General features: G+C 42.5%; 2 protein-coding genes and 2 non-coding genes across 6 annotated transcripts; 3 read left to right on the plus strand and 1 right to left on the minus strand.

The window, feature by feature from the left end:
• Window positions 1-25,984: 25,984 nt before the first annotated feature.
• On the minus strand, window positions 25,985-46,017 carry cep63 (centrosomal protein 63). Of its 3 annotated transcripts, none has more exons than XM_071342300.1 (15): window positions 45,927-46,017; window positions 44,870-44,956; window positions 44,553-44,730; window positions 43,172-43,267; window positions 42,494-42,589; window positions 41,635-41,757; window positions 40,512-40,625; window positions 40,027-40,206; window positions 38,130-38,374; window positions 37,597-37,699; window positions 33,199-33,396; window positions 30,906-30,992; window positions 30,436-30,638; window positions 29,939-30,305; window positions 25,985-28,815 (listed from the first exon to the last, which is right to left on the minus strand). In XM_071342300.1, the coding sequence occupies exons 2-15, from the start codon at window positions 44,935-44,937 to the stop codon at window positions 28,648-28,650; spliced, it is 2,226 nt and encodes a 741-aa protein (XP_071198401.1). In that variant the 5' UTR covers window positions 44,938-44,956; window positions 45,927-46,017; the 3' UTR covers window positions 25,985-28,647. The 3 variants fall into 3 exon arrangements, with proteins under 3 accessions (XP_071198401.1, XP_071198400.1, XP_071198402.1); XM_071342299.1 differs by lacking the exon at window positions 45,927-46,017 and adding an exon at window positions 45,446-45,724; XM_071342301.1 differs by lacking the exons at window positions 43,172-43,267; window positions 45,927-46,017 and adding an exon at window positions 45,446-45,713.
• On the plus strand, window positions 45,941-46,012 carry trnap-cgg (transfer RNA proline (anticodon CGG)). The gene has a single exon. It is a non-coding gene; the product is annotated as a tRNA-Pro (tRNA).
• A 162-nt stretch (window positions 46,018-46,179) lies between the features above and the next one.
• On the plus strand, window positions 46,180-46,251 carry trnap-ugg (transfer RNA proline (anticodon UGG)). The gene has a single exon. It is a non-coding gene; the product is annotated as a tRNA-Pro (tRNA).
• A 574-nt stretch (window positions 46,252-46,825) lies between these two features.
• On the plus strand, window positions 46,826-51,770 carry LOC139539402 (uncharacterized). The gene is made up of 4 exons (XM_071342303.1): window positions 46,826-47,214; window positions 47,561-48,415; window positions 50,033-50,143; window positions 51,019-51,770. The coding sequence occupies exons 2-4, from the start codon at window positions 48,048-48,050 to the stop codon at window positions 51,062-51,064; spliced, it is 525 nt and encodes a 174-aa protein (XP_071198404.1). The 5' UTR covers window positions 46,826-47,214; window positions 47,561-48,047; the 3' UTR covers window positions 51,065-51,770.
• Window positions 51,771-71,857: the final 20,087 nt, after the last annotated feature.

Here is a 71,857-nt window from a genome sequence, read left to right on the forward strand (position 1 = left end):
CACCTACACCACCCGATGTCACAGGAAGGTCAAAGAGATCATCAAGGACAACAACCACCCGAGCTACTGCCTGTTCACCCCCCTATCATCTAGAAGGCGAGGTCAGTACAGGTGCATCAAAGCTGGCACCGAGAGACTGAAAAACAGCTTCTATCTCAAGGCCATCAGACTGTTAAATATCCATCCCTAGCCGGCTTCCACCCGGTTACTCAACCCTGCACCTTAGAGGCTGCTGCCCCATATACATAGACATGGAATCACTGGCCACTATAATAATGGAACACTAATCACTTTAATAATGTTTACATACTGCTTTACTCATCTCATATGTATATACTGTATTCTATTCTACTGTATTTTAGTCAATGCCACTCCGACATTGCTCGATCTAATATTTATATATTTCTTAATTCCATTATTTTACTTTTAGATTTGTGTGTATTGTTGTGAATTGTTAGATACTACTGCACTGTTGGAGCTAGGAACATAAGCATTTCGCTACTCTCGCAATAACGTCTGCTAAATATGTGTATGTGACCAATAAAATTAGATTTTGATTTGATGAGTGGTTGGGTTATTTATAGCCCAACAAAAGGTACATTTTCTTATCCGGTAGTAAACTCAACTGATCAACTGTGTTTGTATGCATGTCTGTGTTTGTCCTATGCTGATTCAGACCTCACTATGTTACAAACAGCTGTGAGAGGAGAGCGTTTTACCAGACTCCTTTCTCATCCTGACTGAGAGAAATGTACTCACTAGAACACTAAATATGTTCCAGACTTCATTGACGTCAGGAATCTCAGCTACGACTGACGCAAGCAGTCCAGAAACAGCTATGGTATGGTATGAGAAGCAAAGCCAGGTTGTGTGCAATAACATTTACCAGGTCTGTACTTTATGGGCCCGATTTAGACTTGATATAAGTTGATTTGATATAGACTAAAGTAAAAAAAAAAACTAAAATGGACTTGTGTCCATGTTTTATTTCCGTAAGTCAGTGTGGAGTCTACTTACTTCCAGTGTGAATCTGGCCTTAAATATCTAAACAAATAAGCAATTTAACATTTTAAAATTTCAACCCCCCAAAAAAACAATGGAAGTCAATGAGGAAAATAGGAATCTGTGATGCAATGGAAGTCACTCAGTAATGCTGTTAGAAACTGGAGCAGAGACCAATGACTGCAAAGACTTGAAAACTGCATGAACGCCGATGTTACCAGGGAAACCTGTAGCTTCAAATGACCTGTCAACATCATGTGTACATACAGCAGGTTACTGTATCCCTGTAGCAAACCATATGTAGCTGTCTTGTCATCATAGCAATGGCATTGCTCTTCCCTGGGGAATCCTCACCGGCATGAGTTCAAAAGAGCACTTATGTAACAGCGCCCTCTGCTGGTGGCTTTCAGAAGGGCAGTTCAGTTCAGCTTACTGCGGTCCAATGACTTGCTGCTTGCTTATTGTTATACAGCAAGAACACTGTCCCAGTCCGTAGTACACCAGCTAGCACTAACACTACAAAGTTGAATGAACATTTTTTTTTTGATTTACTATTTGCTCTATTGTAGCCCGAGTGCCTGTCTGTTTCTGTTCCCTTGCCAACTCCTTATGGACAGTCTGTCAACGACAAGAGAGTAGAAACAGACAGGCATACAGGCTCGTTCTATTGCATCTTTAGTCATGTTGAGGCTATATCATATTCTTCTTTTAGGTGGCTAGGTCATGGAACTACTGAAATGTTGAGGCTAAATCCTATCTTCTTTTAGGTGGCTAGGTCATGGAACTACTGAAATGTTGAGGCTAAATCCTATCTTCTTTTAGGTGGCTAGGTCATGGAACTACTGAAATGTTGAGGCTAAATCCTATCTTCTTTTAGGTGGCTAGGTCATGGAACTACTGAAATGTTGAGGCTAAATCCTATCTTCTTTTAGGTGGCTAGGTCATGGAACTACTGAAATGTTGAGGCTAAATCCTATCTTCTTTTAGGTGGCTAGGTCATGGAACTACTGAAATGTTGAAGCTAAATCTTATCTTCTTTTAGGTGGCTAGGTCATGGAACTACTGAAATGTTGAAGCTAAATCCTATCTTCTTTTAGGTAGCTAGGTCATGGAACTACTGAAATGTTGAGGCTAAATCCTATCTTCTTTTAGGTAGCTAGGTCATGGAACTACTGAAATGTTGAAGCTAAATCCTATCTTCTTTTAGGTAGCTAGGTCATGGAACTACTGAAATGTTGAAGCTAAATCCTATCTTCTTTTAGGTGGCTAGGTCATGGAACTACTGAAATGTTGAGGCTAAATCCTATCTTCTTTTAGGTGGCTAGGTCACGGAACTACTGAAATGTTGAAGCTAAATCCTATCTTCTTTTAGGTGGCTAGGTCACGGAACTACTGAAATGTTGAGGCTAAATCCTATCTTCTTTTAGGTAGCTAGGTCATGGAACTACTGAAATGTTGAGGCTAAATCCTATCTTCGTTTAGGTAGCTAGGTCATGGAACTACTGAAATGTTGAGGCTAAATCCTATCTTCTTTTAGGTAGCTAGGTCATGGAACTACTGAAATGTTGAGGCTAAATCCTATCTTCTTTTAGGTAGCTAGGTCATGGAACTACTGAAATGTTGAGGCTAAATCCTATCTTCTTTTAGGTAGCTAGGTCATGGAACTACTGAAATGTTGAGGCTAAATCCTATCTTCTTTTAGGTAGCTAGGTCATGGAACTACTGAAATGTTGAGGCTAAATCCTATCTTCTTTTAGGTAGCTAGGTCATGGAACTACTGAAATGTTGAGGCTAAATCCTATCTTCTTTTAGGTGGCTAGGTCATGGAACTACTGAAATGTTGAGGCTAAATCCTATCTTCTTTTTAGGTGGCTAGGTCATGGAACTACTGAAATGTTGAGGCTAAATCCTATCTTCTTTTAGGTGGCTAGGTCATGGAACTACTGAAATGTTGAAGCTAAATCCTATCTTCTTTTAGGTGGCTAGGTCATGGAACTACTGAAATGTTGAGGCTAAATCCTATCTTCTTTTAGGTGGCTAGGTCATGGAACTACTGAAATGTTGAGGCTAAATCCTATCTTCTTTTAGGTGGCTAGGTCATGGAACTACTGAAATGTTGAGGCTAAATCCTATCTTCTTTTAGGTGGCTAGGTCATGGAACTACTGAAATGTTGAGGCTAAATCCTATCTTCTTTTAGGTGGCTAGGTCATGGAACTACTGAAATGTTGAGGCTAAATCCTATCTTCTTTTAGGTGGCTAGGTCATGGAACTACTGAAATGTTGAAGCTAAATCTTATCTTCTTTTAGGTGGCTAGGTCATGGAACTACTGAAATGTTGAAGCTAAATCCTATCTTCTTTTAGGTAGCTAGGTCATGGAACTACTGAAATTTTGAGGCTAAATCCTATCTTCTTTTAGGTAGCTAGGTCATGGAACTACTGAAATGTTGAAGCTAAATCCTATCTTCTTTTAGGTAGCTAGGTCATGGAACTACTGAAATGTTGAAGCTAAATCCTATCTTCTTTTAGGTGGCTAGGTCATGGAACTACTGAAATGTTGAGGCTAAATCCTATCTTCTTTTAGGTAGCTAGGTCATGGAACTACTGAAATGTTGAGGCTAAATCCTATCTTCTTTTAGGTAGCTAGGTCATGGAACTACTGAAATGTTGAGGCTAAATCCTATCTTCTTTTAGGTAGCTAGGTCATGGAACTACTGAAATGTTGAGGCTAAATCCTATCTTCTTTTAGGTGGCTAGGTCATGGAACTACTGAAATGTTGAGGCTAAATCCTATCTTCTTTTTAGGTGGCTAGGTCATGGAACTACTGAAATGTTGAGGCAAAATCCTATCTTCTTTTAGGTGGCTAGGTCATGGAACTACTGAAATGTTGAAGCTAAATCCTATCTTCTTTTAGGTGGCTAGGTCATGGAACTACTGAAATGTTGAGGCTAAATCCTATCTTCTTTTAGGTAGCTAGGTCATGGAACTACTGAAATGTTGAGGCTAAATCCTATCTTCTTTTAGGTAGCTAGGTCATGGAACTACTGAAATGTTGAGGCTAAATCCTATCTTCTTTTAGGTAGCTAGGTCATGGAACTACTGAAATGTTGAAGCTAAATCCTATCTTCTTTTAGGTAGCTAGGTCATGGAACTACTGAAATGTTGAAGCTAAATCCTATCTTCCTTTAGGTAGCTAGGTCATGGAACTACTGAAATGTTGAGGCTAAATCCTATCTTCTTTTAGGTAGCTAGGTCATGGAACTACTGAAATGTTGAGGCTAAATCCTATCTTCTTTTAGGTAGCTAGGTCATGGAACTACTGAAATGTTGAGGCTAAATCCTATCTTCTTTTAGGTGGCTAGGTCATGGAACTACTGAAATGTTGAGGCTAAATCCTATCTTCTTTTAGGTGGCTAGGTCATGGAACTACTGAAATGTTGAGGCTAAATCCTATCTTCTTTTAGGTGGCTAGGTCATGGAACTACTGAAATGTTGAGGCTAAATCCTATCTTCTTTTAGGTGGCTAGGTCATGGAACTACTGAAATGTTGAGGCTAAATCCTATCTTCTTTTAGGTGGCTAGGTCATGGAACTACTGAAATGTTGAGGCTAAATCCTATCTTCTTTTAGGTGGCTAGGTCATGGAACTACTGAAATGTTGAGGCTAAATCCTATCTTCTTTTAGGTAGCTAGGTCATGGAACTACTGAAATGTTGAAGCTAAATCCTATCTTCTTTTAGGTAGCTAGGTCATGGAACTACTGAAATGTTGAGGCTAAATCCTATCTTCTTTTAGGTGGCTAGGTCATGGAACTACTGAAATGTTGAGGCTAAATCCTATCTTCTTTTAGGTGGCTAGGTCATGGAACTACTGAAATGTTGAGGCTAAATCCTATCTTCTTTTAGGTGGCTAGGTCATGGAACTACTGAAATGTTGAGGCTAAATCCTATCTTCTTTTAGGTAGCTAGGTCATGGAACTACTGAAATGTTGAGGCTAAATCCTATCTTCTTTTAGGTAGCTAGGTCATGGAACTACTGAAATGTTGAAGCTAAATCCTATCTTCCTTTAGGTAGCTAGGTCATGGAACTACTGAAATGTTGAGGCTAAATCCTATCTTCTTTTAGGTAGCTAGGTCATGGAACTACTGAAATGTTGAGGCTAAATCCTATCTTCTTTTAGGTAGCTAGGTCATGGAACTACTGAAATGTTGAGGCTAAATCCTATCTTCTTTTAGGTGGCTAGGTCATGGAACTACTGAAATGTTGAGGCTAAATCCTATCTTCTTTTAGGTGGCTAGGTCATGGAACTACTGAAATGTTGAGGCTAAATCCTATCTTCTTTTAGGTGGCTAGGTCATGGAACTACTGAAATGTTGAAGCTAAATCCTATCTTATTTTAGGTAGCTAGGTCATGGAACTACTGAAATGTTGAGGCTAAATCCTATCTTCTTTTAGGTGGCTAGGTCATGGAACTACTGAAATGTTGAGGCTAAATCCTATCTTCTTTTAGGTGGCTAGGTCATGGAACTACTGAAATGTTGAGGCTAAATCCTATCTTCTTTTAGGTGGCTAGGTCATGGAACTACTGAAATGTTGAGGCTAAATCCTATCTTCTTTTAGGTGGCTAGGTCATGGAACTACTGAAATGTTGAAGCTAAATCCTATCTTCTTTTAGGTAGCTAGGTCATGGAACTACTGAAATGTTGAGGCTAAATCCTATCTTCTTTTAGGTGGCTAGGTCATGGAACTACTGAAATGTTGAGGCTAAATCCTATCTTCTTTTAGGTGGCTAGGTCATGGAACTACTGAAATGTTGAGGCTAAATCCTATCTTCTTTTAGGTGGCTAGGTCATGGAACTACTGAAATGTTGAGGCTAAATCCTATCTTCTTTTAGGTAGCTAGGTCATGGAACTACTGAAATGTTGAAGCTAAATCCTATCTTCTTTTAGGTAGCTAGGTCATGGAACTACTGAAATGTTGAGGCTAAATCCTATCTTCTTTTAGGTGGCTAGGTCATGGAACTACTGAAATGTTGAGGCTAAATCCTATCTTCTTTTAGGTGGCTAGGTCATGGAACTACTGAAATGTTGAGGCTAAATCCTATCTTCTTTTAGGTGGCTAGGTCATGGAACTACTGAAATGTTGAGGCTAAATCCTATCTTCTTTTAGGTAGCTAGGTCATGGAACTACTGAAATGTTGAGGCTAAATCCTATCTTCTTTTAGGTAGCTAGGTCATGGAACTACTGAAATGTTGAAGCTAAATCCTATCTTCCTTTAGGTAGCTAGGTCATGGAACTACTGAAATGTTGAGGCTAAATCCTATCTTCTTTTAGGTAGCTAGGTCATGGAACTACTGAAATGTTGAGGCTAAATCCTATCTTCTTTTAGGTAGCTAGGTCATGGAACTACTGAAATGTTGAGGCTAAATCCTATCTTCTTTTAGGTGGCTAGGTCATGGAACTACCGAAATGTTGAGGCTAAATCCTATCTTCTTTTAGGTGGCTAGGTCATGGAACTACTGAAATGTTGAGGCTAAATCCTATCTTCTTTTAGGTGGCTAGGTCATGGAACTACTGAAATGTTGAAGCTAAATCCTATCTTATTTTAGGTAGCTAGGTCATGGAACTACTGAAATGTTGAGGCTAAATCCTATCTTCTTTTAGGTGGCTAGGTCATGGAACTACTGAAATGTTGAGGCTAAATCCTATCTTCTTTTAGGTGGCTAGGTCATGGAACTACTGAAATGTTGAGGCTAAATCCTATCTTCTTTTAGGTGGCTAGGTCATGGAACTACTGAAATGTTGAGGCTAAATCCTATCTTCTTTTAGGTGGCTAGGTCATGGAACTACTGAAATGTTGAAGCTAAATCCTATCTTCTTTTAGGTAGCTAGGTCATGGAACTACTGAAATGTTGAGGCTAAATCCTATCTTCTTTTAGGTGGCTAGGTCATGGAACTACTGAAATGTTGAGGCTAAATCCTATCTTCTTTTAGGTGGCTAGGTCATGGAACTACTGAAATGTTGAGGCTAAATCCTATCTTCTTTTAGGTGGCTAGGTCATGGAACTACTGAAATGTTGAGGCTAAATCCTATCTTCTTTTAGGTGGCTAGGTCATGGAACTACTGAAATGTTGAGGCTAAATCCTATCTTCTTTTAGGTGGCTAGGTCATGGAACTACTGAAATGTTGAGGCTAAATCCTATCTTCTTTTAGGTGGCTAGGTCATGGAACTACTGAAATGTTGAGGCTAAATCCTATCTTCTTTTAGGTGGCTAGGTCATGGAACTACTGAAATGTTGAGGCTAAATCCTATCTTCTTTTAGGTAGCTAGGTCATGGAACTACTGAAATGTTGAGGCTAAATCCTATCTTCTTTTAGGTAGCTAGGTCATGGAACTACTGAAATGTTGAAGCTAAATCCTATCTTCTTTTAGGTAGCTAGGTCATGGAACTACTGAAATGTTGAAGCTAAATCCTATCTTCCTTTAGGTAGCTAGGTCATGGAACTACTGAAATGTTGAGGCTAAATCCTATCTTCTTTTAGGTAGCTAGGTCATGGAACTACTGAAATGTTGAGGCTAAATCCTATCTTCTTTTAGGTAGCTAGGTCATGGAACTACTGAAATGTTGAAGCTAAATCCTATCTTCTTTTAGGTAGCTAGGTCATGGAACTACTGAAATGTTGAGGCTAAATCCTATCTTCTTTTTAGGTGGCTAGGTCATGGAACTACTGAAATGTTGAGGCTAAATCCTATCTTCTTTTAGGTAGCTAGGTCATGGAACTACTGAAATGTTGAGGCTAAATCCTATCTTCTTTTAGGTGGCTAGGTCATGGAACTACTGAAATGTTGAGGCTAAATCCTATCTTCTTTTAGGTGGCTAGGTCATGGAACTACTGAAATGTTGAGGCTAAATCCTATCTTCTTTTAGGTGGCTAGGTCATGGAACTACTGAAATGTTGAGGCTAAATCCTATCTTCTTTTAGGTGGCTAGGTCATGGAACTACTGAAATGTTGAGGCTAAATCCTATCTTCTTTTAGGTGGCTAGGTCATGGAACTACTGAAATGTTGAGGCTAAATCCTATCTTCTTTTAGGTGGCTAGGTCATGGAACTACTGAAATGTTGAGGCTAAATCCTATCTTCTTTTAGGTGGCTAGGTCATGGAACTACTGAAATGTTGAGGCTAAATCCTATCTTCTTTTAGGTGGCTAGGTCATGGAACTACTGAAATGTTGAGGCTAAATCCTATCTTCTTTTAGGTAGCTAGGTCATGGAACTACTGAAATGTTGAGGCTAAATCCTATCTTCTTTTAGGTAGCTAGGTCATGGAACTACTGAAATGTTGAAGCTAAATCCTATCTTCTTTTAGGTAGCTAGGTCATGGAACTACTGAAATGTTGAAGCTAAATCCTATCTTCCTTTAGGTAGCTAGGTCATGGAACTACTGAAATGTTGAGGCTAAATCCTATCTTCTTTTAGGTAGCTAGGTCATGGAACTACTGAAATGTTGAGGCTAAATCCTATCTTCTTTTAGGTAGCTAGGTCATGGAACTACTGAAATGTTGAGGCTAAATCCTATCTTCTTTTAGGTAGCTAGGTCATGGAACTACTGAAATGTTGAGGCTAAATCCTATCTTCTTTTTAGGTGGCTAGGTCATGGAACTACTGAAATGTTGAGGCTAAATCCTATCTTCTTTTAGGTAGCTAGGTCATGGAACTACTGAAATGTTGAGGCTAAATCCTATCTTCTTTTAGGTAGCTAGGTCATGGAACTACTGAAATGTTGAAGCTAAATCCTATCTTCCTTTAGGTGGCTAGGTCATGGAACTACTGAAATGTTGAGGCTAAATCCTATCTTCTTTTAGGTGGCTAGGTCATGGAACTACTGAAATGTTGAGGCTAAATCCTATCTTCTTTTAGGTGGCTAGGTCATGGAACTACTGAAATGTTGAGGCTAAATCCTATCTTCTTTTAGGTGGCTAGGTCATGGAACTACTGAAATGTTGAGGCTAAATCCTATCTTCTTTTAGGTGGCTAGGTCATGGAACTACTGAAATGTTGAGGCTAAATCCTATCTTCTTTTAGGTGGCTAGGTCATGGAACTACTGAAATGTTGAGGCTAAATCCTATCTTCTTTTAGGTAGCTAGGTCATGGAACTACTGAAATGTTGAGGCTAAATCCTATCTTCTTTTAGGTAGCTAGGTCATGGAACTACTGAAATGTTGAAGCTAAATCCTATCTTCTTTTAGGTAGCTAGGTCATGGAACTACTGAAATGTTGAAGCTAAATCCTATCTTCCTTTAGGTAGCTAGGTCATGGAACTACTGAAATGTTGAGGCTAAATCCTATCTTCTTTTAGGTAGCTAGGTCATGGAACTACTGAAATGTTGAGGCTAAATCCTATCTTCTTTTAGGTAGCTAGGTCATGGAACTACTGAAATGTTGAGGCTAAATCCTATCTTCTTTTAGGTAGCTAGGTCATGGAACTACTGAAATGTTGAGGCTAAATCCTATCTTCTTTTTAGGTGGCTAGGTCATGGAACTACTGAAATGTTGAGGCTAAATCCTATCTTCTTTTAGGTAGCTAGGTCATGGAACTACTGAAATGTTGAGGCTAAATCCTATCTTCTTTTAGGTAGCTAGGTCATGGAACTACTGAAATGTTGAAGCTAAATCCTATCTTCCTTTAGGTGGCTAGGTCATGGAACTACTGAAATGTTGAGGCTAAATCCTATCTTCTTTTAGGTGGCTAGGTCATGGAACTACTGAAATGTTGAGGCTAAATCCTATCTTCTTTTAGGTGGCTAGGTCATGGAACTACTGAAATGTTGAGGCTAAATCCTATCTTCTTTTAGGTGGCTAGGTCATGGAACTACTGAAATGTTGAGGCTAAATCCTATCTTCTTTTAGGTGGCTAGGTCATGGAACTACTGAAATGTTGAGGCTAAATCCTATCTTCTTTTAGGTGGCTAGGTCATGGAACTACTGAAATGTTGAGGCTAAATCCTATCTTCTTTTAGGTAGCTAGGTCATGGAACTACTGAAATGTTGAGGCTAAATCCTATCTTCTTTTAGGTGGCTAGGTCATGGAACTACTGAAATGTTGAGGCTAAATCCTATCTTCTTTTAGGTAGCTAGGTCATGGAACTACTGAAATGTTGAGGCTAAATCCTATCTTCTTTTAGGTGGCTAGGTCATGGAACTACTGAAATGTTGAAGCTAAATCCTATCTTCTTTTAGGTAGCTAGGTCATGGAACTACTGAAATGTTGAGGCTAAATCCTATCTTCTTTTAGGTGGCTAGGTCATGGAACTACTGAAATGTTGAGGCTAAATCCTATCTTCTTTTAGGTAGCTAGGTCATGGAACTACTGAAATGTTGAGGCTAAATCCTATCTTCTTTTAGGTAGCTAGGTCATGGAACTACTGAAATGTTGAGGCTAAATCCTATCTTCTTTTAGGTGGCTAGGTCATGGAACTACTGAAATGTTGAAGCTAAATCCTATCTTCTTTTAGGTGGCTAGGTCATGGAACTACTGAAATGTTGAGGCTAAATCCTATCTTCTTTTAGGTGGCTAGGTCATGGAACTACTGAAATGTTGAGGCTAAATCCTATCTTCTTTTAGGTGGCTAGGTCATGGAACTACTGAAATGTTGAGGCTAAATCCTATCTTCTTTTAGGTGGCTAGGTCATGGAACTACTGAAATGTTGAAGCTAAATCCCATCTTCTTTTAGGTGGCTAGGTCATGGAACTACTGAAATGTTGAGGCTAAATCCTATCTTCTTTTAGGTGGCTAGGTCATGGAACTACTGAAATGTTGAAGCTAAATCCTATCTTCTTTTAGGTAGCTAGGTCATGGAACTACTGAAATGTTGAGGCTAAATCCTATCTTCTTTTAGGTGGCTAGGTCATGGAACTACTGAAATGTTGAGGCTAAATCCTATCTTCTTTTAGGTGGCTAGGTCATGGAACTACTGAAATGTTGAGGCTAAATCCTATCTTCTTTTAGGTGGCTAGGTCATGGAACTACTGAAATGTTGAGGCTAAATCCTATCTTCTTTTAGGTGGCTAGGTCATGGAACTACTGAAATGTTGAGGCTAAATCCTATCTTCTTTTAGGTGGCTAGGTCATGGAACTACTGAAATGTTGAGGCTAAATCCTATCTTCTTTTAGGTGGCTAGGTCATGGAACTACTGAAATGTTGAAGCTAAATCCTATCTTCTTTTAGGTAGCTAGGTCATGGAACTACTGAAATGTTGAAGCTAAATCCTATCTTCCTTTAGGTAGCTAGGTCATGGAACTACTGAAATGTTGAGGCTAAATCCTATCTTCTTTTAGGTAGCTAGGTCATGGAACTACTGAAATGTTGAGGCTAAATCCTATCTTCTTTTAGGTAGCTAGGTCATGGAACTACTGAAATGTTGAGGCTAAATCCTATCTTCTTTTAGGTGGCTAGGTCATGGAACTACTGAAATGTTGAGGCTAAATCCTATCTTCTTTTAGGTGGCTAGGTCATGGAACTACTGAAATGTTGAGGCTAAATCCTATCTTCTTTTAGGTGGCTAGGTCATGGAACTACTGAAATGTTGAGGCTAAATCCTATCTTCTTTTAGGTGGCTAGGTCATGGAACTACTGAAATGTTGAGGCTAAATCCTATCTTCTTTTAGGTGGCTAGGTCATGGAACTACTGAAATGTTGAGGCTAAATCCTATCTTCTTTTAGGTGGCTAGGTCATGGAACTACTGAAATGTTGAGGCTAAATCCTATCTTCTTTTAGGTGGCTAGGTCATGGAACTACTGAAATGTTGAGGCTAAATCCTATCTTCTTTTAGGTAGCTAGGTCATGGAACTACTGAAATGTTGAAGCTAAATCCTATCTTCTTTTAGGTAGCTAGGTCATGGAACTACTGAAATGTTGAGGCTAAATCCTATCTTCTTTTAGGTGGCTAGGTCATGGAACTACTGAAATGTTGAGGCTAAATCCTATCTTCTTTTAGGTGGCTAGGTCATGGAACTACTGAAATGTTGAGGCTAAATCCTATCTTCTTTTAGGTGGCTAGGTCATGGAACTACTGAAATGTTGAGGCTAAATCCTATCTTCTTTTAGGTAGCTAGGTCATGGAACTACTGAAATGTTGAGGCTAAATCCTATCTTCTTTTAGGTAGCTAGGTCATGGAACTACTGAAATGTTGAAGCTAAATCCTATCTTCCTTTAGGTAGCTAGGTCATGGAACTACTGAAATGTTGAGGCTAAATCCTATCTTCTTTTAGGTAGCTAGGTCATGGAACTACTGAAATGTTGAGGCTAAATCCTATCTTCTTTTAGGTAGCTAGGTCATGGAACTACTGAAATGTTGAGGCTAAATCCTATCTTCTTTTAGGTGGCTAGGTCATGGAACTACTGAAATGTTGAGGCTAAATCCTATCTTCTTTTAGGTGGCTAGGTCATGGAACTACTGAAATGTTGAGGCTAAATCCTATCTTCTTTTAGGTGGCTAGGTCATGGAACTACTGAAATGTTGAAGCTAAATCCTATCTTATTTTAGGTAGCTAGGTCATGGAACTACTGAAATGTTGAGGCTAAATCCTATCTTCTTTTAGGTGGCTAGGTCATGGAACTACTGAAATGTTGAGGCTAAATCCTATCTTCTTTTAGGTGGCTAGGTCATGGAACTACTGAAATGTTGAGGCTAAATCCTATCTTCTTTTAGGTGGCTAGGTCATGGAACTACTGAAATGTTGAGGCTAAATCCTATCTTCTTTTAGGTGGCTAGGTCATGGAACTACTGAAATGTTGAAGCTAAATCCTATCTTCTTTTAGGTAGCTAGGTCATGGAACTACTGAAATGTTGAGGCTAAATCCTATCTTCTTTTAGGTGGCTAGGTCATGGAACTACTGAAATGTTGAGGCTAAATCCTATCTTCTTTTAGGTGGCTAGGTCATGGAACTACTGAAATGTTGAGGCTAAATCCTATCTTCTTTTAGGTGGCTAGGTCATGGAACTACTGAAATGTTGAGGCTAAATCCTATCTTCTTTTAGGTGGCTAGGTCATGGAACTACTGAAATGTTGAGGCTAAATCCTATCTTCTTTTAGGTGGCTAGGTCATGGAACTACTGAAATGTTGAAGCTAAATCCTATCTTCTTTTAGGTGGCTAGGTCATGGAACTACTGAAATGTTGAGGCTAAATCCTATCTTCTTTTAGGTGGCTAGGTCATGGAACTACTGAAATGTTGAGGCTAAATCCTATCTTCTTTTAGGTGGCTAGGTCATGGAACTACTGAAATGTTGAGGCTAAATCCTATCTTCTTTTAGGTGGCTAGGTCATGGAACTACTGAAATGTTGAGGCTAAATCCTATCTTCTTTTAGGTGGCTAGGTCATGGAACTACTGAAATGTTGAGGCTAAATCCTATCTTCTTTTAGGTAGCTAGGTCATGGAACTACTGAAATGTTGAAGCTAAATCCTATCTTCTTTTAGGTGGCTAGGTCATGGAACTACTGAAATGTTGAGGCTAAATCCTATCTTCTTTTAGGTGGCTAGGTCATGGAACTACTGAAATGTTGAGGCTAAATCCTATCTTCTTTTAGGTGGCTAGGTCATGGAACTACTGAAATGTTGAGGCTAAATCCTATCTTCTTTTAGGTGGCTAGGTCATGGAACTACTGAAATGTTGAGGCTAAATCCTATCTTCTTTTAGGTAGCTAGGTCATGGAACTACTGAAATGTTGAGGCTAAATCCTATCTTCTTTTAGGTAGCTAGGTCATGGAACTACTGAAATGTTGAAGCTAAATCCTATCTTCCTTTAGGTAGCTAGGTCATGGAACTACTGAAATGTTGAGGCTAAATCCTATCTTCTTTTAGGTAGCTAGGTCATGGAACTACTGAAATGTTGAGGCTAAATCCTATCTTCTTTTAGGTGGCTAGGTCATGGAACTACTGAAATGTTGAGGCTAAATCCTATCTTCTTTTAGGTGGCTAGGTCATGGAACTACTGAAATGTTGAGGCTAAATCCTATCTTCTTTTAGGTGGCTAGGTCATGGAACTACTGAAATGTTGAGGCTAAATCCTATCTTCTTTTAGGTGGCTAGGTCATGGAACTACTGAAATGTTGAAGCTAAATCCTATCTTATTTTAGGTAGCTAGGTCATGGAACTACTGAAATGTTGAGGCTAAATCCTATCTTCTTTTAGGTGGCTAGGTCATGGAACTACTGAAATGTTGAGGCTAAATCCTATCTTCTTTTAGGTGGCTAGGTCATGGAACTACTGAAATGTTGAAGCTAAATCCTATCTTCTTTTAGGTAGCTAGGTCATGGAACTACTGAAATGTTGAGGCTAAATCCTATCTTCTTTTAGGTGGCTAGGTCATGGAACTACTGAAATGTTGAGGCTAAATCCTATCTTCTTTTAGGTGGCTAGGTCATGGAACTACTGAAATGTTGAGGCTAAATCCTATCTTCTTTTAGGTGGCTAGGTCATGGAACTACTGAAATGTTGAGGCTAAATCCTATCTTCTTTTAGGTGGCTAGGTCATGGAACTACTGAAATGTTGAGGCTAAATCCTATCTTCTTTTAGGTAGCTAGGTCATGGAACTACTGAAATGTTGAAGCTAAATCCTATCTTCTTTTAGGTAGCTAGGTCATGGAACTACTGAAATGTTGAGGCTAAATCCTATCTTCTTTTAGGTGGCTAGGTCATGGAACTACTGAAATGTTGAGGCTAAATCCTATCTTCTTTTAGGTGGCTAGGTCATGGAACTACTGAAATGTTGAGGCTAAATCCTATCTTCTTTTAGGTGGCTAGGTCATGGAACTACTGAAATGTTGAGGCTAAATCCTATCTTCTTTTAGGTAGCTAGGTCATGGAACTACTGAAATGTTGAGGCTAAATCCTATCTTCTTTTAGGTAGCTAGGTCATGGAACTACTGAAATGTTGAAGCTAAATCCTATCTTCCTTTAGGTAGCTAGGTCATGGAACTACTGAAATGTTGAGGCTAAATCCTATCTTCTTTTAGGTAGCTAGGTCATGGAACTACTGAAATGTTGAGGCTAAATCCTATCTTCTTTTAGGTAGCTAGGTCATGGAACTACTGAAATGTTGAGGCTAAATCCTATCTTCTTTTAGGTGGCTAGGTCATGGAACTACTGAAATGTTGAGGCTAAATCCTATCTTCTTTTAGGTGGCTAGGTCATGGAACTACTGAAATGTTGAGGCTAAATCCTATCTTCTTTTAGGTGGCTAGGTCATGGAACTACTGAAATGTTGAAGCTAAATCCTATCTTATTTTAGGTAGCTAGGTCATGGAACTACTGAAATGTTGAGGCTAAATCCTATCTTCTTTTAGGTGGCTAGGTCATGGAACTACTGAAATGTTGAGGCTAAATCCTATCTTCTTTTAGGTGGCTAGGTCATGGAACTACTGAAATGTTGAGGCTAAATCCTATCTTCTTTTAGGTGGCTAGGTCATGGAACTACTGAAATGTTGAGGCTAAATCCTATCTTCTTTTAGGTGGCTAGGTCATGGAACTACTGAAATGTTGAAGCTAAATCCTATCTTCTTTTAGGTAGCTAGGTCATGGAACTACTGAAATGTTGAGGCTAAATCCTATCTTCTTTTAGGTGGCTAGGTCATGGAACTACTGAAATGTTGAGGCTAAATCCTATCTTCTTTTAGGTGGCTAGGTCATGGAACTACTGAAATGTTGAGGCTAAATCCTATCTTCTTTTAGGTGGCTAGGTCATGGAACTACTGAAATGTTGAGGCTAAATCCTATCTTCTTTTAGGTGGCTAGGTCATGGAACTACTGAAATGTTGAGGCTAAATCCTATCTTCTTTTAGGTGGCTAGGTCATGGAACTACTGAAATGTTGAGGCTAAATCCTATCTTCTTTTAGGTGGCTAGGTCATGGAACTACTGAAATGTTGAGGCTAAATCCTATCTTCTTTTAGGTGGCTAGGTCATGGAACTACTGAAATGTTGAGGCTAAATCCTATCTTCTTTTAGGTAGCTAGGTCATGGAACTACTGAAATGTTGAGGCTAAATCCTATCTTCTTTTAGGTAGCTAGGTCATGGAACTACTGAAATGTTGAAGCTAAATCCTATCTTCTTTTAGGTAGCTAGGTCATGGAACTACTGAAATGTTGAAGCTAAATCCTATCTTCCTTTAGGTAGCTAGGTCATGGAACTACTGAAATGTTGAGGCTAAATCCTATCTTCTTTTAGGTAGCTAGGTCATGGAACTACTGAAATGTTGAGGCTAAATCCTATCTTCTTTTAGGTAGCTAGGTCATGGAACTACTGAAATGTTGAAGCTAAATCCTATCTTCTTTTAGGTAGCTAGGTCATGGAACTACTGAAATGTTGAGGCTAAATCCTATCTTCTTTTTAGGTGGCTAGGTCATGGAACTACTGAAATGTTGAGGCTAAATCCTATCTTCTTTTAGGTAGCTAGGTCATGGAACTACTGAAATGTTGAGGCTAAATCCTATCTTCTTTTAGGTGGCTAGGTCATGGAACTACTGAAATGTTGAGGCTAAATCCTATCTTCTTTTAGGTGGCTAGGTCATGGAACTACTGAAATGTTGAGGCTAAATCCTATCTTCTTTTAGGTGGCTAGGTCATGGAACTACTGAAATGTTGAGGCTAAATCCTATCTTCTTTTAGGTGGCTAGGTCATGGAACTACTGAAATGTTGAGGCTAAATCCTATCTTCTTTTAGGTGGCTAGGTCATGGAACTACTGAAATGTTGAGGCTAAATCCTATCTTCTTTTAGGTGGCTAGGTCATGGAACTACTGAAATGTTGAGGCTAAATCCTATCTTCTTTTAGGTGGCTAGGTCATGGAACTACTGAAATGTTGAGGCTAAATCCTATCTTCTTTTAGGTGGCTAGGTCATGGAACTACTGAAATGTTGAGGCTAAATCCTATCTTCTTTTAGGTAGCTAGGTCATGGAACTACTGAAATGTTGAGGCTAAATCCTATCTTCTTTTAGGTAGCTAGGTCATGGAACTACTGAAATGTTGAAGCTAAATCCTATCTTCTTTTAGGTAGCTAGGTCATGGAACTACTGAAATGTTGAAGCTAAATCCTATCTTCCTTTAGGTAGCTAGGTCATGGAACTACTGAAATGTTGAGGCTAAATCCTATCTTCTTTTAGGTAGCTAGGTCATGGAACTACTGAAATGTTGAGGCTAAATCCTATCTTCTTTTAGGTAGCTAGGTCATGGAACTACTGAAATGTTGAGGCTAAATCCTATCTTCTTTTAGGTAGCTAGGTCATGGAACTACTGAAATGTTGAGGCTAAATCCTATCTTCTTTTTAGGTGGCTAGGTCATGGAACTACTGAAATGTTGAGGCTAAATCCTATCTTCTTTTAGGTAGCTAGGTCATGGAACTACTGAAATGTTGAAGCTAAATCCTATCTTCCTTTAGGTGGCTAGGTCATGGAACTACTGAAATGTTGAGGCTAAATCCTATCTTCTTTTAGGTGGCTAGGTCATGGAACTACTGAAATGTTGAGGCTAAATCCTATCTTCTTTTAGGTGGCTAGGTCATGGAACTACTGAAATGTTGAGGCTAAATCCTATCTTCTTTTAGGTGGCTAGGTCATGGAACTACTGAAATGTTGAGGCTAACTCCTATCTTCTTTTAGGTGGCTAGGTCATGGAACTACTGAAATGTTGAGGCTAAATCCTATCTTCTTTTAGGTGGCTAGGTCATGGAACTACTGAAATGTTGAGGCTAAATCCTATCTTCTTTTAGGTAGCTAGGTCATGGAACTACTGAAATGTTGAGGCTAAATCCTATCTTCTTTTAGGTGGCTAGGTCATGGAACTACTGAAATGTTGAGGCTAAATCCTATCTTCTTTTAGGTAGCTAGGTCATGGAACTACTGAAATGTTGAGGCTAAATCCTATCTTCTTTTAGGTGGCTAGGTCATGGAACTACTGAAATGTTGAAGCTAAATCCTATCTTCTTTTAGGTAGCTAGGTCATGGAACTACTGAAATGTTGAGGCTAAATCCTATCTTCTTTTAGGTGGCTAGGTCATGGAACTACTGAAATGTTGAGGCTAAATCCTATCTTCTTTTAGGTGGCTAGGTCATGGAACTACTGAAATGTTGAGGCTAAATCCTATCTTCTTTTAGGTAGCTAGGTCATGGAACTACTGAAATGTTGAGGCTAAATCCTATCTTCTTTTAGGTAGCTAGGTCATGGAACTACTGAAATGTTGAGGCTAAATCCTATCTTCTTTTAGGTGGCTAGGTCATGGAACTACTGAAATGTTGAAGCTAAATCCTATCTTCTTTTAGGTGGCTAGGTCATGGAACTACTGAAATGTTGAGGCTAAATCCTATCTTCTTTTAGGTGGCTAGGTCATGGAACTACTGAAATGTTGAGGCTAAATCCTATCTTCTTTTAGGTGGCTAGGTCATGGAACTACTGAAATGTTGAGGCTAAATCCTATCTTCTTTTAGGTGGCTAGGTCATGGAACTACTGAAATGTTGAAGCTAAATCCTATCTTCTTTTAGGTGGCTAGGTCATGGAACTACTGAAATGTTGAGGCTAAATCCTATCTTCTTTTAGGTGGCTAGGTCATGGAACTACTGAAATGTTGAAGCTAAATCCTATCTTCTTTTAGGTAGCTAGGTCATGGAACTACTGAAATGTTGAGGCTAAATCCTATCTTCTTTTAGGTGGCTAGGTCATGGAACTACTGAAATGTTGAGGCTAAATCCTATCTTCTTTTAGGTGGCTAGGTCATGGAACTACTGAAATGTTGAGGCTAAATCCTATCTTCTTTTAGGTGGCTAGGTCATGGAACTACTGAAATGTTGAGGCTAAATCCTATCTTCTTTTAGGTGGCTAGGTCATGGAACTACTGAAATGTTGAGGCTAAATCCTATCTTCTTTTAGGTGGCTAGGTCATGGAACTACTGAAATGTTGAGGCTAAATCCTATCTTCTTTTAGGTGGCTAGGTCATGGAACTACTGAAATGTTGAGGCTAAATCCTATCTTCTTTTAGGTAGCTAGGTCATGGAACTACTGAAATGTTGAGGCTAAATCCTATCTTCTTTTAGGTGGCTAGGTCATGGAACTACTGAAATGTTGAGGCTAAACCCTATCTTCTTTTAGGTAGCTAGGTCATGGAACTACTGAAATGTTGAAGCTAAATCCTATCTTCTTTTAGGTGGCTAGGTCATGGAACTACTGAAATGTTGAGGCTAAATCCTATCTTCTTTTAGGTGGCTAGGTCATGGAACTACTGAAATGTTGAGGCTAAATCCTATCTTCTTTTAGGTGGCTAGGTCATGGAACTACTGAAATGTTGAGGCTAAACCCTATCTTCTTTTAGGTAGCTAGGTCATGGAACTACTGAAATGTTGAGGCTAAATCCTATCTTCTTTTAGGTAGCTAGGTCATGGAACTACTGAAATGTTGAAGCTAAATCCTATCTTCTTTTAGGTGGCTAGGTCATGGAACTACTGAAATGTTGAGGCTAAATCCTATCTTCTTTTAGGTAGCTAGGTCATGGAACTACTGAAATGTTGAAGCTAAATCCTATCTTCTTTTAGGTGGCTAGGTCATGGAACTACTGAAATGTTGAAGCTAAATCCTATCTTCTTTTAGGTGGCTAGGTCATGGAACTACTGAAATGTTGAAGCTAAAATCTATCTTCTTTTAGGTGGCTAGGTCATGGAACTACTGAAATGTTGAGGCTAAATCCTATCTTCTTTTAGGTGGCTAGGTCATGGAACTACTGAAATGTTGAGGCTAAACCCAATCTTCTTTTAGGTAGCTAGGTCATGGAACTACTGAAATGTTGAGGCTAAATCCTATCTTCTTTTAGGTAGCTAGGTCATGGAACTACTGAAATGTTGAGGCTAAATCCTATCTTCTTTTAGGTAGCTAGGTCATGGAACTACTGAAATGTTGAGGCTAAATCCTATCTTCTTTTAGGTAGCTAGGTCATGGAACTACTGAAATGTTGAGGCTAAATCCTATCTTCTTTTAGGTAGCTAGGTCATGGAACTACTGAAATGTTGAAGCTAAATCCTATCTTCTTTTAGGTGGCTAGGTCATGGAACTACTGAAATGTTGAGGCTAAATCCTATCTTCTTTTAGGTAGCTAGGTCATGGAACTACTGAAATGTTGAAGCTAAATCCTATCTTCTTTTAGGTGGCTAGGTCATGGAACTACTGAAATGTTGAAGCTAAATCCTATCTTCTTTTAGGTGGCTAGGTCATGGAACTACTGAAATGTTGAAGCTAAAATCTATCTTCTTTTAGGTGGCTAGGTCATGGAACTACTGAAATGTTGAGGCTAAATCCTATCTTCTTTTAGGTGGCTAGGTCATGGAACTACTGAAATGTTGAGGCTAAATCCTATCTTCTTTTAGGTGGCTAGGTCATGGAACTACTGAAATGTTGAAGCTAAATCCTATCTTCTTTTAGGTGGCTAGGTCATGGAACTACTGAAATGTTGAGGCTAAATCCTATCTTCTTTTAGGTGGCTAGGTCATGGAACTACTGAAATGTTGAAGCTAAATCCTATCTTCTTTTAGGTGGCTAGGTCATGGAACTACTGAAATGTTGAGGCTAAATCCTATCTTCTTTTAGGTGGCTAGGTCATGGAACTACTGAAATGTTGAGGCTAAATCCTATCTTCTTTTAGGTAGCTAGGTCATGGAACTACTGAAATGTTGAGGCTAAATCCTATCTTCTTTTAGGTAGCTAGGTCATGGAACTACTGAAATGTTGAGGCTAAATCCTATCTTCTTTTAGGTGGCTAGGTCATGGAACTACTGAAATGTTGAAGCTAAATCCTATCTTCTTTTAGGTAGCTAGGTCATGGAACTACTGAAATGTTGAAGCTAAATCCTATCTTCCTTTAGGTAGCTAGGTCATGGAACTACTGAAATGTTGAGGCTAAATCCTATCTTCTTTTAGGTGGCTAGGTCATGGAACTACTGAAATGTTGAGGCTAAATCCTATCTTCTTTTAGGTAGCTAGGTCATGGAACTACTGAAATGTTGAGGCTAAATCCTATCTTCTTTTAGGTAGCTAGGTCATGGAACTACTGAAATGTTGAGGCTAAATCCTATCTTCTTTTAGGTAGCTAGGTCATGGAACTACTGAAATGTTGAGGCTAAATCCTATCTTCTTTTAGGTAGCTAGGTCATGGAACTACTGAAATGTTGAAGCTAAATCCTATCTTCTTTTAGGTGGCTAGGTCATGGAACTACTGAAATGTTGAGGCTAAATCCTATCTTCTTTTAGGTAGCTAGGTCATGGAACTACTGAAATGTTGAAGCTAAATCCTATCTTCTTTTAGGTGGCTAGGTCATGGAACTACTGAAATGTTGAAGCTAAATCCTATCTTCTTTTAGGTGGCTAGGTCATGGAACTACTGAAATGTTGAAGCTAAAATCTATCTTCTTTTAGGTGGCTAGGTCATGGAACTACTGAAATGTTGAGGCTAAATCCTATCTTCTTTTAGGTGGCTAGGTCATGGAACTACTGAAATGTTGAGGCTAAATCCTATCTTCTTTTAGGTGGCTAGGTCATGGAACTACTGAAATGTTGAAGCTAAATCCTATCTTCTTTTAGGTGGCTAGGTCATGGAACTACTGAAATGTTGAGGCTAAATCCTATCTTCTTTTAGGTGGCTAGGTCATGGAACTACTGAAATGTTGAAGCTAAATCCTATCTTCTTTTAGGTGGCTAGGTCATGGAACTACTGAAATGTTGAGGCTAAATCCTATCTTCTTTTAGGTGGCTAGGTCATGGAACTACTGAAATGTTGAGGCTAAATCCTATCTTCTTTTAGGTAGCTAGGTCATGGAACTACTGAAATGTTGAGGCTAAATCCTATCTTCTTTTAGGTAGCTAGGTCATGGAACTACTGAAATGTTGAGGCTAAATCCTATCTTCTTTTAGGTGGCTAGGTCATGGAACTACTGAAATGTTGAAGCTAAATCCTATCTTCTTTTAGGTAGCTAGGTCATGGAACTACTGAAATGTTGAAGCTAAATCCTATCTTCCTTTAGGTAGCTAGGTCATGGAACTACTGAAATGTTGAGGCTAAATCCTATCTTCTTTTAGGTGGCTAGGTCATGGAACTACTGAAATGTTGAGGCTAAATCCTATCTTCTTTTAGGTGGCTAGGTCATGGAACTACTGAAATGTTGAGGCTAAATCCTATCTTCTTTTAGGTAGCTAGGTCATGGAACTACTGAAATGTTGAGGCTAAATCCTATCTTCTTTTAGGTAGCTAGGTCATGGAACTACTGAAATGTTGAGGCTAAATCCTATCTTCTTTTAGGTGGCTAGGTCATGGAACTACTGAAATGTTGAGGCTAAATCCTATCTTCTTTTAGGTGGCTAGGTCATGGAACTACTGAAATGTTGAAGCTAAATCCTATCTTCTTTTAGGTGGCTAGGTCATGGAACTACTGAAATGTTGAGGCTAAATCCTATCTTCTTTTAGGTGGCTAGGTCATGGAACTACTGAAATGTTGAGGCTAAATCCTATCTTCTTTTAGGTGGCTAGGTCATGGAACTACTGAAATGTTGAAGCTAAATCCTATCTTCTTTTAGGTAGCTAGGTCATGGAACTACTGAAATGTTGAAGCTAAATCCTATCTTATTTTAGGTGGCTAGGTCATGGAACTACTGAAATGTTGAAGCTAAATCCTATCTTCTTTTAGGTGGCTAGGTCATGGAACTACTGAAATGTTGAAGCTAAATCCTATCTTCTTTTAGGTAGCTAGGTCATGGAACTACTGAAATGTTGAGGCTAAATCCTATCTTCTTTTAGGTGGCTAGGTCATGGAACTACTGAAATGTTGAGGCTAAATCCTATCTTCTTTTAGGTAGCTAGGTCATGGAACTACTGAAATGTTGAGACTAAATCCTATCTTCTTTTAGGTAGCTAGGTCATGGAACTACTGAAATGTTGAGGCTAAATCCTATCTTCTTTTAGGTAGCTAGGTCATGGAACTACTGAAATGTTGAGGCTAAATCCTATCTTCTTTTAGGTGGCTAGGTCATGGAACTACTGAAATGTTGAAGCTAAATCCTATCTTCTTTTAGGTGGCTAGGTCATGGAACTACTGAAATGTTGAGGCTAAATCCTATCTTCTTTTAGGTGGCTAGGTCATGGAACTACTGAAATGTTGAAGCTAAATCCTATCTTCTTTTAGGTGGCTAGGTCATGGAACTACTGAAATGTTGAGGCTAAATCCTATCTTCTTTTAGGTGGCTAGGTCATGGAACTACTGAAATGTTGAAGCTAAATCCTATCTTCTTTTAGGTAGCTAGGTCATGGAACTACTGAAATGTTGAGGCTAAATCCTATCTTCTTTTAGGTGGCTAGGTCATGGAACTACTGAAATGTTGAGGCTAAATCCTATCTTCTTTTAGGTGGCTAGGTCATGGAACTACTGAAATGTTGAGGCTAAATCCTATCTTCTTTTAGGTGGCTAGGTCATGGAACTACTGAAATGTTGAGGCTAAATCCCATCTTCTTTTAGGTGGCTAGGTCATGGAACTACTGAAATGTTGAGGCTAAATCCTATCTTCTTTTAGGTGGCTAGGTCATGGAACTACTGAAATGTTGAGGCTAAATCCTATCTTCTTTTAGGTAGCTAGGTCATGGAACTACTGAAATGTTGAGGCTAAATCCTATCTTCTTTTAGGTGGCTAGGTCATGGAACTACTGAAATGTTGAGGCTAAATCCTATCTTCTTTTAGGTGGCTAGGTCATGGAACTACTGAAATGTTGAGGCTAAATCCTATCTTCTTTTAGGTGGCTAGGTCATGGAACTACTGAAATGTTGAGGCTAAATCCTATCTTCTTTTAGGTGGCTAGGTCATGGAACTACTGAAATGTTGAGGCTAAATCCTATCTTCTTTTAGGTGGCTAGGTCATGGAACTACTGAAATGTTGAGGCTAAATCCTATCTTCTTTTAGGTGGCTAGGTCATGGAACTACTGAAATGTTGAGGCTAAATCCTATCTTCTTTTAGGTGGCTAGGTCATGGAACTACTGAAATGTTGAGGCTAAATCCTATCTTCTTTTAGGTAGCTAGGTCATGGAACTACTGAAATGTTGAGGCTAAATCCTATCTTCTTTTAGGTGGCTAGGTCATGGAACTACTGAAATGTTGAGGCTAAATCCTATCTTCTTTTAGGTGGCTAGGTCATGGAACTACTGAAATGTTGAGGCTAAATCCTATCTTCTTTTAGGTGGCTAGGTCATGGAACTACTGAAATGTTGAAGCTAAATCCTATCTTCTTTTAGGTAGCTAGGTCATGGAACTACTGAAATGTTGAAGCTAAATCCTATCTTCTTTTAGGTAGCTAGGTCATGGAACTACTGAAATGTTGAAGCTAAATCCTATCTTCTTTTAGGTGGCTAGGTCATGGAACTACTGAAATGTTGAAGCTAAATCCTATCTTCTTTTAGGTGGCTAGGTCATGGAACTACTGAAATGTTGAAGCTAAATCCTATCTTCTTTTAGGTAGCTAGGTCATGGAACTACTGAAATGTTGAGGCTAAATCCTATCTTCTTTTAGGTGGCTAGGTCATGGAACTACTGAAATGTTGAAGCTAAATCCTATCTTCTTTTAGGTAGCTAGGTCATGGAACTACTGAAATGTTGAGGCTAAATCCTATCTTCTTTTAGGTGGCTAGGTCATGGAACTACTGAAATGTTGAGGCTAAATCCTATCTTCTTTTAGGTGGCTAGGTCATGGAACTACTGAAATGTTGAGGCTAAATCCTATCTTCTTTTAGGTGGCTAGGTCATGGAACTACTGAAATGTTGAGGCTAAATCCTATCTTCTTTTAGGTAGCTAGGTCATGGAACTACTGAAATGTTGAGGCTAAATCCTATCTTCTTTTAGGTGGCTAGGTCATGGAACTACTGAAATGTTGAGGCTAAATCCTATCTTCTTTTAGGTAGCTAGGTCATGGAACTACTGAAATGTTGAAGCTAAATCCTATCTTCTTTTAGGTAGCTAGGTCATGGAACTACTGAAATGTTGAAGCTAAATCCTATCTTCTTTTAGGTAGCTAGGTCATGGAACTACTGAAATGTTGAAGCTAAATCCTATCTTCTTTTAGGTGGCTAGGTCATGGAACTACTGAAATGTTGAAGCTAAATCCTATCTTCTTTTAGGTGGCTAGGTCATGGAACTACTGAAATGTTGAAGCTAAATCCTATCTTCTTTTAGGTAGCTAGGTCATGGAACTACTGAAATGTTGAGGCTAAATCCTATCTTCGTTTAGGTGGCTAGGTCATGGAACTACTGAAATGTTGAGGCTAAATCCTATCTTCTTTTAGGTGGCTAGGTCATGGAACTACTGAAATGTTGAAGCTAAATCCTATCTTCTTTTAGGTAGCTAGGTCATGGAACTACTGTGATCTACGTCTTTATCTTTTGTATCTTAACCAGAAATTCGTAGGCAGGTCGTAAAATTACGCTTAGCTAATTCTTCCCTTATTCCAGGCCCCTTGAAAGAATCCTCATCCGTCAAAACCCTTTGTGCGTCCAACATGGAATCCTATTCCCTAATAGGGCACTACTTTTGACCAGAGCCCTATGGAACCTTATTCCCTAATAGGGCACTACTTTAGACCAGAGCCCTATGGAACCCTATTCCCTATATAGGGCACTACTTTTGACCCTACGGAACTAAAATAGGGAATAGGGTGCCATTTGTGACGTGGGCCCTCGCTCTCCTCTGCTTCAGCAGAGAGAGTAGCTAGCAAGAGGTTTGCTCTGCCAAATTCCACTCTCCAGTTTGTTGGGCCTAACAGCCCCAGTAACCACAGTTACTAAATACCAATATGTAAAACCTCTGGAATGAAGACTGAAGCAATACATATTTACCTAACACACACACACGTCCCGAATCCACAGAAAGGATGGAACAGAAAACACATAACAATTACATTCCTCAAAACACATTTTACATTTATTTAGTATATTAATATTTTGTCTTTATTTCATTCCCACAAACACCCGGGTGCTAAATGGCACCCTATTCCCCTTATAGTGCACTACTTTTAACCAGAGTGCTATGGGCTTTGTTTGTGTGTGTTGTGGGAAAGGGTCGGGATGAGAGCCAAGGAGACCCCTCCCTCCGTTCTACCATGTCATCCCTCTACTGAGAGATGGAGTGGGACCTTGTGGAATCCTCACAGAGAGGATGACAGCTTTTCTGGCACGAACAGATTCTTTTTTATTCTCTCTCTCTCTCTCTCTGGGAGGGATGCAGTCACACCTTCACCCTGAGGAGGGAGACCCCACCCACACTCTGCTGGCTGAGAGAGAAGATGTACCTTGTTCTCGTCAACAAGTGAGGACAGCATCTGAGCCATTGGAGAATGAAGTTATGAAGTTTTAAATATTTAAAAAATATATTTCTATGTTTACAAACATAGTTACATTCCATCTTGGGTGTTTGGATGACATCACAGGGGGCAAACTGTCAATAAAAACAAAGACTGCAAACAGCACCGCCAAAATACATTCCACATCCAGACAAAAACAAGACGCTCAAACGGGTACAAAAGGAAAGAGATTGTCAAGGAGAAATCTAAGCACCACTAACTTGGCTTAGCAATACAGTACGTTTCTAAAGTGCTTTACTACAGGCGCTAACTCACACGACGACACTGTGGAGTTGAGTCAGTGGGCTCAGAGACACACCTAAACCACCCTGGACTAAATCACACACATTAACTCACCAACAGACTGTCACCAGTCACATTTACAGCGTATCTTTCCAACAGGTCCGTCTGTAGAGACACACAAAGCCAGAGAACTGCCACACCAATACTCCTAGAACTAGAGAAACCTGGACTCTGTTGGTGGTCAGTCAGTCAGTCAGTCAGTGGCACATATCTGGTGACGACTCCAGAGGTGAGCTGTCTGTCTGGTCAGTCACTGACCGCTCCAGAGGTGAGCTGGATGTTCAAGAGGGATAAGGTTAGGAGGTGTCTGGATGGTCAGGAGGGTTAAGGTTAGGAGGTGTCTGGATGGTCAGGGGGGTTAGGAGGTGTCTGGATGGTCAGGAGGGTTAGGAGGTGTCTGGATGGTCAGGAGGGTTAGGAGGTGTCTGGATGGTCAGGGGGGTTAGGAGGTGTCTGGATGGTCAGGAGGGTTAGGAGGTGTCTGGATGGCCAGGAGGGTTAGGAGGTGTCTGGATGGCCAGGAGGTGTCTGGATAGCCAGGAGGGTTAGGAGGTGTCTGGATGGCCAGGAGGTGTCTGGATGGTCAGGAGGGTTAGGAGGTGTCTGGATGGTCAGGGGGGTTAGGAGGTTTCTGAATGGTCAGGAGGAGTCTGGATGGCCAGGAGGGTTAGGAGGTGTCTGGATGGCCAGGAGGTGTCTGGATAGCCAGGAGGGTTAGGAGGTGTCTGGATGGCCAGGAGGTGTCTGGATGGTCAGGAGGGTTAGGAGGTGTCTGGATGGTCAGGGGGGTTAGGAGGTGTCTGGATGGCCAGGAGGGTTAGGAGGTTTCTGAATGGTCAGGAGGAGTCTGGATGGCCAGGAGGGTTAGGAGGTGTCTGGATGGCCAGGAGGTGTCTGGATGGCCAGGAGGGTTAGGAGGTGTCTGGATGGCCAGGAGGTGTCTGGATGGTCAGGAGGGTTAGGAGGTGTCTGGATGGTCAGGGGAGTTAGGAGGTGTCTGGATGGCCAGGAGGGTTAGGAGGTTTCTGAATGGTCAGGAGGAGTCTGGATGGCCAGGAGGGTTAGGAGGTGTCTGGATGGCCAGGAGGTGTCTGGATGGCCAGGAGGGTTAGGAGGTGTCTGGATGGCCAGGAGGGTTAGGAGGTGTCTGGATGGTCAGGGGGGTTAGGAGGTGTCTGGATGGTCAGGAGGGTTAGGAGGTGTCTGGATGGTCAGGAGGGTTAGGAGGTGTCTGGATGGTCAGGAGGGTTAGGAGGTGTCTGGATGGTCAGGGGGGTTAGGAGGTGTCTGGATGGTCAGGAGGGTTAGGAGGTGTCTGGATGGCCAGGAGGGTTAGGAGGTGTCTGGATGGTCAGGGGGGTTAGGAGGTGTCTGGATGGTCAGGGGGGTTAGGAGGTGTCTGGATGGTCAGGGGGGTTAGGAGGTGTCTGGATGGCCAGGAGGGTTAGGAGGTGTCTGGATGGTCAGGAGGGTTAGGAGGTGTCTGGGTGGTCAGGAGGGTTAGGAGGTGTCTGGATGGTCAGGAGGGTTAGGAGGTGTCTGGATGGTCAGGAGGGTTAGGAGGTGTCTGGATGGCCAGGAGGGTTAGGAGGTGTCTGGGTGGTCAGGGGGGTTAGGAGGTGTCTGGATGGTCAGGAGGGTTAGGAGGTGTCTGGATGGCCAGGAGGGTTAGGAGGTGTCTGGATGGTCAGGAGGGTTAGGAGGTGTCTGGATGGCCAGGAGGGTTAGGAGGTGTCTGGATGGTCAGGGGGGTTAGGAGGTGTCTGGATGGCCAGGAGGGTTAGGAGGTGTCTGGATGGTCAGGGGGGTTAGGAGGTGTCTGGATGGCCAGGAGGGTTAGGAGGTGTCTGGATGGTCAGGGGGGTTAGGAGGTGTCTGGATGGCCAGGAGGGTTAGGAGATGTCTGGATGGCCAGGAGGGTTAGGAGATGTCTGGATGGCCCAGGTATTTAGAAACGGTCCTGACATTGTCCTGTCTCATGCCCTGGATGTGAGCGTCTAGTCTCTGGAGTAGCTCCTGGGAGCGCAGGTTCTCCTCCTCCAGGTACCGGGACGCCACCGAGCCAGCAGGAGAAGCCACACAGCGCTCCTGGAGAACAGGAGGTATTAGTTAAGTTGCACAATTCCGGTAACTTTCCCCAAATTACCAGTTTTTTTTATATTTTTTTTAGAAATCAACGGTTGGAAGTTTCCAGGAATCTGGAGGGAATAAGCAGGAAATACAGAATCTTCCAACTGGGATTTCTGGGAAACGTGGGAATTTGGAGAAAGTTAGTGGAGATTTGAAACCCTAGACACAGTATTATATTGCCGTACTAACTGAAGACTGAACTGGTCCTCAGAAAGGCCATGTTCTGAAACAATTATATCCTGGTTTTCACCCCAATACTCAAAACCTGCCTGTTATTATCATGATCAACTTTGACTAACATCACATTATATTCTACTACTCACTATACCAGCATTATTCTCCTAGTCGCTTGACGTTAGTCTCCTAGTCGCTTAACGTTCTTCTCCTAGTCGCTTAACGTTAGTCTCCTAGTCGCTTAACGTTAGTCTCCTAGTCGCTTAACGTTAGTCTCCTAGTCGCTTAACGTTAGTCTCCTAGTCGCTTAACGTTAGTCTCTTAGTCGCTTAACGTTATTCTCCTAGTCGCTTAACGTTAGTTCCCTAGTCTGAGAGAGAGCTTATTAACGTTAGTCTCCTAGTAGCTTAACGTTAGTCTCCTAGTCGCTTAACGTTAGTCTCCTAGTCGCTTAACGTTAGTATCCTAGTCGCTTAACGTTAGTCTCCTAGTCGCTTAACGTTAGTCTCCTAGTCGCTTAACGTTAGTCTCCTAGTCGCTTAACGTTAGTCTCCTAGTCGCTTAACGTTAGTCTCTTAGCCGCTTAACGTTAGTCTCCTAGCCGCTTAACGTTAGTCTCCTAGCCGCTTAACGTTAGTCTCTTAGTCGCTTAACGTTAGTCTCCTAGTCGCTTAACGTTAGTCTCTTAGTCGCTTAACGTTAGTCTCTTAGTCGCTTAACAACTGCACTTGTCTTTTCTTACGGACTTTTTTGACAGCTGCTTTACTGAGGAAAAGTCTGTAAGTGTCTCTGGATAAGAGCGTCTGCTAAATGACTAACATGTTTCTTAACAGAGCAGCTGTATATAGTAACCACATGAGTCTGGCAGAGTGAGTGTACCTAAATCGTCACTGACAGGTAGCCTCACCATGTTCAGTATGTCTTGACTGGCCTGCAGGTGTAGAGCCTCCTCTGAAGTGGACAACTGGCCCTCAGCACCAACAGGTACAGAGACAGGTAGAGATACAGGTCCATTAGGAACACAGACAACGGCTGAGGCTGTCCCCCGGGCTAGTCTGCTTTCTCTACAGGGCGAGGAGGAGGAGGAAGAGGAGGCTGAGATGGGCCTGTGGTCCAGGGTCTGGCCGTGGTGTCTGTGAGGGGAGGAGGAGAGGGCCTCTAGCTGTTGGAGGAGGTGCTGGATCTCTTCTTCGTAGTGCGAGGTGTTCTTCTGCATCCTGGCCTCCATGGCTAACATCTCCTCTCTGTGTCTCTGCTGCAGTTCCTCTTCCCTCCTACAGCAGGAACAACACGGAGGTTCACTAAACATTAGCGGAGAACACAAATCATATTCACCAGGCTTTGTGTGACCTGAGTGAGACTGCAGTGTGTGTGTGTGTGTGTATACTGTCTACTGTAGCCTACCCGTCCTGTGCTTGTCGTGGACCGGCCCTGGACTGGTTGTGTAGCAGGGATCTGTCTAGCTTGTCCTGCCAGGTCTGTGTAGAGGCCTCCAGACGAGCTCTCACCTCCGCTAGCTCCTGTCTCATCTGCCTGTTCTCCTGCTCCAAGCTACTCAGAGACGATACATAGCTCTCTCTCAGAGAGGCCAGGCAGGGGTCCCCTTTCTGTAGGGGGGGGGACAGACAGAGATGGAGGGGTGAAGGAGAAAGAGAGAGAGATTGAAAAAGAGGACGAGAGAGAGTCAATGAACGGCTGAGGCTTCACTCATACAGCACTCCTATCCTCCAACTGGGATTTCTGGGAAACGTGGGAATTTGGAGAAAGTTAGTGGAGATTTGAAACCCTAGACACAGTATTATATTGCAGTACTAACTGAAGACTGAACAGGAGACTGGTCCTAAGAAGTAGAAGAAGTATAACTCAGTCCAGACCTTAGTAGACTTCGACTCCACTCTCTCCAGCAGATCATTCAGATGTTGGTTCTCAATCCTCAGAGTTTCCAGCTGCACCTGAGTCACCTGGATGGAACAGAGTAACAGAACCACTGGCATAAGTAGGGCTTGGCGATATGGCCAAAATATCATATCACACTATTTTTTTTTTTTCTTTCTTCACATTTTGGATGGTATTTGATGTTTTTTTATTTATTTAATAACATTTCTAAATGTGATTTATGAGTAGTGCATTACCTCAGGGTGGCAACACATATATTCTAAGTGATTTCAAATGGGTCTTTTCTTTCTTTCTCCATTCAGATTGTTTTCTACTGTTCGATTCAACTTCAACATCAAATGATTTCCATCCATTTCCTGCAGAGATCATTTCCACACTGCCACGTGCCTGCACAATATGGGCAAAGCTGTATTAGCTAGCTACGTTTGCGCCGACTCGGTACATTTATCAGCTAGCTCTAAACAGCTAACTAGAGATTAGCATTAGCGGCTAACACGATTTAGCTAAAAACTTGCTAAACAAAAAAAGACAAACTAGCTGTTTGCAGATGTAATAAAGATAAAACTAATATTATATAACGCTTGTGGAGTGTTGCATGTGCTGTATTGACCATGCAGACAGGAACGCAAGTGGTCTCTGACAGGCGGCGGGGCTAGGTCTGTGCGGAAAGCGGAATGGAGAGAAAAGAGAGATTTCAAAAAAGCCTTTTGACTCAATTTGGGCTCGAGGGTCTGCTATACAAATTGATGGAAAGCGGTGTTGAGGGGAAAACATATGACATTATAAAATCCATGTACACAAACAAGTGAGCGGTTCAAATTGGCAAAATAACAAACACAGATTTCGATCCACAGGGACGTGGGGTGAGACAGGGATGCAGCTTAAGCCCTACCCTCTTCAACATATATATCAACGAATTGGCGAGGGCACTACAACAGTCTGCAGCACCCGGCCTCAGCCTACTAGAATCTGAAGTCAAATGTCTACTGTTTGCTGATGATCTGGTGCTTCTGTCACCAACCAAGGAGGGCCTACAGCAGCACCTAGATCTTCTGCACAGATTCTGTCAGACCTGGACCCTGACAGACCTGGGCCCTGACAGACCTGGGACCTGACAGTAAATCTCAGTAAGACAAAAATAATGGTGTTCCACAAAAGGTCCAGTTGCCAGGACCACAAATACAAATTACATCTAGACACTGTTGCCCTAGAGCACACAAAACACTATACCTACCTCTGTCTAAACATCAGCACCACAGGTAACTTCCACAAAGCTGTGAACGATCTGAGAGACAAGGCAAGAAGGGCCTTCTATGCCATCAAAAGGAACATAGAATTCGACATACCAATTAGGATCTGGCCATAAATACTTGAATCAGTTATAGAACCCATTTCCCTTTATGGTTGTGAAGTCTGGGGTCTCGCTCACCAACCAAGAATTCACTAAATGGGACAAAGACCAAATGAACACTCTGCATGCAGAACTCTGCAAAAACATCTGTGTACAATTTGGCCCTCAACAGAGAGTACACAGTGGCAGAATAGCTGACCATTTGCTATTGAGAGAGGCCGTCGTAGGCAGACCTGGCTCTCAAGAGAAGACAGGCTATGTGCACACTGCCCACAAAATGAGGTGGAAACTGAGGTGCACTTCCTACCCAAGAAGACTCGAGTCTGTAATCGCTGCAAAAGGTGCTTCAACAAAGTACTGAGTTAAAGTGTCTGAATACTATTTCAGTTTATGATTTTTTTAAATTTGCTAACATTTCAAAAAAACAGTTTTTGCTTTGCCATTATGGGGTATTGTGATGTCATCATGGGGTATTGTGATGTCATTATGGGGTATTGTGATGTCATTATGGGGTATTGTGATGTCATTATGGGGTATTGTGATGTCATTATGGGGTATTGTGATGTCATTATGGGGTATTGTGTGTAGATTGATGAGGATTTTTTAAATTGATTAATAAGGCTATAACGTAACAAAATGTGGAAAAAGTCAAGGGGTCTGAATACCTTCCGAATGCAGTGTATACTGTATATATGTACAGTAGCTCCATCATTTGCTCAGATGCTATCACTACTGCCACCTTATGGACTGAAGTGAAGTTAGTTTAAGAGTGTAACCAGAGATCACTAGTCCACAATAGCTTACAATTTACAGGCTAATGATTTCTATAGACCGTTTAAGAGGAAAGTTACTATGAGTTATAACTGTATGCAATCTTTCCTTTAAGACTCCTTTCACCCTCCTGCCCTGGTGGACCTCACCTTGAGCTCAGCCGCCCGGCGCTCTGCCCTCTCCACCTCGCCACTTAGCTGGCGCTCCACGCTGGAGGCGGAGCCACTGAGGGTGGCGATGGTGATGTCACGCTGGTGCAGCTCATTGGTCATCTGGGACACCTCCTTCCTCATGCCCTCCACCTCCCAGCAGCGCGTCTGCTCCGCCCTCGCCAGCTCCTCGCGCAGCTATAATAGAATGGAATGTAAAATAGGGCTGTCCTGTCGTTATGTACTCATTAAACATCCTGGTATTGCCCACCTATTGGCCAACCACTGAAAACAACCACCGCATGCTACAACTGGACGAATCATGACTTAAGACAATGTTATTGAAAGCTTCGACAGAGGCTAAGTACAGGTAAATATTTGTTTAATACTCCTTTCTGGTGGAGCTTCAGCACGGAACAGGGTTGAGTTTGTCCGGTGGAGCTTCAGCACGGAACAGAACTGAGTTTGCCCGGTGGAGCTTCAGTACGGAACAGGACTGAGTTTATCCGGTGGAGCTTCAGCACGGAACAGGGCTGAGTTTGCCCGGTGGAGCTTCAGCACGGAACAGGGTTGAGTTTGCCCGGTGGAGCTTCAGTACGGAACAGGGCTGAGTTTGTCCAGTGGAGCTTCAGCACGGAACAGGGCTGAATTTGCCCGGTGGAGCTTCAGCACGGAACAGGGTTGAGTTTGTCCAGTGGAGCTTCAGTACGGAACAGGGCTGAGTTTGTCCGGTGGAGCTTCAGCACGGAACAGGACTGAGTTTCCCCGGTGGAGCTTCAGCACGGAACAGGGCTGAGTTTGTCCAGTGGAGCTTCAGTACGGAACAGGGCTGAGTTTGTCCAGTGGAGCTTCAGTACGGAACAGGGCTGAGTTTGTCCAGTGGAGCTTCAGTACGGAACAGGGCTGAGTTTGTCCGGTGGAGCTTCAGCACGGAACAGGGCTGAGTTTGCCCGGTGGAGCTTCAGCACGGAACAGGGTTGAGTTTGCCCGGTGGAGCTTCAGCACGGAACAGGGCTGAGTTTGCCCGGTGGAGCTTCAGCACGGAACAGGGCTGAGTTTGCCCGGTGGAGCTTCAGCACGGAACAGGGTTGAGTTTGTCCAGTGGAGCTTCAGTACGGAACAGGGCTGAGTTTGTCCGGTGGAGCTTCAGCACGGAACAGGACTGAGTTTGCCCGGTGGAGCTTCAGCACGGAACAGGACTGAGTTTGTCCAGTGGAGCTTCAGCACGGAACAGGGCTGAGTTTGTCCAGTGGAGCTTCAGTACGGAACAGGGCTGAGTTTATCCAGTGGAGCTTCAGCACGGAGGAGGACTGAGTTTATCCAGTGGCGCTTCAGCACGGAACAATTCTCTTGTAGTGTGCGATGTACGACGACAACGAACAGTGATCAGCCATTGAGATGATGACGTTGTATCGCATCACCCAGAAGGTGTAGACTCTGGAGCAGGAGCCAGGACTACGACAGGTATGTGTTTGTACAAAATGTATTGGACTAGATATTTACACTCTGTATGGCAAGAGTGAATGTCTGCCTGAAAACATTTATGAGGCTGCTTTTTGCCACAGCTCGTTGTAGCTACGTTAACAATGTAATCGCATCGTTGTTTTAGAGAGACAGCGTGGTGGCGTGGAGAATCCTCACGACCAAGTGAAGTATCTTGTAGTGTGTGACCCTCCGTCTCTGCCACATCATTTGGTATACGCACCACTACGTTGGCAAGACAACAAGACTACAGGAAAGACGTTGTTTCATGTGAGAGGCTCAGCGACGTTAGGACTTACCTGTTTCACCTCAGATACAGAGCCTCCTCTCACCCCACTGTGGGACCCTGGTCCATGTCACTTACCTGTTTCACCTCAGATACAGAGCCTCCTCTCACCCCACTGTGGGACCCTGGTCCATGTCACTTACCTGTTTCACCTCAGATACAGAGCCTCCTCTCACCCCACTGTGGGACCCTGGTCCATGTCACTTACCTGTTTCACCTCAGATACAGAGCCTCCTCTCACCCCACTGTGGGACCCTGGTCCATGTCACTTACCTGTTTCACCTCAGATACAGAGCCTCCTCTCACCGCACTGTGGGACCCTGGTCCATGTCACTTACCTGTTTCACCTCAGATACAGAGCCTCCTCTCACCGCACTGTGGGACCCTGGTCCATGTCACTTACCCATTTCACCTCAGATACAGAGCCTCCTCTGACTCCACTGTGGGACCCTGGTCTATGTCACTTACCTGTTTCACCTCAGATACAGAGCCTCCTCTCACTCCACTGTGGGACCCTGGTCTATGTCACTTACCTGTTTCACCTCAGTTACAGAGCCTCCTCTCACCCCACTGTGGGACCCTGGTCCATGTCACTTACCTGTTTCACCTCAGATACAGAGCCTCCTCTGACCCCACTGTGGGACCCTGGTCCATGTCACTTACCCGTTTCACCTCAGATACAGAGCCTCCTCTGACTCCACTGTGGGACCCTGGTCCATGTCACTTACCTGTTTCACCTCAGATACAGAGCCTCCTCTGACCCCACTGTGGGACCCTGGTCCATGTCACTTACCTGTTTCATCTCAGATACAGAGCCTCCTCTCACCCCACTGTGGGACCCTGGTCCATGTCACTTACCAGTTTCACCTCTGTTACAGAGCCTCCTCTCACCCCACTGTGGGACCCTGGTCCATGTCACTTACCTGTTTCACCTCAGATACTCCTCTCACCCCACTGTGGGACCCTGGTCCATGTCACTTACCTGTTTCACCTCAGATACAGAGCCTCCTCTCACCCCACTGTGGGACCCTGGTCCATGTCACTTACCTGTTTCACCTCAGGTACAGAGCCTCCTCTGACCCCACTGTGGGACCCTGGTCCATGTCACTTACCTGTTTCACCTCATGTACAGAGCTTCCTCTGACCCCACTGTGGGACCCTGGTCCATGTCACTTACCTGTTTCACCTCAGATACAGAGCCTCCTCTGACCCCACTGTGGGACCCTGGTCCATGTCACTTACCTGTTTCACCTCAGATACAGAGCCTCCTCTCACCCCACTGTGGGACCCTGGTCCATGTCACTTACCTGTTTCACCTCAGAGCCTCCTCTCACCCCACTGTGGGACCCTGGTCCATGTCACTTACCTGTTTCACCTCAGATACTCCTCTCACCCCACTGTGGGACCCTGGTCCATGTCACTTACCTGTTTCACCTCAGATACAGAGCCTCCGCTGACCCCACTGTGGGACCCTGGTCTATGTCACTTACCTGTTTCACCTCAGATACTCCGCTGACCCCACTGTGGGACCCTGGTCCATGTCACTTACCTGTTTCACCTCAGATACAGAGCCTCCGCTGACCCCACTGTGGGACCCTGGTCCATGTCACTTACCTGTTTCACCTCAGATACAGAACCTCCTCTCACCCCACTGTGGGACCCTGGTCCATGTCACTTACCTGTTTCACCTCAGATACAGAGCCTCCTCTCACCCCACTGTGGGACCCTGGTCCATGTCACTTACCAGTTTCACCTCTGTTACAGAGCCTCCTCTCACCCCACTGTGGGACCCTGGTCCATGTCACTTACCTGTTTCACCTCAGATACTCCTCTCACCCCACTGTGGGACCCTGGTCCATGTCACTTACCTGTTTCACCTCAGATACAGAGCCTCCTCTCACCCCACTGTGGGACCCTGGTCCATGTCACTTACCTGTTTCACCTCAGGTACAGAGCCTCCTCTGACCCCACTGTGGGACCCTGGTCCATGTCACTTACCTGTTTCACCTCATGTACAGAGCTTCCTCTGACCCCACTGTGGGACCCTGGTCCATGTCACTTACCTGTTTCACCTCAGATACAGAGCCTCCTCTGACCCCACTGTGGGACCCTGGTCCATGTCACTTACCTGTTTCACCTCAGATACAGAGCCTCCTCTCACCCCACTGTGGGACCCTGGTCCATGTCACTTACCTGTTTCACCTCAGAGCCTCCTCTCACCCCACTGTGGGACCCTGGTCCATGTCACTTACCTGTTTCACCTCAGATACTCCTCTCACCCCACTGTGGGACCCTGGTCCATGTCACTTACCTGTTTCACCTCAGATACAGAGCCTCCGCTGACCCCACTGTGGGACCCTGGTCTATGTCACTTACCTGTTTCACCTCAGATACTCCGCTGACCCCACTGTGGGACCCTGGTCCATGTCACTTACCTGTTTCACCTCAGATACAGAGCCTCCGCTGACCCCACTGTGGGACCCTGGTCCATGTCACTTACCTGTTTCACCTCAGATACAGAACCTCCTCTCACCCCACTGTGGGACCCTGGTCCATGTCACTTACCTGTTTCACCTCAGATACAGAGCCTCCTCTCACCCCACTGTGGGACCCTGGTCCATGTCACTTACCTGTTTCACCTCAGATACAGAGCGACTCCTCTCTTCCTTGATATGCTTTAACTCCGTTTCTCTCGTGACCAACTCTCCTCTCTGTCTGCTCATAGTCTCCAGTCTGAGGAGAGAAGACATGTTTCACTATGGGCACTATGGTTTTTTGTAAAAACATCAAATTGTGATGCATATAAACTGATACCAGGCTGCAGTATGATGACAAGCAGATTCTGTTCCTTCATCAACCAAACAGTCACACAGATGAATGCAGATTTACTACATGATAAACAGACGACCCACAATTCAACAACGTTTAGTTGGAATATTTTCACCTTAACAAAATGTATTCAACACAACTGTAAAATGAAAAATAACATGTTGTTGTTGTTACTCAATTCACACGTGGTACTCCTAGACTTTATTCAGACAATTTAAAAATGAAGTGGGAGACAGTGTGACATGGGGCAGTCAATCAGTCAGTCAACCAGTCAACCATTTAGTCACAGTCAACCAGACAGCCAGTCAGTCAACCAGTCAGTCAGTCAGATCACCTGTCTCTGAGTCTGGCCAGATCAGTCTTCAGGTGGACCTCACAAGCCTGGGCAGAGTGTAGCTTGGTAGTAGTCTTCTCTAGGTCCTGTCTGAGGAGCTGTAGTCCTGAGCCACCTCTCTCCTGGGCTCCTAGACACTCCTCTAGAGACCGGATGACTTGTTCTTTAGCCTGCAGGGCCCTGGTCAGCTTGGACAGGTCATTACAGAACTGCTGCTTCTGGCCCTCATTCTCCTCTGTCAGCACCTGCAGGGGGAGCAGAGTGAACCCACAGTCTATGAATCAGTCTATAACACCAAACCCACTGTCTATGAGCCAGTCTATAACACAAAACCCACTGTCTATAAGCCAGTCTATGAATCAGTCTACAACACCAAACCCACTGTCTATGAGCCAGTCTATGAATTAGTCTATAACACCAAACCCACTGTCTATAAGCTAGTCTATGAATCAGTCTATAACACCAAACCCACTGTCTATAAGCCAGTCTATGAATCAGTCTACAACACCAAACCCACTGTCTATGAGCCAGTCTATGAATTAGTCTATAACACAAAATCCACAGTCTATAAGCCAGTCTACAACACCAAACCCACAGTCTATAAGCCAGTCTATAGCACCAAACCCACAGTCTATAAGCCAGTCTATGAATCAGTCTATAACACCAAACCCACTGTCTATAAGCTAGTCTATGAACCAGTCTACAACACCAAACCCACTGTCTATAAGCCAGTCTATAACACCAAACCCATCGTCTATAAGCCAGTCTATGAATTAGTATATAACACCAAACCCACAGTCTATGAATCAGTCTACAACACCAAACCCACTGTCTATAAGCCAGTCTATGAATCAGTCTACAACACCAAACCCACAGTCTATAAGCCAGTCTATGAACCAGTCTATAACACAAAACCCACAGTCTATAAGCCAGTCTATAACACCAAACCCACAGTCTATAAGCCAGTCTATGAATCAGTCTACAACACCAAACCCACAGTCTATGAACCAGTCTATAACACCAAACCCACTGTCTATAAGCCAGTCTATGAATTAGTCTATAACACCAAACCCACAGTCTATAAGCCAGTCTACAACACCAAACCCACAGTCTATAAGCCAGTCTATAACACCAAACCCACAGTCTATAAGCCAGTCTATAACAACAAACCCACTGTCTATAAGCCAGTCTATAACAACAAACCCACTGTCTATAAGCCAGTCTATAACACCAAACCCACAGTCTATAAGCCAGTCTATGAACCAGTCTACAACACCAAACCCACTGTCTATAAGCCAGTCTATGAATCAGTTTATAACACCAAACCCACAGTCTATAAGCCAGTCTATAAGCCATGGTCTAATACCATATTTTTTTCATTCACACCAATCAGCAGTGTCTTTGGTTTACAACAACCGTCCATTTCACACCACTGTCTCACCTCGTGGTCTATTCCTGACTGTGACATCCACTGTGCCAATCACAGAGACCTGCACCTGGCTGGCACTGACTGTCTATTTCAAGAAAACGGTCCGTCTCAGGTCTGCCACCAGGCACCAGGTTCCCTCCCTCCCTCCCTCCTCCAGGTTCCCCCCTCCCTCCCTCCCTCCCTCCAGGTTCCCCCCTCCCTCCCTCCCTCCCTCCCTCCCTCTCTCCCTCTCTCTCTCCCTCCCATCCATCCCTCCCTCCCTCCCTCCCTCTCCCTCCCTCTCTCTCTCTCTCTCCCTCCCTCTCTCTCTCTCCCTCCCTCCCTCCCATCCCTCCCTCCCTCCCTCCCTCCCTCCCTCCCTCCCTCCCTCTCTCTTCCAGGTTCCCCCCTCCCTCCCTCCCTCCCTCCTCCAGGTCCCCCCCCCCCCCCAGGTTCCCCCCTCCCTCCCTCCCTCCTCCAGGTTCCTACATGCTGTCCCCTCCTGGGCTCGCCCCTCAGCTGCTCCTGGAGGTGTCTGAGCCGTTCCAGCTCCAGTTCCTGGGAGTGCAGTGTATCCTGGGCCCTCTCCAACTGACCCCTCAGCCTCTGTAGATCTGCCTGCCCGGCACGCCCTCCTCCTGGGTCCTGTAGCCACGCTGCTCCCTGGGACTGGAGGAAGAGGTACAGCAGAGTTATCACATGACTGTGTAGCTAATTTCAGGATATTTTGAAAGTGAGGGGGAGGTAATTTTCCTATAAAGTCTTAAGGCTCCTTGATTCTAATGTAAACAGTAGTCTTCAATGTTCATATATGTAGAATAAAGGTAAATGTCTCGATGAGACAGGTGATGACAGAAGATTAGAGGGGAATCAGCTTCAAGGTCACGATCCTGTAAATTGTGATGTAAAACTATCTATCCATATTTGTACAACACAACATATAGTAAATAGTAAAGTCCCTGGTTGCTAGTAACCTTCATATTAGTGAACTGCTCGGCCAGACCCTTCCTCTGTGTCTCCAGAGAAGACACCTGCTTCTGGTACTGCATCCTCTGGTTCTCCCACTCTGCTGACCGCTGACGGAACTCCTGATCAACACAACACGGAGGTCAACACAACACGGAGGTCAGGGGGTCAACACAACACAGAGGTCAGGGGTCAACACAACACGGAGGTCAGGGGGTCAACACAACACAGAGGTCAGGGGGTCAACACAACACAGAGGTCAGGGGGTCAACACAACACAGAGGTCAGGGGTCAACACAACACAGCGGTCAGGGGGGAACAACACAGAGGTCAGGGGGTCAACACAACACAGAGGTCAGGGGTCAACACAACACAGAGGTCAGGGGGTCAACACAACACAGAGGTCAGGGGGTCAACACAACACAGAGGTCAGGGGGTCAACACAACACAGAGGTCAGGGGTCAACACAACACAGCGGTCAGGGGGGAACAACACAGAGGTCAGGGGGTCAACACAACACAGAGGTCAACACAACACAGAGGTCAGGGGGTCAACACAACACAGAGGTCAGGGGGTCAACACAACACAGAGGTCAGGGGGTCAACACAACAAGGAGGTCAGGGGGTCAACACAACACAGAGGTCAGGGGGTCAACACAACACAGAGGTCAGGGGGTCAACACAACACAGAGGTCAGGGGGTCAACACAACACAGAGGTCAGGGGTCAACACAACACAGAGGTCAGGGGTCAACACAACACAGAGGTCAGGGGTCAACACAACACAGAGGTCAGGGATGAACACACAGCTAGGGACCAGCAGAGGGCGCCAAAAGGCAACATCCAGGGCAATATGTATCAAGCACCTCAAAGTAGCACTGATCTGAGATCAGGTCCTTCTTGTCCAATATAATGTTATTCATTAGGATGTAAAAAAAGGTCCAACTGATGAGCACTCCTCTGACAAAAATGTCTACATACTGTACGTCCCCAGGAGCTACATACTGTACGTCCCCAGGAGCTACATACTGTACGTCCCCAGGAGCTACATACTGTACGTCCCCAGGAGCTACATACTGTACGTCCACCGGTAACACTGGTCCATAGCTCCTGAGAGAAGAACCCCACCGTACCTCTATCTTTCCATTGAGGCGGGTCACCTCTGTCCGGTCCTCCTCGCGGCTCTTGGCTCCTTCACGAGACTCCTTCAGCTGTTTACTCTGAAGCTTCTGGTAGCTGTGCTTCAGCTTAGACAACTGGAGGGAGAGAGAGAGGAGACATGGGAATGGTGCGGCTTGATTCATGCAGCTCTCTGTACATACTAGACTGGGTTTCCCCTTTACTATGTAAGCACCTTGAGCATACGGAAAATGGCTATTATTGGTGCTCTTATCTCGAGTAAAGACAGACAGACAGACAGACACATAGGTAGACAGACAGACAGACAGACAGACAGACAGACAGACAGACAGAGACAGACTGAGACAGACTGAGACAGACTGAGACAGACTGAGACAGACTGACTGACTGACAGACAGGTCGGCTGACTGACAGATAGTCAGACAGACGGACAGATAGTCAGACAGACAGACTGACAGATAGGTAGACAGACTGACACAGACGGACAGATAGATAGTCAGACGGACTGTACAGATACGTAGACAGACTGACAGACAGACTGTCAGATAGATAGTCAGACGGACTGTACAGATACGTAGACAGACTGACAGACAGACTGACAGATAGATAGTCAGACGGACTGTACAGATACGTAGACAGACTGACGGACAGACTGACAGATAGTCAGACAGACAGACTGACAGATAGGTAGACAGACTGACTGACAGACTGACAGATAGATAGTCAGACGGACTGTACAGATACGTAGACAGACCGATGGACAGACTGACAGATAGATAGTCAGACAGACAGACGGACAGACTGACAGACCGACACCGTCTTTGTGTTGCACTAAAGCGCTCGCTAACGTACCTCGTCTTTGACACGCTGCAGTTGTTCCTCATATTTAATGACCAGCTCTTGTTTCCCTGTCTGGACCTCATTCAGCTGCTTGCGGAGCAACCCCACCTGTGGGCAGGTAAACAGGCAATAAGGTCTGGTGTCAAGAGAAACCGGTAGGCAGGCTGCATTCGTAGCTACAAAACACACTTTAGGAACAAACACTGTCATGCAGAAATGCATGTTAAATTAAAAAACTAACTTTTTTTTGGTAGACACAGAATTGTTCCAATGTTGTGTCTGATGTATCGGATCCATCTCTAGTGTAAGTTCTCACCAACAACATGACAGCCTTTGCAGTTCATTCCATTAGCGTGCTTCATTTGGACGATTATCATTCAAGCTCAGTTTTAGGCCCCGCACTTGTAGTTGACGGAAAGCTGAACGCTCACATTACATGCAGCAGAAAAGCTTGCCTCACACATAGGGTTGCAAAAATCTGATAACATTCCTCAAATTTGCAGCTTTTCCAGAAATCCTGTTTGAAGGTTTCCTATGTTTCCTATGTTTTTTTTTTGTTTGTTTTTTTTGCTTATTCCTTCCTAATTACAATAATCTTCTAACCAGGATTTCTAGAAAACTGGGGTAAGTTGTGGAAAGTCAAGAGAGTTTTGCAATCCTACTTCCGCATAGCTTCTCGGACTAGTTCACCTGCATCAGCTCTTTCTCCACTACCACTTTCAACATCCGACAGCCAGTGTTCTGCAGGTCTAACAGTGAAACTATAGCCACTGTCACTTTGTACATCTTCCACAGGGTATAAAAGGCAAGGAGTGAGACATCAGGAGTTAAAACAGAGATGATATATACTGTCTTCAGAAAGTATTCATACCCCTTTACCTTTTTCCACATTTTGTTGTGATACATCCTGAATTTAAAATACATTAAATTGAGATGTTGTAACTGATCGACACACAATACCCAATAATGTCAAAGTGGAATTATGTTTTTTATTTTTTACAAAATAATAAAAAAATGCAAAGCTGAAATGTCTTGAGTCATTAAGTATTCAACCCCTTTGTTATGGGAAGCCTAAATAAGTTCAGGAGTAAAAATGTGTTTAACAAGTCACATAATAAGTTGTATGGACAATAATAGTGTTTAACATGATTGAGACACGGATTGAGACAACGGATTGTGTATGTGTGCCATTCAGAGGGTAAATGGGAAAGACAAAAGATTTAAGCGCCTTTGAACGGGGCATGGTAGTAGGTGCCAGGCGCAACAGTTTCCCGTGTGCATCAAGAATGGTCCACCACCCAAAGGACATCCAGCCAACTTGACACAACTGTGGAAAAGCATTGGAGTCAACATGGGCCAGCATTCCTGTGGAACGCTATCGACATCTTGTAAAGTCCACGACCGAACGAATTGAGGCTGTTTTAAAGGGCAAGGAGGGGGGGGGGGTGCAACTCAATATTAGGAAGGTGTTCCTAATGTTTAGTAAACTCAGTGTATTATACAAGAGACAAAATTCACAAATTCAACAGCACAACGGCAGAGTCATGTCTTAAGTGTAAAACAATGACTCAATAATCCATGCATTCTGGGAATGCTATAATGTCCAAAAGTTATTGGCGGATTTAGAAAATTGGCTGTCAGAAGTATTACAATGTAAATTCACTTTGAATCCGTCTGTTTGCATATTTATCAAGACATGGCATGTGAGGGTGCAGTGAGATACCTGATGGGTTGTGCAATACTTTTCTTGTCAATCCTCTTGAAAAAAGGTATACTTAAAACTGGAAATGAACCAATCCTCCATTGTTAACAAAATGGAAAGGTCAAATGCTTTATTATCTTAAAATTGAAAGTGCGTGGGCGACAGAGAGAAACAAGATGGTGCAGTTTGAGGCAATGTGGCGAAAAGTGATACGGCGCTGGAGATGGGGGTGTGAGCAGGGTGAGTCTGGGGATGGGTGATGTCGTTGTCTGCATTTGTATAATGTTGTTTGTATGTGTTTTTTGTATTGTTTGAAAATAAATACAAATGGTACAGTAACAACAACAATATATCTATGCACAACTGTACCTCTGAGTTCTTTTGGTCTATGAGGTTTCTGGCTGAGATGAGCTCCTCTTCTCCGCTGTGCAGACGCAACTCCATGGCATGGATCTCTGCCTCCCACTCTGTCCTCTTATGGTTCACCATGATGTCTATCTGTCTCATCAGCTCCTGCAGCTCGGGCTCACAGGACGTCAGGACAGAGCTGGAAGAACGCAGCAGGACAACATTTATTTTCTGAAATGCTGAGGTCTTTAAAAATATATATATATATATATAGATATCTTCCAATGCATAGTTACTCCTATTAGAACTTAAAGGTAGCTGCTCGTATCTCCTCTCACCTCACGTCATGGTCTTGCAGAGATCCCAAAAAGGCATCCATCTCGAGTAATTGGCTTCTAACCGGCATCCACTTAGCTACATGGTCTCTGTAAATAAAACAATGAATGTATGACTCATGATTAGGACTGGGAAGCTACTTTGAAATTCACTTACATGAGCGAAAGTTAGATAGCTAACAGTTAGCTAGTTAGCAGTCCATCATCAGTACTGTCTGCAGAGTGTTTTGATCATGCAGACCACCACGCCAGCTTGTCAACAAACTTGTTAGCCAACCAGATTGTATCTACATTTATTGACTGTCAGCTAGCTAGCTTGCCAAACAATGCAGCTTTTTTTGCACTCGTTAACGTTAGCTAGCTAAGTAAATCAAGGACAGGATAGCATTACATTCGCTTGTTAGCTACTAACGAGCTAGCAACTTGGTTAGCTAGCTAACGGTTGATGACAAAGCTAGAGACACTAAACTAGCTATGAATTGAACGTGTATGCGTAGTCAAACATCCATGTAAATAGGATATTATATTAATTTGCTGATACGTACACGTGAACAATGAGATAATCAACATTATACTCACAGGAATAGCAAGGCCTCGTAACGTTAGATAGCAGCTAGTGAGCTCTAGCTAACAACTGTTGTGTTTACAGTTCGTTTCCCCGCAGGGCATTCTGGGATATAACAACTTTTTTTCCTAGCCGAAATAGCTAACGTTTGTCCACCAAAATGTCCCCTTTTACCAATAATTACGTTAGCTAGCTATCTCTGGTAGGAAAGTTAGCTAGCTACAGTAGCTAGTTAGCTACCCAAGTTGTGAGTTGTAACGTTAGCTATGCTGGCATGTAAGCTAACCGTAACGTGTGTGATAACGTTAGCTAAGTTAGTTAGCTAGCCAGCAAAGGCGCAAACGTTTCGGTAACACATTAGTCCATCCTCAAACAAGCAATGCAACATGTAATTTGCTAGTTACCTGGCGCATTATAAATACTTTATATACTCGGAATTGTAGATTTAGAATAATGGTTTGTTGTATTGTAGTAATTTATAACGTAAAATGTCACCTGCCAGTGCACGTGGCTCGTTGGTCTAGGGGTATGATTCTCGCTTCGGGTGCGAGAGGTCCCGGGTTCAAATCCCGGACGAGCCCTTCTTTTTTCTTTAACGTTTGCTAAATCCAAATGACGTTAACTATGCGTTCCCCGTGACATCTTCGGATGTTGTTTAATAGTGCCATATGTGGTATCCAAGCAGGCTTAATATATATTATAAGTATAGCAATCTATATCTTGTAAAATGTTCTCATAGTTGTATCGTGGCTCGTTGGTCTAGGGGTATGATTCTCGCTTTGGGTGCGAGAGGTCCCGGGTTCAAATCCCGGACGAGCCCTGCTTTTTCAGTCCCGATATGACATAAATCAGACTCATGAGTTCATCTCAAACGATGTAAAGGATATAAAGACTGATACAGCTGTATCGGAATATTTTTAACCACAGAGAGAAGAACAGAGAAGAACTGCAAAACGAAATAAACAAGCTCGGACACAATAATTATCAGCCCAATTTCTGCTGCAGATAGAGAAAAGAGGTCTTTGGACTTAGGGCCATTTTTTTTTTGCTTTTATGTTTGACTGTAATTTTTTATTTTTTTTATTTAACCTTTATTTAACCAGGTAGGCCAGTTGAGAACAAGTTCTCATTTACAACTGCAACCTGGCCAAGATCAAGCAAAGCAGTGCGACACAAACAACACATGGGATTAACAAACGTACAGTCAATAACACAATAGAAAAATCTATATACAGTGTGTGCGAATGTAGTAAGATTAGGGAGGTAAAGCAATAAATAGGCCATAGTGGGGAAATAATCTCTCTCTTTCAATTGAAATGGGCTTTATTGGAATGGGAAACATATGTTTACATTGCCAAAGCAAGACTAATAAACAATTAAAAACACAAAACAACAACCAAAAAAACGATTAGAATTTAACAGTAAGTATTGCACTCAAAAAGGTTTCCCTCCCCCTCCACCACCCACTGTCAGGCACCCTAAACAAAGGAAGTGAGCTCCCAGCCAGTCAGACAGCTTTGAGCCCAGTCACCCCTCCTCCCCTCTGGGCTGCTAGTAAACCTTCACACAGGCAGGCAGGCAGGCCATCCCCTGGCTGCCACAGCTGCTGTGCCGGTTGGGCCTGCCCTTAGAAAAGAGACAACCCAAAACTGCCCCCTCAACACACAGACACTCTGAAAAGGAGTCAGGCAGTAGAGTCTGTCTTTCTGTTTCTATCTCTCTGTCATATAACAACTACAGGACCATCACTTTAACCACCTGGAATATTCCTCCATAATTTACTGTAAGTACATTTGATTTTAAAAGTAACCTTTTTATTGATTTAGAAGTTTAATCTTATTGCGTGATGTTCATTTTGAACAGAAATGGTCATGATATATATTTTTTTTGTAACAATTAATTAGCTAATTGAATTTTGAAGATCAAACCTTGAAAATGTATTAGCGAGAACTTGTAAATAACTAACGTTTTATGTGAGAGTGACCACTTCTTAAACCAGTTAACCTAAAACGTTTTGTAACTGTTTATGGACATACACACTTTTAATGTATGTCACTCATTTTGTATATCTCTGAATGTAAAGGATATAATGACTGATACAGCTGTATTGGAATATTTTTTAACCACAGAGAGAAGAACTGCAAAACAAAATAAACAAACTGGGACACAATAATCATTAGCCCAATTTCTGCCGGCCCAGCAGTACCTCCATATCCCCAGCGGCTCCTCTTCCTCTCAGACAGACAGACACACAGACAGACAGACAGACCCATTCAGCCAGGTAATCTGTGTCTTCTCCCCACCTAGTTTAATACCTGCCTAGTTAGGTGTCCAGTATCTAGTTAGGTGTCCAGTATCTAGTTAGATTTCCAGTATCTCGTGGACCAGCCCTGCTACCCAGTGCTCCAGTCTCTGCAGCCTATACCCAGGCCCCTCCAGACCAGGCTTTCTCAGGTCCAGGTATCCTTGTCAGGCCTACTGCCTAGTCACCTCCAGATAAGCCTTCGTGGCCTCCATTCCTCCAGCCAGGTCGGCCTGCCAACCCAGTGCTATAGTCTTGCTGCTTCAACCCAGGCTCTTCCAGTCCAGGTCCAGCTATCGCTGTCCGGCCCGGCCATGGTTCTGTGTGAGGACAGGGAGTGTGGGGTGTGTTATCAGCCCTACTCCCGTCAGGACCGGATCCCCCGGGTGCTCCACTGTAGACACACCTTCTGTGCCACCTGCTTAGAGACCATGTCCCTGCCCAAGAGTGACATGCTCACCGTATGCTGCCCGCTGTGCCGCCAGACCACCTGTGTAGGGCGCGGCCTCAGCCTTCAGGAGGCGCTGTGGGTCAACTCACGCCTCTGGGACTACATACCTGAGAGCAAAGAAGAGGAGGAGGAGGAGGAGAAGGAAGAAGAGGAGGAGGAGGAGGTGAAGGAAGAAGAGGAGGAGAGAGTGGAGGCTAACAGACAGACACAGGTCTCCTCACAGGCAGAATGGTGAGCCTTCTTCACTTGACCCACATGAAAAAATACAACAGTTTACTACTACAGTTTACTACAGTTTACTATAGAATACTACAGTACTTACTATAGAATACTACAGTTTACTATAGAATACTACAGTACTTACTATAGAATACTACATTACCTACTATAAAATACTATACTTTACTATAGAATACTACAGTACTTACTATAGAATACTACAGTTTACTATAGAATACTACAGTACCTACTATAAAATACTATAGAATACTACAGATTTACTATAGAATACTACAGTACTTACCATAGAATACCACACTTTACTATAGAATACTACAGTACTTACTATAGAATACTACAGTACTTACTATAGAATACTACAGTTTACTATAGAATACTACAGTACTTACTGTAGAATACTATAGTTTACTATAGTATACTTCAGTACTTACTATAGAATACTACAGTACTTACTATAGAATACTACAGTTTACTATAGAATACTACAGTACTTACTGTAGAATACTATAGTTTACTATAGAATACTACAGTACTTACTATAGAATACTACAGTACCTACTATACAATACTATAGTTTACTATAGAATACTACAGTTTACTATAGAATACTACAGTACTTACTATAGAATACTATAGTTTACTATTGAATACTACAGTTTACTATAGAATACTAAAGTACTTACTATAGAGTACTACAGTACTTACTATAGAATACTATAGTTTACCATGGAATACCACAGTACTTACTATAGAATACTACAGTACTTAATATAGAATACTATAGTTTATTATAGAATACTTCAGTGTACTATAGAATACTACAGTACTTACTATAGAATACTTCTGTACTTACTATATAATACTACAGTACTTATTATAGAATACTACAGTTTACTATAGAATACTACAGTTTGCTATAGAATACTGCAGTTTACTATAGAATACTACAACACTTACCATAGAATACTACACTACTTACAATAGAATACCACAGAATGTACTATATAATTCTGTAGTAAACTAGTGAACTGTAGAATAGTATTATCTGCAAAAACATAAACACACACACACACACACACACACACACACACACACACACACACACACACACACACACACACACACACACACACACACACACACACACACACACACACACACACACACACACACACACACACACACACACACACACACACACCTCTGTTCACTTAAATCTTGAAATTCCTCATGCTTACCCTCCGTACCAGCATGCCCCTATCCTCAGTGTCATAATAGAGGAGTCTGGATATTTAGAAACACATTTGTTTGTTTGCCCATAGATGGTGACCAGTATCCAGGCTGCAAACAGTACCGCGATGACACAATAATAGACACTGCATAACAATAATACTGCCTCAACCACAAACAATGTCCTAACGGCAAATACCTAACATGACTGCACTTCCTCCACTGTCTTTGGTCTGTTCCTGTTACTCACCAGATCTCTCTCTCTCTCTCTCTCTCTCTCTCTCTCTCTCTCTCTCTCTCTCTCTCTCTCTCTCTCTCTCTCTCTGTGTCTCTCTCTCTCTCTGTCTCTCTCTCTCTCTCTCCCCTTCATCCTCTTAGCCCTACGTCGAAGCGCTCCAGAAAAATGCTGAAATTTCCGGCCTTCCTCAGGAAATTCAGTCTGACAAAACCACAGCATCAAGAGAGTATTGTGCCTGGTTGTGCCAACGTGTAAGTAACCCTCACCTTGTGTTGGATCATCTGCTTTATCGTTGGGGACGCATCCCAAATGGGCCCCTATATAGTGCACTACTTTAGACCAGAACCCTATGGAACCCTATTCCCTACATAGTGCACTACTTTAGACCAGAACCCTATTCCCTATATAGTGCACTACTTTAGACCAGAGCCCTATGGAACCCTATTCCCCACATAGTGCACTACTTTAGACCAGAACCCTATGGAACCCTATTCCCTATATAGTGCACTACTTTAGACCAGAAGCTCTGGTCTACAGATGTAGGATCTTAATTTGATCACCCTTTTTTTGCTGATCATCTTCCTTTTTGTCTATTCAAGCTTTAAAAAAGCTTGTAAAGTTTGTAATTTCCACTTTAAAATGTCAGACTTGATTTGCCCTTACAAAAAATATATCAACTCCTACAAAAAATATCCATTAATTATAATTCACAAAATAATTCACCTTTCCTGTAGCTGCAGGATTATTTTCCTGCTGTAGCAAACTGGGTCAAATTAAAATCCTACATTTGTATAAGGAAGGCCTGCTGCTGTTGCGTACTGGAGAACAAAACATTTCAACATCCACACATAAATCCGACTAACTCCCCTCTGTGATCAAAACATGTTGAGATATCCTAACCGTGATTTAAGAAGGAATGTCTCCTATAATCAAGGCAGAGTGATTTCTATACTTATCTTCTGTTCCGGCCATATTAACCTCGTGTTATTACATTTATGATGATCGAAAGCAAAAGTGAAACTAGGACATTTTGAATATATTAATTTGATCGTCAGTTGGATTGTTAATTTATTTGTGAGCATGGCTATGTACACTAACGGTATGTGTTTTGTGTTTCCCCCGACAGGGAGATGAAATCTTGGCGCAGGCTTCCAACTGCTGACACTTATTAGGTGTCTCACGTGCTCGACGCAGGGATGTACGTGTACTGTATCAACAGCGGAGTGTTTACAGTTCCTCTCTGATATGAATAATCTGCATCTTTTGAACAATGACGTGTAGATCACCAGTTGACACCCGCAGTCAACGATGCAACACGGTTAAGAACAGCTCAGAGACAGTTGGGTCTGTATCCAATATGGCACCCTAGTCCCTGTGGGTTCTGGTTAAAAGTAGTGCACTATATAGGGAATAGGGTGGCATAGGGCTCTGGTTAAAAGTAGTGCACTATATAGGGAATAGGGTGGCATTTAGGACGTGCGTTTGGAGAACCCACTATGCGTCCATGTGTGTCTGACTCTGACAAGACAGCCTTTATTGTTGATAAGCAGTGAAACTGCTCCAGGGGTCCTGTCTTCTTCCCCATTGGTTATTCTAGCCTTAATTCCCCACAGCTGGTGCAGTGGGATTTGGTTCAGCTGTCTTTAGGACAGACGTCCCAGTGGAAGCTAGGGTACCCCCTCCAACCACTCCCTCCTGCTGCCCCCCCCCCCTCCTCTTAACAGATGGCCTGCTGAGGATGACCCCCCCCCCCCCCCTTCCTCTCCTCCTTCCCCAGTGTCTGCAAACAGAGCGTTTAATTTATTATCAGCTTTTGCATTCACGTCAATTTTTTTAAATATATTATCTTTAATAATAAAAAATATATATTTGAAAATATGAAGTTTGTGTGTGTTGTTCTGTGTTCATGGGGTTCAGAAGTAATTTGACCTTTACACAGTGGTCAGTCAGTGGTCCTTCAGTTGATAATGGGTTTAGTTTCACCATGTGGTTTTACTCAGATGGTCTGAGCACAGTCATCTGCATAGTTTCCTACACAACATGGCATCCCCAGGCCATCCCAGAGCGTTTCGTTTGAATCCCCTCATAATAAGACACAAAATTCGTGCTACAGTACTTGCACAAACTGTGTGTTTTGTTTTGTAATGTTACAGTCACTCACTAAAGGACATATAACCTTACCGCAATGAACCGATTTATATTCTCCCCATCTATCAGAAACTCTCTGAACAGATGGTCGGTAGTTACGTTCACAATGTAAATATGGTGCAGTTGAACAGTGTCAACTCAGCTGTGAGTACAATAGAGGGAGAGTATTCACAATTATAAACTGGGGGGGGTTCAAGCTCTGAATGCTGATTGGCTGACAGCCATGCTATTTCAGACCGTATACCACTGGTATGACAAAACATTTGATTTTTACTGCTCTAATTACATTGGTAACCAGTTTATAATAGCAATAAGGCACCTCGGGGGTTTGTGGTATATGGCCAATATACCGCGGCTAAGGGCAGTGTCCAGGCCCTCCACGTTGCGTCGTACTTAAAACCTCCGTTAGCCGTGGTATATTGGCCATATACCACAACCCCCCCGAGGTGCCTGGTTGCTTAATTAGGCAACTCCTAGTCAGTGTTCCAAATGGCTCCCTATAACCCAATATAGTGCACTACTTTTGACTGTAGTCCAATGGGCCATGGTCTTCAGTAGCGCACTAAGGGGCCGATTCCGACCCGGGTTAAGGGCGAGTATATGGAACATAAATCCCTTTTTATGCTCTTTTCTCTCTATGCGTATTCTGACCTTGAACTTAAGCATGAGAAAATAATACTATTTACCCGCTATTCAGTTGGGGGGGGGGGGGGGTCAAATAAATGAAGGTGTGGAGGAGGCGTGTCTACAGATACACCATATTAATGAAGGTGTGGAGGAGGCGTGTCTACAGATACACCATATTAATGAAGGTGTGCAGGAGGTGTGTCTACAGATACACCATATTAATGAAGGTGTGGAGGAGGTGTGTCTACAGATACACTGTATTAATGAAGGCGTATGTAGGAAAGGCTTGTGTAGGAAAGGCGTGTGTAGGAAAGGCTTGTGTAGGAAAGGCTTGTGTAGGAAAGGCGTTTGAATGAAAGGCGTGTGAAGGAAAGGCTTGTGTAGAAAAGGCGTGTGTAGGAAAGGCGTTTGAATGAAAGGCATGTGAAGGAAAGGCTTGTGTAGAAAAGGCGTTTGAATGAAAGGCGTGTGAAGGAAAGGCTTGTGTAGGAAAGGCGTGTGTAGGAAAGGCTTGTGTAGGAAAGGCGTGTGTAGGAAAGGCTTGTGTAGGAAAGGTGTATGTAGGAAAGGCTTGTGTAGGAAAGGCGTGTGTAGGAAAGGCTTGTGTAGGAAAGGCGTGTGTAGGAAAGGCGTGTGTAGGAAAGGCGTATGTAGGAAAGGCTTGTGAAGGAAAGGCTTGTGTAGGAAAGGCTTGTGTAGGAAAGGCTTGTGTAGGAAAGGCTTGTGTAGGAAAGGCTTGTGTAGAAAAGGCGTGTGTAGGAAAGGCTTGTGAAGGAAAGGCTTGTGAAGAAAAGGCGTATGTAGGAAAGGTTTGTGTAGGAAAGGCGTGTGTAGGAAAGGCTTGTGTAGGAAAGGCGTGTGTAGGAAAGGCTTGTGTAGGAAAGGCGTGTCTAGGAAAGGCTTGCCTAGAAAAGGCTTGCGTAGGAAAGGTATCAATATCTAAATCGTAATCGGGCCCTAAGTAGGGAAAAAGTTGGATGTAATGAGACACAGCCCTATTGTTCTGAAATAGGTACTAGTGGTTACTTCTCAATGGGGGCAATCATAGAAGTGTCTGAGAGTGTACCCATGAGGTTACCGGTCATATCACCAGGGTTAGAGCCTCCAAGCCTGTTCTATTCATTCTATTTCTATGCTCCTATAGTTGTGAAAGAGGTACTAGAATAGCGACTACTTCCCTCACCTAGTTTCCCTTTTCCACATCACCGACCCATGACACATCACCGACCCATGACACATACCGGTATACCACTTAAGAAAGGACTGGGAAAACACGTGGGAGATTTGTCAGTGCTACAATACGGTCTTACTCTGAGGGCCGTATGACAGAACAATAACAGAAAACTCTCGCTCAGCTATGGAAGTGAATTTTATGGCTTCTTTTTTTTCTTCCATTGAGCATCTGTGACGATTTCAACGTTTTATGAATCCAGAACTTAGGATCATCATCCCTGTTTTGTTAGATCAAATCAAAGTTTATTGGTTGCGTAACACAGATTTGCAGGTGTTACAGCAGGTGCAGCGAAATTCTTATGTCACTAGCTAGATGGGATTTCTCTCATTGGCTATATATGCCTCGTGCATATTTACCAGCTTTACGCACCTTTTTTTTGTTGTAAGTGGGAGCCACTTTGGGTTGAGACGATCCTTCAGTGGGCCTCACAGATCTTTAATTTGTAGTACTTTTCCTTCCAATATGATCCATTATCAATTTGAGAGCAACGTCAGAGCAACAGAGCACATCACACGTATATACATACACACATCAAATAGGCTACGTCGCATGTATAAAACCCATATTAAGGGTTACCTCAGTAGTTGGATGAGCGAAATATAACTCATTCTAAATGTATAGTCTGTTGTTGCCATCCTTGTGAGGCAATCCAGGTGTGCGTTGGTCAGTCTGTTTCTCTGCTTTTGTTTCGCAATGTTCATTGTTGTGCTCCCGAGTGGCACAGCGATCTAAGGCACTGCATCACAGCTAAAATGTTGCAGTATCTCTGGGTTGGATGTGGTGAGTGCTCTGAGTTTTGTGAAATTAACAAACTGTCTGTCAGGTATGAACAGAGTGGGGATTCTATTTTGAAGCTATTTTAAAGCATTGAATTGAAATTGTATCATTGTTATTGTATTACTGCGAGCCGGAATTTAAGGGCTCGCGGGCCGCATACAGACTGCGGGCCGCACGATGAGTACCACCGACATACACTGTAGGGACCTACACACTTAAATACACAGACGAACACGCTTAAGCCGTCACACAATTAACACGGCCGTTATACTGGCATTGTGACAGGCAGTTGCAGTTATATTGAGGACAAACGAGCTGAAAGACAGAGGTCAGTTTACTTTTAGACATATGCTGATATTGGTGAACTAGAGAACCAACAAATAGGCCTAATGCACTTAAAAGGCATTACTCAATGTTGGTTTACTGTGGTAGCAGGATTACTTTCTTGTCATTCTGGTTTTGAGGTGAGCAGGCTGTGACAGGTTATGCCTCAGCTAATCTGATCTCAAATCTCAAACGTCCAGAGAAAACTACCCTGATTGATTTGATATTGACAAATGTTCCACATAAATATTCTGCGGTTGGTGTTTTCTGTAATGATTTAAGTGACCCATTGTGCTGTTGTTGCTGTTAGAAATACTAAGGTTCCTAAAATAAACCCACGCTTTATTCATGAGAGAAATGTTAAGAGTTTTAATGAGCAGGCTTTCATGATTTGTTTAATTTTGACTGGAGCAAGATTGATCTTATTCCTGATGTGGAAACTGCCTGGATATTCTTTCATTATGTTTTTTTCTCTAAATAGTAAACAAACATGCCCCATTCTACAGGTTCAGAATTAAAGGGAGGGATAATCCATGGCTTTCTCTAAATAGTAAACAAACATGCCCCATTCCACAGGTTCAGGGTTAAAGGGAGGGATAACCCATGGTTTTCTCTAAATAGTAAACAAACATGCCCCATTCCACAGGTTCAGGGTTAAAGGGAGGGATAATCCATGGTTTTCTCTAAATAGTAAACAAACATGCCCCATTCCACAGGTTCAGAGTTAAAGGGAGGGATAATCCATGGTTTTCTCCAAATAGTAAACAAACATGCCCCATTCCACAGGTTCAGAGTTAAAGGGAGGGATAGCTCATGGTTTTCTCCAAATAGTGAACAAACATGCCCCATTCCACAGGTTCAGGGTTAAAGGGAGGGATAATCCATGGTTTTCTCCAAATAGTGAACAAACATGCCCCATTCCACAAGTTTAGAGTTAAAGGGAGGGATAATCCATGGTTTTCTCCAAATAGTAAACAAACATGCCCCATTCCACAGGTTCAGAGTTAAAGGGAGGGATAATCCATGGTTTTCTCTAAATAGTAAACGAACATGCCCCATTCCACAGGTTTAGAGTTAAAGGGAGGGATAGCCCATGGTTTTCTCCAAATAGTGAACAAACATGCCCCATTCCACAGGTTCAGGGTTAAAGGGAGGGATAATCCATGGTTTTCTTCTGAGCTGTCTTGTATTATTCACGACCGTAATCTAGCCTGGGCTAAAGCAAGAAAATCATGTTCTGATGCTGATTGGCTTATTTTTAGGCAGTTATGAAACAAGTGTTCTTTCTTCTCAGGAAGGCCAAGTCTGAATATTTTATGTCTGTTACCACTGATAACCTGAATGACCCTAGAAAGTTTTGGAAGGCTATTAAGTCTATTGTTGTTAACAGTAATGTTAATGAATTACCGTCATGTGTATTGAAGGACTCTGTTGATGTATATGACAAAACTGAAATGCTGATTTGTTTCAATGAGCACTTTGTATCATCTGGTAGGCTGTTTGATTCAGTGTCCTCTGTCTCTGTACAACCCTGTGTGGATGAACCAGTGAGAGCTGGTCAAACATTTAGCTTTGTGCCATTCTCAGTGCAGGTGGTACATAAAGCCCTGAAATCCTTAGATCAGAGAAAGCCTGCAGGTCCTGATCTTTTGGATCCCTGCTTTTTAAATCTGGTAGCTGATTTCATAGCTGAACCACTTACATATCTGTTCAATCTAACCCTGGAATGTAATGAAATTCCAAAGATCTGGAAATTAGCATTTGTCCTACCACTTTTAAAAGGGGGAGATCCAACTCTTTTAAATTATTATAGGCCAATCTCAAAGCTGTCACCCCTGGTGAAAATACTTGAAACCCTTGTAAGTGAACAGCTAAAAGAGTTTTTATATACTAACTCTATTTTATCAATGTACCAAACGGGCTTCAGGAAGAAGCACAGCACAATTACAGCAGCCATGAAGGTTTTCAATGATATCACTGAAGCCCTTGACAAAAAACACCACTGTGTCTCACTTTTTGTTGATCTCTCTAAGGCTTTTGATACAGTTGATCATGCTATACTGAGGCAGAGATTGTCGAGCATAGGTCTTGCGGAGCATGCAGTTGTATGGTTTGCTAACTATCTGTCTGATAGAACTCAGTCCAATGTGATGGGCTTATGTCTGTTAAATTGTCTGTCTGTAATGGTGTGCCCCAGGGCTCTGTACTTGGTCCCCTCTTATTCACTATTTATATAAATAATTTAGACAAAAATGTGCAAAATGCGGAACTTCACTTTCATGCTGATGATACTGTTATTTATTGTTGTGCCTCGTCTCTCACAAAAGCTTTCCAGAACATGAAAACTGCTTTTTATACTGTTCAACAATTGAAGCTTTTCTTCAATGCTGACAAAACTAAACTAATGGTGTTTTCTAAAGCAAGAAATAGACCTCTGAACCTTTCACCTATTACTACCTGTCAGGGCAAGGAGATTGAGACCTCATATAAATATCTTGGAATTTTATTTGATGACAGCCTCTCTTTTAAATTGCATATTCAACAACTTACAAAAAAATTGAAGCTGAAATTGGGATTTTATTTTAGGAATTAGGTCTGTTTTTCTTTTGAAGCCAGAAGGAGACTAGTATCAGCTACATTTATGCCTTTACTAGACTATGGGGATATTTTATATATGAACGCTTCCGCTCAGTGTTTCAGATCAATTGACACTCTTTACCATGGAGCATTGAGATGTATTTTAAACTGCACAACCATTACGCACCACTGCACTTTGTATACCAGGGTTGGCTGGCCGTCTCTAGTCACTCGTAGGCTCAGTCACTGGTGTACTTTTATTTATAAAGCCATTTTGGGTTTACTACCATTTTATTTGGGCATTTTTATTGTTCAGAAATGTGGTGGGTACTCTCTTCGTTCGCAGGACTTTATCCTGATGAAAAAATGTTCGGACTGAATTTGGTAAAAGGTCTTTTATGTACTCTGCGCCATCGTCTTGGAACACCTTACAAAATACTTTTAAACTGGAAGAACTTGTCCCGATTGGTGTTTTTAAATCACTGATGAAGGATTTTGAGGCTGATTCCCTGACCTGTCAATGTTGTTAATTTGCTGTTTTATGATTTTGTTATACTCTTGTGAATTCAGTTTTTTTACTAGGTTATCTGTAGTTGTTGATGTTGTCTGTCTGTAATTGTGTAATGACTTGGTGCTGCCTATCTTCACCAGGACACTCTTGAAAAAGAGATTTCAAATGTCAATCAGCCCTTCTGGTTAAATAAATAAAAATAAATCAAATCCACCAGCCATCTCGCTCTGAGCCTGGGGACGAGGTCATGTGTCACCTGGTTCACGTCTCACCTGGTTCACGTCTCACCTGGTTCACGTGTTACCTGGTTCACGTCTCACCTGGTTCACGTCTCACCTGGTTCACGTGTCACCTGGTTCACGTCTCACCTGGTTCACGTGTCACCTGTTTCACGTGTCACCTGGTTCACGTCTCACCTGGTTCTATCAGCATAGCTATGGCTGGGCAGGAATAACATTACAGATTCAACAGAGGCCATCAGTAATGCTTCAATGACTAGACTGGTAGGTTATAATTCATCAGATAGATACCATGACTAGACTGGTAGGTTATAATTCACCAGACAGATACCATGACTAGACTGGTAGGTTATAATTCACCAGACAGATACCATGACTAGACTGGTAGGTTATAATTCACCAGATAGATACCATGACTAGACTGGTAGGTTATAATTCACCAGACAGATACCATGACTAGACTGGTAGGTTATAATTCACCAGACAGATACCATGACTAGACTGGTAGGTTATAATTCACCAGACAGATACCATGACTAGACTGGTAGGTTATAATTCACCTGGAACATCCATCAGAATAGCATGCAGAGTCCACATGACAAGTCAAGAATTAGCCTTCAGGACCTTCAATACCTCAATCACCTGGGATGTTGTCTCACCTGGGATGTTGTCTCACCTGGGATGTTGCCTCACCTGGGATGTTGTCTCACCTGGGATGTTGTCTCACCTGGGATGTTGTCTCACCTAGGATGTTGTCTCACCTGGGATGTTGTCTCACCTGGGATGTTGCCTCACCTGGGATGTTGTCTCACCTGGGATGTTGTCTCACCTGGGATGTTGTCTCACCTGGGATGTTATCTCACCTGGGATGTTGCCTCACCTGGGATGTTGTCTCACCTGGGATGTTGTCTCACCTGGGATGTTGCCTCACCTGGGATGTTGCCTCACCTGGGATGTTGTCTCACCTGGGATGTTGTCTCACCTGGGATGTTGTCTCACCTGGGATGTTGCCTCACCTGGGATGTTGCCTCACCTGGGATGTTGTCTCACCTGGGATGTTGTCTCACCTGGGATGTTGTCTCACCTGGGATGTTGTCTCACCTGGGATGTTGCCTCACCTGGGATGTTGTCTCACCTGGGATGTTGTCTCACCTGGGATGTTGTCTCACCTGGGATGTTGCCTCACCTGGGATGTTGCCTCACCTGGGATGTTGTCTCACCTGGGATGTTATCTCACCTGGGATGTTGCCTCACCTGGGATGTTGTCTCACCTGGGATGTTGTCTCACCTGGGATGTTGTCTCACCTGGGATGTTGTCTCACCTGGGATGTTGCCTCACCTGGGATGTTGCCTCACCTGGGATGTTGCCTCACCTGGGATGTTGTCTCACCTGGGATGTTGTCTCACCTGGGATGTTGTCTCACCTGGGATGTTGCCTCACCTGGGATGTTGCCTCACCTGGGATGTTGTCTCACCTGGGATGTTGTCTCACCTGGGATGTTGTCTCACCTGGGATGTTGTCTCACCTGGGATGTTGTCTCACCTGGGATGTTGTCTCACCTGGGATGTTGTCTCACCTGATTCTGGAGAAAATGCAAAGCATCAAAAATGTTTAAAAAAAAATATATATAAATATATAGGTAAGAAGGCAAAATACAAAGAATCATCAAAGCCAGGACTAGGCAGCGACGAACCAATAGGCACATATCTTCCTGAGGATCATCAGGAATTGTTATCCTCTTGGAACCTATTGAGACTCCAACTGTAATGTCACTCAGGTCAGAGAGCTTTAACTCACTGTTTAATTTTCAATAACAAAGGTCTGTGGGGGGGGGTGCTGTAATCTGTTATGTTTATAATTAATGGATTTTTTTTTAAAGAGAGTATTGTTAGTTGAGTTTATCATAATTGCGTTGGAAGTAAACTGATCTGTTACACCAAACCGCCACCATCTGTCTATGAGACATCAGTAATCTCTTTTTGCTGACAGTGACCTCTTCAAAGACAATGTAGCAATTGATGGTGGGGGGGTGGGGAAAAGTGGACCCAAAGCGTGGGCATGCACTGGACCATATACGAAAGGTTTCTTTCAGAAAGTAGGTTGTGAGTATACGAGGAAGGGTCATTCAGGGTTAAAAGGCCAATCAGTTAGGACAGGGGGGGTCAGGTCAAAGGTCGTCCGTGAGATCAGATCTATAAGAGCATGTTTCCGTGCAGGCTCATTTGATAAGAGGTTGAATCGAACCTTGCGGGGACAAAATTCAGTCCCATTCAAAATACTAGTTTCCTTAACCCTAACCTTAACCTTAGCCCAAACTCCTAACCCTAAGCCTAAAACCAACACTAGCTCCTAGTCCAAAACCTAACCCTAGCTCCAAACCCTAAACCTAATTCTAGCTCCTAACCCTAACCCTGGCCCCTAAGATTAATTCTAACCTTAACCCAAAACCCCCTAGAAATAGAATTTGACCTTGTGGGGACCAACAAAATGTCCCTAGTTGTTTGTTAACTATTCTTGTGGGGACTTCTAGTCTAGTCCCCAAAAGTATAGTTAAATACATCTACACACACACAAACGCACGCACACACACACTTATGCTATTAAATTTTTCTTTCGGTCTGAGATATGCAGCTCTGTAGACAGAAACCCTTTAGCAGAAGCACAGCAATAGAACACATGGTCTCTTCGCCTATAGAACACATGGTCTCTTCCCCTATAGAACACAAGGTCTCTTCCCCCATAGAACACAAGGTCTCTTCCCCTATAGAACACATGGTCTCTTCCCCTATAGAACACATGGTCTCTTCCCCTATAGAACACAAGGTCTCTTCCCCTATAGAACACATGGTCTCTTCCCCCATAGAACACAAGGTCTCTTCCCCCATAGAACACAAGGTCTCTTCCCCTATAGAACACATGGTCTCTTCCCCTATAGAACACATGGTCTCTTCCCCTATAGAACACATAGTCTCTTCCCCTATAGAACACATGGTCTCTTCCCCTATAGAACACATGGTCTCTTCCCCTATAGAACACATGGTCTCTTCCCCTATAGAACACATGGTCTCTTCCCCTATAGAACACATGGTCTCTTCCCCTATAGAACACATAGTCACTACCCCTATAGAACACATGGTCTCTTCCCCCATAGAACACATGGTCTCTTCTCCTATAGAACACATGGTCTCTTCTCCTATAGAACACATGGTCTCTTCCCCTATAGAACACATGGTCTCTTCCCCTATAGAACACATGGTCTCTTCCCCTATAGAACACATAGTCTCTTCCCCTATAGAACACATGGTCTCTTCTCCTATAGAACACATGGTCTCTTCCCCTATAGAACACATGGTCTCTTCCCCTATAGAACACATGGTCTCTTCTCCTATAGAACACATGGTCTCTTCTCCTATAGAACACATGGTCTCTTCTCCTATAGAACACATGGTCTCTTCCCCCGTAGAACACATGGTCTCTTCCCCTATAGAACACATGGTCTCTTCTCCTATAGAACACATGGTCTCTTCCCCTATAGAACACATGGTCTCTTCTCCTATAGAACACATGGTCTCTTCTCCTATAGAACACATGGTCTCTTCCCCCGTAGAACACATGGTCTCTTCCCCTATAGAACACATGGTCTCTTCCCCCATAGAACACATGGTATCTTCCCCTATAGAACACATGGTCTCTTCCCCTATAGAACACATGGTCTCTTCCCCTATAGAACACATGGTCTCTTCCCCTATAGAACACATAGTCACTACCCCTATAGAACACATGGTCTCTTCCCCTATAGAACACATGGTCTCTTCCCCTATAGAACACATAGTCACTACCCCTATAGAACACATGGTCTCTTCCCCTATAGAACACATGGTCTCTTCCCCTATAGAACACATGGTCTCTTTTCCTATAGAACACATGGTCTCTTCCCCTATAGAACACATGGTCTCTTCCCCCATAGAACACAAGGTCTCTTCCCCCATAGAACACAAGGTCTCTTCCCCTATAGAACACATGGTCTCTTCCCCTATAGAACACATGGTCTCTTCCCCTATAGAACACATGGTCTCTTCCCCTATAGAACACATAGTCACTACCCCTATAGAACACATGGTCTCTTCCCCCATAGAACACATGGTCTCTTCCCCTATAGAACACATGGTCTCTTCTCCTATAGAACACATGGTCTCTTCCCCTATAGAACACATGGTCTCTTCCCCTATAGAACACATGGTCTCTTCCCCTATAGAACACATAGTCTCTTCCCCTATAGAACACATGGTCTCTTCTCCTATAGAACACATGGTCTCTTCTCCTATAGAACACATGGTCTCTTCCCCTATAGAACACATGGTCTCTTCCCCTATAGAACACATGGTCTCTTCCCCTATAGAACACATGGTCTCTTCCCCTATAGAACACATAGTCACTACCCCTATAGAACACATGGTCTCTTCCCCTATAGAACACATGGTCTCTTCCCCCATAGAACACATGGTCTCTTCCCCCATAGAACACATGGTCTCTTCCCCTATAGAACACATGGTCTCTTCCCCTATAGAACACATGGTCTCTTCCCCTATAGAACACATGGTCTCTTCCCCTATAGAACACATGGTCTCTTCCCCTATAGAACACATGGTCTCTTCCCCTATAGAACACATGGTCTCTTCCCCTATAGAACACATGGTCTCTTCCCCCATATAACACATGGTCTCTTCCCCTATAGAACACATGGTCTCTTCCCCTATAGAACACATGGTCTCTTCCCCCATAGAACACATGGCAAGCAGCATCCCATATCAACTTTGCTGTCCTCCTCCTAGTATTCACAACAGCCAGCCATATTATTAGAATAATAGAGACACTATGGTAGATTAGAGGCATGGTGGTTCCCATCATAACAACAATAACTTACGTAAATGTGTGCAACTGAAAAAAGGGTGGAACTACACCTGTTTCGTTATACCTGTCTAACTAGATCACCCTGCAATAATCAAATGACCAAGGGCTTGCCACAACATGTTCCGGGAAATAGTCTTATTTCAGAATCACATTTCCTTCCCCAAGCAATCCTCATACCTCACAATCTGTAATTGCAACAATGGATTAGAGTGGTAGGCCTATGTAATAACAGAGTCAGTAGTAGTAGTATCATATCTATATAATAACAGAGTCAGTAGTAGTAGTAGTAGTAGTATCATGTCTATATAATAACAGAGTCAGTAGTAGTAGTATCATATCTATATAATAACAGAGTCAGTAGTAGTAGTAGCAGTAGTATCATATCTATATAATAACAGAGTCAGTAGTAGTAGTAGTATCATGTCTATATAATAACAGAGTCAGTAGTAGTAGTAGTAGTAGTAGTAGTAGTACTAGTATCATGTCTATATAATAACAGAGTCAGTAGTAGTAGTATCATATCTATATAATAACAGAGTCAGTAGTAGTAGTAGTAGTAGTATCATATCTATATAATAACAGAGTCAGTAGTAGTAGTAGTAGTAGTAGTATCATATCTATATAATAACAGAGTCAGTAGTAGTAGTAGTATCATATGTATATAATAACAGAGTCAGTAGTAGTAGTAGTATCATATGTATATAATAACAGAGTCAGTAGTAGTAGTATCATATCTATATAATAACAGAGTCAGTAGTAGTAGTAGTAGTAGTATCATATCTATATAATAACAGAGTCAGTAGTAGTAGTAGTAGTAGTATCATATCTATATAATAACAGAGTCAGTAGTAGTAGTAGTAGTAGTATCCTGTCTATATAATAACAGAGTCAGTAGTAGTAGTAGTATCATATGTATATAATAACAGAGTCAGTAGTAGTAGTATCATGTCTATATAATAACAGAGTCAGAGTCATAAGTATTTGTAGTAGTTGTATCATACCATACTTTGACACAATATTAGCTGGATTGTGAGGGTATGTGACTTGTTAACATTCCTGTTAAGCCTCAGAAGGTGGTTTACTGTATGTAGCTACAGTAGCTGTCCTTTGTTGGCTGGGGGTGAGTTATCTATTATCTGTCATGTATGGAAAGGAAACATCTCTGTGTCATGAGCGCCTTCCTGTACAAACCAGGAAACTCTTACATTTGTTAAATCAGATTAAATCAAAGAACAACGTGAGCTGGTTTGTTTGTAATAAGTCATGTTTATTCATGGTCATGTTCATGTTTATTCATTAGGTTAGGGACTGTCACGACTTGGGCTGAGGTCGGCTCCTCTCCTTGTTCGGGCGGCGTTCGGCGGTCGACGTCACCGGGCTTTCTAGTCATCACCGATCCATGTTTCCTTTTGTTTTGTCTTGATTACGCACACCTGATTTCTATTCCCTTATTATGTTCCTTATTTACCCTCTCGTCTAACTTTCTGTTTTGTCCGTGATTGTATTGTGTTACCGTGTGTGTTGGAGGGTTTTCTCATTACCTTATGTTTCCTTGTTGGAGATATTCCGGTTTTGTATGATATTTTTGAGTAAAGACTTTTGTGTTTTTCTCAAGCCTGTGTCCTTCGCCTGACTCAGACTACGAATCCAGTATTTTATCACAGGAACATGCTAAATCTCTATACAGTAGGAATGGAGAACAAGCTCTGAGTTGTTAACTAACCAGGTGCTAGCATAGAAATAGAATCTATAGAAGGGGTTCACGTCAGTGACGTCATAATGGGTGGACTGGCAGCCATTAGAAGAGTACCCATAGGAACACATGTACCCCACGAGTTTAGCAGTCAAACTGACAGATTTAGAGGTTCTAAACCCTTTTCTAAAGATTATATTTCTACGGTATTGCTGCTAGTCGGGGAAAAATTTGTCAGGAAATATTCACAAGCGTGTCTATTAGTTTGAGGAGGGGAAAATAAGCTGGAGTTTTATGACAAGAACGCAGACTGTGAAAGATGCATCTGTGCAGCTTTTTAACAGTTAAAAGCCACTGAACACATTTGTCTCGTGAGAAAAGACTGTGAAAGGTGCCATTGCTTGATTAACTACATTTAAACCTCAGGTATGCATCAGGCATTAAAGCCCTATCCTACAGACAGAGAGACAGACTACATGATCTACAGTACACCACACCCAATCAGGGATGGGCTGGCTGGCCTTCAGCCTCAATGTACAGCATGACCCAACTCATCCAGCAAGTCAGCACATCACATTGGTTGTTTCCCTCCAAAAATTGCATCCTATTTCATATAGTGCACTACTTTTGACCGAGGCCCCGAAATAGGGTGGCATTTTGGGACAAAGCCACGACGTTCTCTCAACGTTTCTGTTGCTGTGGCGTCGCAGTTCCATCAACATTAAAACATCGTTCCATCAACATTAAAACATCGTTCCATCAACATTAAATTATCGTTCCATCAACATTAAAACATTGTTCCATCAACATTAAAACATCGTTCCATCAACATTAAAACATCGTTCCATCAACATTAAAACATCGTTCCATCAACATTAAAACATCGTTCCATCAACATTAAAATATCGTTCCATCAACATTAAAATATCGTTCCATCAACATTAAAACATCGTTCCATCAACATTAAAACATCGTTCCATCAACATTAAAATATCGTTCCATCAACATTAAAACATCGTTCCATCAACATTAAAATATCGTTCCATCAACATTAAAATATCGTTCCATCAACATTAAAACATCGTTCCATCAACATTAAAACATCGTTCCATCAACATTAAAATATCGTTCCATCAACATTAAAACATTGTTCCATCAACATTAAAACATCGTTCCATCAACATTAAAACATCGTTCCATCAACATTAAATCATCGCTCCATCAACATTAAAATATCGTTCCATTAACATTAAAACATCCTTCCATCAACATTAAAATATCTTTCCATCAACATTAAAACATCGTTCCATCTCAGGATTGTGAGACTAACTCTAGTCCTGTTATAGTGGAGAGGAGGAGGCTGTACCCAGGTCAGGGAGGAGAAAACATGAACTCTAGTCCTGTTAAGGTGGAGAGGAGGAGGCTGTACCCAGGTCAGGGAGGAGAAAACACATGAACTCTAGTCCTGTTATAGTGGAGAGGAGGAGGCTGTACCCAGGTCAGGGGAGGAGAAAACATGAACTCTAGTCCTGTTATAGTGGAGAGGAGGAGGCTGTACCCAGGTCAGGGGAGGAGAAAACATGACTCTAGTCCTGTTATAGTGGAGAGGAGGAGGCTGTACCCAGGTCAGGGGAGGAGAAAACATGAACTCTAGTCCTGTTATATTGGAGAGGAGGAGGCTGTACCCAGGTCAGGGGAGGAGAAAACATGACTCTAGTCCTGTTATAGTGGAGAGGAGGAGGCTGTACCCAGGTCAGGGGAGGAGAAAACATGAACTCTAGTCCTGTTATAGTGGAGAGGAGGAGGCTGTACCCAGGTCAGGGGAGGAGAAAACATGAACTCTAGTCCTGTTATAGTGGAGAGGAGGAGGCTGTACCCAGGTCAGGGGAGGAGAAAACATGACTCTAGTCCTGTTATAGTGGAGAGGAGGAGGCTGTACCCAGGTCAGGGGAGGAGAAAACACATGACTCTAGTCCTATTATAGTGGAGAGGAGGAGGCTGTACCCAGGTCAGGGGAGGAGTAAACATGAACTCTAGTCCTGTTATAGTGGAGAGGAGGAGGCTGTACCCAGGTCAGGGGAGGAGAAAACATGAACTCTAGTCCTGTTATATTGGAGAGGAGGAGGCTGTACCCAGGTCAGGGGAGGAGAAAACATGAACTCTAGTCCTGTTATAGTGGAGAGGAGGAGGCTGTACCCAGGTCAGGGGAGGAGAAAACATGAACTCTAGTCCTGTTATATTGGAGAGGAGGAGGCTGTACCCAGGTCAGGGGAGGAGAAAACACATGAACTCTAGTCCTGTTATAGTGGAGAGGAGGAGGCTGTACCCAGGTCAGGGGAGGAGAAAACATGACTCTAGTCCTGCTATAGTGGAGAGGAGGAGGCTGTACCCAGGTCAGGGGAGGAGAAAACACATGAACTCTAGTCCTGTTATAGTGGAGAGGAGGAGGCTGTACCCAGGTCAGGGAGGAGAAAACACATGAACTCTAGTCCTGTTATAGTGGAGAGGAGGAGGCTGTACCCAGGTCAGGGGAGGAGAAAACATGACTCTAGTCCTGCTATAGTGGAGAGGAGGAGGCTGTACCCAGGTCAGGGGAGGAGAAAACATGACTCTAGTCCTGCTATAGTGGAGAGGAGGAGGCTGTACCCAGGTCAGGGGAGGAGTAAACAACAAAACACATACCAACAAGTGTACAGTACAATACAATGAATGAAACCCCCTTCACTGGTTTTTGGTGCAGCGGTGTGTTTCAGTAGGTATGAGTAAGGAGGTGACATTAACACATTCTTCATTCAGGGCTTTCTTTATGAGGTCTCCTAATATGTCTGACTTTAGGCTGTTCTAGTCCTATAGGTCCTGTATCCTGTCCTTCCTTTCTCTTCAAAGTAGTTCTGAGGTTCTGTGACGCTCCATAGGCCTGAAGATTTATGTGAATCTAAAGCAGTATTTTTTAAACCTAATTCAGGCCTTTGTCCTCAGGCAACAGCGTGTGGTATGCAGTCACAGTCAGACTTGGGTACATTACAAAGGGCTGTGTAAAATCAATAACTCAAATACAGAAGCTTCAGGAAGAGACTAATAACTGCCTTGAAGTTCTCACTTTGAGTTTTTTTCTTTTGTCTGAGACTCTTCTGACATCAGGGATTCAACAGTATTTTTACTGTAACTAATTTACTGTATTTTTACTGTACATTTGGAAGCCCACTATGGAGAGCTGTTGCTCTAGCTATTGAAGGTATGTTCTGATGCTAGCTCGCTTGGCTACAACTTGGACTAGTATTTGGCTCATTAGGTGGGCTAGGACTGAATATTTCACCCGTATTCACAAGGGCGATGCTTCTCTTTTTTAGGAGATGTGTGAGGAAGATATTCACAAATGTTTAACTCTACACTAACCTTCAAGACACAGTACTACACATGTGATGAAGCTGGTTATATATTTTTTTGTACTGTGTTTGCAAGACTACAAGACAAAATTTTCACTAACTCTCAAACACCTATATGTTCTTAAAAGTGCATTAAAGTCTCACATAAGAAAGACATTGGAAAAATAATAGCGGTACATTTCATAATAAAAGTAGGGTTTTGTTCTGATCACTGGTTAACCACAACACCAGTACATTAAGTTACCTGGTTCTAAAAACAGGACCAGATGAATTCAGTTTAATCGACATCCACTGTGAATCTATACATTTAAAAAAAATGACAACATTGCATAATGCCAACTTCACTTTGGTAGTAATAACTTTTTAACAGTTTAAACACAAGCAGAAAATAAGTAAATTTCTGTCATCGTGGGGAGTTGACATATCTGGAGGATGTATTTTTACAACGAAGTGCTTCAACGCCCCGATTCAGGAAATTACGCCTTTCCTACGCACACCGTCACTCCACACTTCTCAGTAGTTGGTATTCAGACTTACCTTATTTGATATTTTGGTATTTCATTAGGAACCACATTAGTTGTTGCAAAAGCAGCAGCTATTCTTCCTGGGTTCCACACACACACAAAAAAACATAGACCATGACCTAATACAGAACATGAATAGACAAGAACAGCTCAAAGACAGAACTATATACATATAAAAAAAAGCAGACATAACCTACATATCAATACATACTGTACACAGAAATATCTAGGTCAAAACGAGGAGAGGCGTTGTGCCGTGAAGTGTTGCTTTATCTGTTTATTGAAACCCGGTTTGCTGTTAACTTCAGCAATATGAGATGGAAGGAAGCTCCATGGCTCTGTATAATACTGTACGTTTTGTTGACTTTGTTCTGGGTCTGGGGACTGTGAAAAGACCCCTGGTGGCATGTCTGGTAGGGGTGTGTGTGTGTGTGTGTGTGTCAGAGCTGTGTGTAAGTTAACTATGCAAAGAATTTGGGATTTCCAACACCGTAATGTTTCTTATGAAAACAAGAAGTGATGCAGTCAGTCTCTCCTCAACTCTTAGCCAAGAGAGACTGACATGTATAGTATTTATATCAGCCCTCTGATCACAATGAAGAGCAAGACGTGCCGCTCTGTTCTGGGCCAGCTGCAGCTTAACTAGGTCTTTCTTTGCAGCACTCAATCACTCGACTGGAGAATAATCAAGATAAGAGAAAACTAGAGCCTGCAGGACTTGTTTTGTTTTGATCATCATGACAGTTTACAATCTAATGTAACACCAAGTCATATAGTCTCCTCAACTTGTTCAACAGTTCAACCGTTAAGATGTATAACAGGCTTTTCAGGCTTGGTTTTCCGTGAAAATGTAATTCAATTGCTTGAAAACCCTCCCACAGTTTCTCTCGTGGACTTTTCAATCCAATAGGGGGTTTTTCCACTACATTTCTCTTAACATCCCTTTAAATACGGTTGTTCCTTTATTTAGAATTTTTGCAGACAGACTTAAAACACATTGAGAGAACGGGTTCAGAAACTAGGGATCGATGAAATACAGACATGTAAATATATGCATATAAATCTCAGTTTTAACACAAACTGGTAGATTTAAAAAGACTCTGATCTTGTAGATTATTGAGGCATATTTTAGGGTTTTAGGAAAGTATGTATGAATCATAACAAAACAAGTTTGGAGAGCCTTTATGCAAAAAAAAATATATTGATGAATAAAATATACAGTGGTTTGATTGATTCTGAAAATTGCCACATTCTGTTCTTTGATCCTTTAATGTTGGAAGATTAGTGTACATAGAACTATAACAGGGAGACTAGTGTACAATAGTAGGTTATATCCTGGTCTATTACCTGCAATAACCATGGAACTGTTATAACAGGGAGAATAGTGTTCAATAGTAGGTTATACCCTCATCTATTACCTGCACTAACCATGGAACTGTTATAACAGGGAGAATAGTGTTCAATAGTAGGTTATACCCTCATCTATTACCTGTACTAAACCATGGAACTGTTATAACAGGGAGAATAGTTTGCAATAGTAGGTTATACCCTCATCTATTACCTGTACTAACAAGGGAACTGTTATAACAGGGAGAATAGTGTACAATAGGAGGTTATACCCTCATCTATTACCTGCTCTAACAAGGGAACTGTTATAACAGGGAGAATAGTGTACAATAGGAGGTTATACCCTCATCTATTACCTGCTCTAACAAGGGAACTGTTATAACAGGGAGAATAGTGTACAATAGGAGGTTATACCCTCATCTATTACCTGCTCTAACAAGGGAACTGTTATAACAGGGAGAATAGTGTACAATAGGAGGTTATACCCTCATCTATTACCTGTACTAAACCATGGAACTGTTATAACAGGGAGAATAGTTTACAATAGTAGGTTATACCCTCATCTATTACCTGCTCTAACAAGGGAACTGTTATAACAGGGAGAATAGTGTACAATAGTAGGTTATACCCTCATCTATTACCTGTACTAACCATGGAACTGTGTGATGCCACAGCCAAGTATTTCACCATGCATCAGGTTCAAACTGTTACGGCATTCCACTTCATTTTCATTAAAAAAATGTAATATATTTTTTATTTTCAGTATTTTATTTTTGAAGTTTTTGTATATTTTTGTATCATTATTATATATTTTTTTCACTCCACTCCATTTTTATTAAAATGTTTTTATGTTATTTTTTATTTGTAGTCTTTTTTTTATTTTAAATTTGTATATTTTTGTATTATTATTATTAATGTTTCTGCACTCCACTCCATAGCGATTTAATTAGCCCATATGTCTGTTTTGATATATTATCAACTGTTACTAACGATCCTCGGCAACAACTACATGGCCGTGACGGCGTTTGCAGAGGAACCAAAGGAAGCTAAACGAAACAATGGAATGAAATATAATTATAATATAGGCTATACCAACTGAAGGGAACAAACAGTACATTGGCAGTGTAATATGTGTTGTTATTAGGACTACTGACGGTCGATACTGATGGTGACTCAAATTTAACATGATAGAAACAGGAAACAGAGAAAGTCGAGAGACTACAAATTAAGACATTCTCGAGTTAAAAGCACAACTTAAATTCTGCATAATGGCACAGCGTTTCATATACTTTACTGTGGGAAAGTTGATATGCTTCAGTTTGCTGCTATAAGACTGAGTTTCACATTTGTGAAGGTAAATTAGATCTAAACCAAGTGCGTGGAGAATGCTGTTATTTCTAATCAGGAAAAGATTTAATAATGTTTTTCCCACTTGGAACCAGGTAGGTTTGCTCGTGAATACCTCATGAATACCTTATTCATGGTTTCCTGGTGTGTAAAGGTGGTGGATTTATGAGGGAATTAAGTCACGGTCAGAATACAGCTCATCTGTAGACACGCCTCCTCCACACCTTCATTAATATGGTGTATCTGTAGACACGCCTCCTCCACACCTTCATTAATATGGTGTATCTGTAGACACGCCTCCTCCACACCTTCATTAATA

The sequence above is a fragment of the Salvelinus alpinus genome, chromosome 15 (assembly GCF_045679555.1).
Source record: "Salvelinus alpinus chromosome 15, SLU_Salpinus.1, whole genome shotgun sequence".
NCBI lineage: Eukaryota > Metazoa > Chordata > Actinopteri > Salmoniformes > Salmonidae > Salvelinus > Salvelinus alpinus.

Excerpts from the sequence above, each read along its gene's own strand:
- cep63 (XM_071342300.1), bottom strand. The coding sequence starts at position 44,937 with ATGCCGGTTAGAAGCCAATTACTCGAGATGGATGCCTTTTTGGGATCT. Across the intron at positions 40,207-40,511 it reads AGCAGTTCACTAATATGAAG|TCCCAGGGAGCAGCGTGGCT; the intron begins GTTACTAGCAAC and ends CTCTTCCTCCAG. Across the intron at positions 28,816-29,938 it reads GTCAAGACATACTGAACATG|GAGCGCTGTGTGGCTTCTCC; the intron begins GTGAGGCTACCT and ends CCTGTTCTCCAG.
- LOC139539402 (XM_071342303.1), top strand. The coding sequence starts at position 48,048 with ATGGTTCTGTGTGAGGACAGGGAGTGTGGGGTGTGTTATCAGCCCTAC. Across the intron at positions 48,416-50,032 it reads GTCTCCTCACAGGCAGAATG|CCCTACGTCGAAGCGCTCCA; the intron begins GTGAGCCTTCTT and ends TCATCCTCTTAG. Across the intron at positions 50,144-51,018 it reads GTGCCTGGTTGTGCCAACGT|GGAGATGAAATCTTGGCGCA; the intron begins GTAAGTAACCCT and ends TTCCCCCGACAG.